The 72,089-nt window shown below is 38.8% G+C and overlaps 9 non-coding genes across 9 annotated transcripts; all 9 read left to right on the forward strand.

Annotated features, from left to right (window-relative positions):
* The first annotated feature begins 5,733 nt into the window (after positions 1-5,733).
* Trnaa-ugc (transfer RNA alanine (anticodon UGC)) lies at positions 5,734-5,806 on the forward strand. Its single transcript has one exon. It is a non-coding gene; the product is annotated as a tRNA-Ala (tRNA).
* An 8,128-nt stretch (positions 5,807-13,934) lies between these two features.
* On the forward strand, positions 13,935-14,007 carry Trnaa-agc (transfer RNA alanine (anticodon AGC)). The gene has a single exon. It is a non-coding gene; the product is annotated as a tRNA-Ala (tRNA).
* Positions 14,008-16,163: 2,156 nt separating this feature from the next.
* Positions 16,164-16,236, forward strand: Trnaa-agc (transfer RNA alanine (anticodon AGC)). The gene has a single exon. It is a non-coding gene; the product is annotated as a tRNA-Ala (tRNA).
* Positions 16,237-20,375: 4,139 nt separating this feature from the next.
* Positions 20,376-20,448, forward strand: Trnaa-ugc (transfer RNA alanine (anticodon UGC)). Its single transcript has one exon. It is a non-coding gene; the product is annotated as a tRNA-Ala (tRNA).
* A 1,666-nt stretch (positions 20,449-22,114) lies between these two features.
* Positions 22,115-22,187, forward strand: Trnaa-agc (transfer RNA alanine (anticodon AGC)). The gene has a single exon. It is a non-coding gene; the product is annotated as a tRNA-Ala (tRNA).
* Positions 22,188-22,993: 806 nt separating this feature from the next.
* On the forward strand, positions 22,994-23,066 carry Trnaa-ugc (transfer RNA alanine (anticodon UGC)). Its single transcript has one exon. It is a non-coding gene; the product is annotated as a tRNA-Ala (tRNA).
* Positions 23,067-36,339: 13,273 nt separating this feature from the next.
* Trnaa-ugc (transfer RNA alanine (anticodon UGC)) lies at positions 36,340-36,412 on the forward strand. Its single transcript has one exon. It is a non-coding gene; the product is annotated as a tRNA-Ala (tRNA).
* Positions 36,413-36,776: 364 nt separating this feature from the next.
* Trnaa-agc (transfer RNA alanine (anticodon AGC)) lies at positions 36,777-36,849 on the forward strand. The gene has a single exon. It is a non-coding gene; the product is annotated as a tRNA-Ala (tRNA).
* A 7,511-nt stretch (positions 36,850-44,360) lies between these two features.
* On the forward strand, positions 44,361-44,433 carry Trnaa-agc (transfer RNA alanine (anticodon AGC)). The gene has a single exon. It is a non-coding gene; the product is annotated as a tRNA-Ala (tRNA).
* Positions 44,434-72,089: the final 27,656 nt, after the last annotated feature.

The raw sequence follows: 72,089 nt of genomic DNA on the forward strand, positions 1-72,089 counted from the left end.
TTCCTCGACAGTTCTAAACCTTGGGGATATAGCTCAAACGGTAGAGCGCTCGCTTTGCATGCGAGAGGTACGGGGATCGATGCCCGCATCTCCAAAAGTAGAGCCACTCATCAAATGGTAATCACGATATCCAGATAATCTATTGCATATTGAAATTCCTAACAAGTAGATTTTCTGCGAACGAAATTTAAAGCTTCGTAGTTGCTGACTAAGCGAAAAAAAAATCCGCGAGATTTGATAAACATGGGATGTAGGTCAAATGGTAGATCGCCTACTTAGCCAGCCAGAAGTACGGGGAGCAAAACCCCGCATCTCCGAAGTTAAGGACATCGAGCAATTAATTAACTTTCTTCAGAAAATTACTGAATATTGAAGTCTTATACAAGAAATACCTTCCCAGAAATTTTATAACCTCTTGTTTGCCAACTGAAACAAAGGCTTCCTCGACAGTTGTAAACTATGGGGATGTAGCTCAAATAATAGAGCGCTCGCTTTGCATGCGAGAGGTACGGGGATACATGCCCCGGATCTCCAAAACTAGATCGACTCATCAAATGGTAATCACTGTCTCCAGATAATCCATTGCACATTGAAATTCCTAACAAGTAGATTTTCTGCGAACGAAAAGAAAAACTTCATAGTTGCTGACTAAGGGAAAAAAAAATTCCGCGAGATTTGATACCCATGGGATGTAGGTCAAATGGTAGAGCGCCTACTTAACAAGCCAGAAGTACGGGGAGCAATACCCCGCATCTCCGAAGTTAAGGATATCGAGTATTTAAATAACTTTCTTTAGAAAACTACTGAATATTGAAATCTTGTACAAGAAATACCTTCCCAGAAATTTTATAACCTCTTGTTTGCCGACTGAAACAAAAGCTTCCTCGACAGTTCTGAACCTTGGGGATGTAGCTCAAATGGTAGAGCGCTCGCTTTGCATGCGAGAGGTACGGGGATCGATGCCCGCATCTCCAAAAGTAGAGCCACTCATCAAATGGTAATCACGATATCCAGATAACCTATTGCATATTGAAATTCCTAACAAGTAGATTTTCTGCGAACGAAATTTAAAGCTTCGTAGTTGCTGACTAAGCGAAAAAAAAATCCGCGAGATTTGATAAACATGGGATGTAGGTCAAATGGTAGATCGCCTACTTAGCCAGCCAGAAGTACGGGGAGCAAAACCCCGCATCTCCGAAGTTAAGGATATCGAGCAATTAATTAACTTTCTTCAGAAAATTACTGAATATTGAAGTCTTATACAAGAAATACCTTCCCAGAAATTTTATAACCTCTTGTTTGCCAACTGAAACAAAGGCTTCCTCGACAGTTGTAAACTATGGGGATGTAGCTCAAATAATAGAGCGCTCGCTTTGCATGCGAGAGGTACGGGGATACATGCCCCGGATCTCCAAAACTAGATCGACTCATCAAATGGTAATCACTGTCTCCAGATAATCCATTGCACATTGAAATTCCTAACAAGTAGATTTTCTGCGAACGAAAAGAAAAACTTCATAGTTGCTGACTAAGGGAAAAAAAAATTCCGCGAGATTTGATACCCATGGGATGTAGGTCAAATGGTAGAGCGCCTACTTAACAAGCCAGAAGTACGGGGAGCAATACCCCGCATCTCCGAAGTTAAGGATATCGAGTTTTTAAATAATTTCCTTTCGAAAACTACTGAGTATTGAAATCTTGTACAAGAAATACCTTCCCAGAAAATTTATAACCTCTTGTTTGCCGACTGAAACAAAAGCTTCCTCGACAGTTCTAAACTATGGGGGTGTAGCTCAAATGGTAGAGCGCTCGCTTTGCATGCGAGAGGTACGGGGATCGATGCCCGCATCTCTAAAAGTAGAGCCACTCATCAAATGGTAATCACTATCTCCAGATAATCTATTGCATATTGAAATTCCTAACAAGTAGATTTTCTGCGAACGAAAATTAAAGCTTCGTAGTTTCTGACTGAGCGAAAAAAAATTGCGCGAGATTTGATAACCATGGGATGTAGGTCAAATGGTAGAGCGCCTACTTAACAAGCCAGAAGTACGGGGAGCAATACCCCGCATCTCCGAAATTAAGGACATTGAACAATTAATTAACTTTCTTCAGAAAACTACTGAAAATTGAAGTCTTATGCAAGAAATACCTTCCCAGAAAAATTATAACCTCTTTTTTGCCGACTGAAACAAAGGCTTACTCGACAGTTGTAAACTATGGGGATGTAGCTCAAATGGTAGAGCGCTCGCTTTGCATGCGAGAGGTACGGGGATCGATGCCCCGGATCTCCAAAACTAGATCGACTCATCAAATGGTAATCACTGTCTCCAGATAATCTATTGCACATTGAAATTCCTACCAAGTAGATTTTCTGCGAACGAAAAGAAAAACTTCATAGTTGCTGACTAAGCGAAAAAAAAATTGCGCGAGATTTGATAACCATGGGATGTAGGTCAAATGGTAGAGCGCCTACTTAACAAGCCAGAAGTACGGGGAGCAATACCCCGCATCTCCGAAGTTAAGGACATTGAACAATTAATTAACTTTCTTCAGAAAACTACTGAAAATTGAAGTCTTATACAAGAAATACCTTCCCAGAAAATTTATAACCTCTTGTTGGCCGACTGAAACAAAGGCTTCCTCGACAGTTCTAAACTATAGGGATGTAGCTCAAATGGTAGAGCGCTCGCTTTGCATGCGAGAGGTACGGGGATTAAGCCCGGGATCTCCAAAACTAGATCCACTCAATAAATGGTAATCACTGTCTCCAGATAATCTATTGCATATTGAAATTCCTAACAAGTAGATTTTCTGCGAACGAAAAGAAAAAGGTCATAGTTGCTGACTCAGCGAAAAAAAATTGCGCGAGATTTGATAACCATGGGATGTAGGTCAAATGGTAGAGCGCCTACTTAACAAGCCAGAAGTACGGGGAGCAATACCCCGCATCTCCGAAGTTAAGGTCATTGAACAATTAATTAACTTTCTTCAGAAAACTACTGAAAATTGAAGTCTTATACAAGAAATACCTTCCCAGAAAATTTATAACCTCTTGTTTGCCGACTGAAACAAAGGCTTCCTCGACAGTTCTGAACTATGGGGATGTAGCTTAAATGGTAGAACGCTCTCTTTGCATGCGAGAGGTACGAGGATCGATGCCCGGATCTCCAAAACTAGATCCAGTCATTAAATGGTTACCACTGTCTCAAGATAATCTATTGCATATTGAAATTCCTAACAAGTAGATTTTCTGCGAACTAAAAGAAAAACTTCATAGTTGCTGACTAAGCGAAAAAAAATTCCGCGAGATTTGATAACCATGGGATGTAAGTCAAATGGTAGAGCGCCTACTTAACAAGCCAGAAGTACGGGGAGCAATACCCCGCATCTCCGAACTTAAGGACATTGAACAATTAATCAACTTTCTTCAGAAAACTACTGAATATTGAAGTCTTATACAAGAAATACCTTCCAAGAATAATTTTCACCTCTTGTTTGCCGACTGAAACAAAGGCCTCCTCGACAGATCTAAACTATGGGGATGTAGCTCAAATGGTAGAGAGCTCGCTTTGCATGCAAGAGGTACGGGGATTCATGCCCCGGATCTCCAAAACTAGATCCACTCATCAAATGATAATCACTTTCTCCAGATAATCTATTACATATTGAAATTCCTAACAAGTAGATTTTCTGCGAACGAAAATAAAAACTTCGTAGTTGCTGACTAAGCAAAAAAAAATCCGCGAGATTTGATAAACATGGGATGTAGGTCAAATGGTAGAGCGCCTACTTAGCCAGTCAGAAGTACGGGGAGCAATACCCCGCATCTCCGAAGTTGAGGACATCGAGCAATTAATTAACTTTCTTCAAAAAACTACTGAATATTGAAGTCTTATACAAGAAATACCTTCCAAGAAAAATTTTAACCTCTTGTTTGCCGACTGAAACAAAGGCTTCCTCGACAGATCTAAACTATGGGGATGTAGCTCAAATGGTAGAGAGCTCGCTTTGCATGCAAGAGGTACGGGGATGGATGCCCCGGATCTCCAAAACTAGATCCACTCATCAAATGATAATCACTGTCTCCAGATAATCTATTGCACATTGAAATTCCTAACGTGTAGATTCTCTGCGAACGAAAATAAAAACTTCGTAGTTGCTGACTAAGCGAAAAAAAAATCCGCGAGGTTTGATAAACATGGGATGTAGGTCAAATGGTAGAGCGCCTACTTAGCCAGCCAGAAAGACGGGGAGCAATACCCCGCATCTCCGAAGTTGAGGACATCGAGCAATTAATTTAGTTTCTTCAGAAAACTACTGAATATTGAAGTCTTATACAAGAAATTCCTTCCCAGAAAATTTATAACCTCTTGTTTGCCGACTGAAACAAAGGCTTCCTCGACAGGTCAAAACTATGGGGATGTAGCTCAAATGGTAGAGCGCTCGCTTTGCATGCGGGAGGTACGGGGATCGATGCCCCGGATCTCCAAAACTAGATGCACTCATCAAATGGAAATCACTGTCTCCAGATAATCTATTGCATATTGAAATTCCTAACAAGTAGATTTTCTGCGAACGAAAAGAAAAACTTCATAGTTGCTGACTAAGTGAAAAAAAATTCCACGAGATTTGATAACCATGGGATGTTGGTCAAATGGTAGAGCGCCTACTTAACAAGCCAGAAGTACGGGGAGCAATACCCCGCATCTCCGAAGTTAAGGACATCGAGTATTTGATTAACTTTCTTCAGAAAACTACTGAATATTGAAGTCTTATACAAGAAATACCTTCCAAGAAAAATTTTAACCTCTTGTTTGCCGACTGAAACAAAGGCTTCCTCGACAGATCTAATTTATGGGGATGTAGCTCAAATGGTAGAGAGCTCGCTTTGCATGCAAGAGGTACGGGGATGGATGCCGCGGATCTCCAAAACTAGATCTACTCATCAAATGATAATCACTGTCTCCAGATAATCTATTGCATATTGAAATTCCTAACAAGTAGATTTTCTGCGAACGAAAAGAAAAACTTCATAGTTGCTGACTAAGCGAAAAAAACTTCCGCGAGATTTGATAGTAATGGGGATGAAGGTCAATTGGTAGAGCGCCCACTTATCAAGCCAGAAGTACGGGGAGCAATACTCCGAATCTCCAAAGTTAAGGACATCGAGTATTTGATTAACTTTCTTCAGAAAACTACTGAATATTGAAATCTTATACAAGAAATACCTTCCCAGAAAATTTATAACCTCTTGTTTGCCGACTGAAACAAAGGCTTCCTCGACAGTTCTAAACTATGGGGATGTAGGTCAATTAGTAGAGCGCCCACTTATCAAGCCAGAAGTACGGGGAGCAATACCCCGCATCTCCGAAGTTAAGGACATTGAACAACTAATCAACTTTCTTCAGAAAACTACTGAAAGTTGAAGTCTTATAAAAGAAATACCTTTCAAAAAAATTGTAACCTCTTGTTTGCCGACTGAAACAAAGGCTTCCTCGACAGTTCTAAACTATGGGGATGTAGCTCAAATGGTAGAGCGCCTACTTAGCAAGCCAGAAGTACGGGGAGCAATACCCCGCATCTCCAAAGTTAAGGACATCGTGTATTTATTTAACTTTCTTCAGAAAACTAGTGAATATTGAAATCTTGTACAAGAAATACTTTCCCAGAAAATTTATAACCTCTCGTTTGCCGACTGAAAGAAAATTTTCCCCGACAGTTCTAAACTATGGGGATGTAGCTCAAATGGTAGAGCGCTCGCTTTGCATGCGAGAGGTACGGGGATCGATGCCCCGCATCTCCAAAACTAGAGCCACTCATCAAATTGTAATCACTATTTCAAGATAATCTATTGCATATTGAAATTCCTAACAAGTAGATTTTCTGCGAACGAAAAGAAAAACTTCATAGTTGCTGACTAAGCGAAAAAAAATTCCGCGAGATTTGGTGAACATTGGATGTAGGTCAATTGGTAGAGCGCCCACCTATCAAGCCAGAAGTACGGGGAGCAATACCCCGCATCTCCAAACTTAAGGACATCGAGTATTTAATTAACTTTCTTCAGAAAACTACTGAATATTGAAATCTTATACAAGAAATATCTTCCCGGGAAATTAATAACCTCTTGTTTGCCGACTGAAACAAAAGCTTCCTCGACAGTTCTAAACTATTGTGATGTAGCTCAAATGGTAGAGCGCTCGCTTTGCATGCGAGAGGTACGGGGATTGATGCCCCGGATCTCCAAAACTAGAGCGACTCATCAAAAGGTAATTACTATCTGCAGAAAATCTATTGCATATTGAAACTCCTAACAAGTAGATTTTCTGCGAACGAAAAGAAAAACTTCATAGTTGCTGGCTAAGCGAAAAAAGTTCCGCGAGATTTGATAAACATGTGATGTAGGGCAAATTGTAGAGCGCCTACTTAGCAAGCCAGTAGTACGGGGAGCAATACCCCGCATCTCCGAAGTTAAGGACATCGAGCAATTAATTAACTTTCTTCAGAAAATTACTGAATATTGAAATCTTGTACAAGAAATACCTTCCCAGAAAATTTATAACCTCTCGTTTGCCGACTGAAAGAAAAGTTTCCCCGACAGGACTAAACTATGGGGATGTAGCTCAAATGGTAGACCGCTCGCTTTGCATGCGAGAGGTACGGGGATCGATGCCCCGTATCTCCAAAACTAGAGCCACTCATCAAATGGTAATCACTATCTCAAGATAACCTATTGCATATTGAAATTCCTAACAAGTAGATTTTCTGCGAACGAAAAGAAAAACTTCATAGTTGCTGACTAAGCGAAAAAAAATTCCGCGAGATTTGGTGAACATTGGATGTAGGTCAATTGGTAGAGCGCCCACTTATCAAGCCAGAAGTACGGGGAGCAATACCCCGCATCTCCAAAGTTAAGGACATCGAGTATTTAATTAACTTTCTTCAGAAAACTACTGAATATTGAACTCTTATACAAGAAATACCTTCCAGGGAAATTAATAACCTCTTGTTTGCCGACTGAAACAAAAGCTTCCTCGACAGTTCTAAACTATGGGGATGTAGCTCAAAAGGTAATCACTATCTGCAGAAAATCTATAGCATATTGAAACTCCTAACAAGTAGATTTTCTGCGAACGAAAAGAAAAACTTCACAGTTGCTGGCTAAGCGAAAAAAATAACCTCTTGTTTGCCGACTGAAACAAAAGCTTCCTCGACAGATCTAAACTATGGGGATGTAGCTCAAATGGTAGAGAGCTCGCTTTGCATGCGAGAGGTACGGGGATTGATGCCCCGGATCTCCAAAATGTAATCACTATCTGCAGATAATCTATTGCATATTGAAACTCCTAACAAGTAGATTGATGCCCCGGATACGGGGATTGATGCCCCGGATCTCCAAAAGATAATCACTATCTGCAGATAATCTATTGCATAATGAAACTCCTAACAAGTAGATTTTCTGCGAACGAAAAGAAAAACTGCACAGAAAATCTGCAGATAGTGATAAAGGCGCAAAACTATCTGCAAAACTTCTGCAGATAGTGATAAAGGTAATCACTATCTGCAGATAATCTATTGCATATTGAAACTCCTAACAAGTAGATTTTCTGCGAACGAAAAGAAAAACTTCACAGTTGCTGGCTAAGCGAAATTAATAACCTCTTGTTTGCCGACTGAAACAAAAGCTTCCTCGACAGTTCTAAACTATGGGATGTACCTCAAATGGTAGAGCGATGGCTTTGCATTCGAGAGGTACGGGGATTGATGCCCGGATCTCCAAAGGTAATCACTATCTGCAGATAATCTATTGCATATTAAAACTCCTAACAAGTAGATTTTCTGCGAACGAAAAGAAAAACTTCACAGTTGCTGGCTAAGCGAAAAAAATAACCTCTTGTTTGCCGACTGAAACAAAAGCTTCCTCGACAGTTCTAAACTATGGGGATGTATCTCAAATGGTAGAGCGCTCGCTTTGCATGCGAGAGGTACGGGGATTGATGCCCCGGATCTCCAAAAGGTAATCACTATCTGCAGATAATCTATTGCATATTGAAACTCTTAACAAGTAGATTGATGCCCGAAGAAAAACTTCACAGAAAATCTGCAGATAGTGATAAAGGTGCAAAACTATCTGCAAAACTTCTGCAGATAGTGATAAAGGTAATCACTATCTGCAGATATTCTATTGCATATTTCAAACTCCTAACAAGTAGAATTTCGGCGAACGAAAAGAAAAACTTCACAGTTGCTGGCTAAGCGAAATTAATAACCTCTTGTTTGCCGACTGAAACAAAAGCTTCCTCCACAGTTCTAAACTATGGGGATGTAGCTCAAATGGTAGAGCGCTCGCTTTGCATGCGAGAGGTACGGGGATTGATGCCCCGGATCTCCATAATGCAGATAATCTATTGCATATTGAAACTCCTAACAAGTAGATTTTCTGCGAACGAAAAGAAAAACTTCACAGTTGCTGGCTAAGCGAAAAAAATAACCTCTTGTTTGCCGACTGAAACAAAAGCTTCCTCGACAGTTCTAAACTATGGTGATGTAGCTTAAATGGTAGAGCGCTCGCTTTGCATGCGAGAGGTACGGGGATGGATGCCCCGGATCTCCAAAAGTTAATCACTATCTGCAGATAATCTATTGCATATTGAAACTCCTAACAAGTAGATTGATGCCCCGAAGAAAAACTTCACAGAAAATGTGCAGATAGTGATAAAGGTGCAAAACTTCTCATATAGTGATAAAGGTAATCACTATCTGCAGATAATCTATTGCATATTGAAACTCCTAACAAGTAGATTTTCTGCGAACGAAAAGAAAAACTTCACAGTTGCTGGCTAAGCGAAATTAATAACCTCTTGTTTGCCGACTGAAACAAAAGCTTCCTCGACAGTTCTAAACTATGGGGATGTAGCTCAAATGGTAGAGCGCTCCCTTTGCATACGAGAGGTACGGGGATTGATGCCCCGGATCTCCAAAGGTAATCACTATCTGCAGATAATCTATTGCATATTGAAACTCCTAACAAGTAGATTTTCTGCGAACGAAAAGAAAAACTTCACAGTTGCTGGCTAAGCGAAAAAAATAACCTCTTGTTTGCCGACTGAAACAAAAGCTTCCTCGACAGTTCTTAACTATGGGGATGTAGCTCAAATGGTAGAGCGCTGACTTTGCATGCGAGAGGTACGGGGATTGATGCCCCGGATCTCCAAAAAGTAATCACTATCTGCAGATAATCTATTGCATATTGAAACTCCTAACAAGTAGATTGATGCCCCGGATCTCCAAAAGGTAATCACTATCTGCAGATAATCTATTGCATATTGAAACTCCTAACAAGTAGATTTTCTGCGAAGGAAAAGAAAAACTTCACAGAAATTCTGCAGCTAGTGATAAAGGTGCAAAACTATCTGCAAAACTTCTGCAGATAGTGATAAAGGTAATCACTATCTGCAGATAATCTATTGCATATTGAAACTCCTAACAAGTAGATTTTCTGCGAACGAAAATAAAAACTTCACAGTTGCTGGCTAAGCGAAATTAATAACCTCTTGTTTGCCGACTGAAACAAAAGCTTCCTCGACAGTTCTAAACTATGGGGATGTAGCTCAAATGGTAGAGCGCTCGCTTTGCATGCGAGAGGTGCGGGGATCGATGCCCGGAATATCCACAACTAGAGCCATTCATCAAATGGCAATCACGATCTCCAGATAATCTATTTCATATTGAAATTCCTAACAAGTAGATTTTCGGCGAATGAAAAGAAAAGCTTCATAGTTGCTTACTAAGCGAAAAAAAATTCCGCGAGATTTGATAGACATGGGATATAGGTCGAATGGTAGAGCGCCTACTTAGCAAGCCAGAAGTACGGGGAGCAATACCCCGCATCTCCGAAGTTAAGGACATAGAGCAATTAATTAACTTTCTTCAGAAAACTACCTTTATTGAAGTCTTATACAAGAAACACCTTCCATGAGGAATTTTAACCTCTTGTTTGCCGACTGAAACAAAAGCTTCCTCGACGGTTTGTAATCATGGGGATGTAGCTCAAATGGTAGAGCGCTGGCTTTGCATGCGAGAGGTACGGGGATTGATGCCCCGGATCTCCAAAAGGTAATCACTATCTGCAGATAATCTATTGCATATTGAAACTCCTAACAAGTAGATTGATGCCCCGGATACGGGGATTGATGCCCCGGATCTCCAAAAGGTAATCACTATCTGCAGATAATCTATTGCATATTGAAACTCCTAACAAGTAGATTTTCTGCGAACGAAAAGAAAAACTTCACAGAAATTCTGCAGATAGTGATAAAGTTGCAAAACTATCTGCAAAACTTCTGCAGATAGTGATAAAGGTAATCACTATCTGCAGATAATCTATTGCATATTGAAACTCCTAACAAGTAGATTTTCTGCGAACGAAAAGAAAACTTCACAGTTGCTGGCTAAGCGAAATTAATAACCTCTTGTTTGCCGACTGAAACAAAAGCTTCCTCGACAGTTCTAAACTATGGGGATGTAGCTCAAATGGTAGAGCGCTCGCTTTGCATGCGAGAGGTGCGGGGATCGATGCGCGGAATATCCAAAACTAGAGCCACTCATCAAATGGTAATCACGATCTCCAGATAATCTATTGCATATTGAAATTCCTAACAAGTAGATTTTCTGGGAACGAAAAGAAAAGCTTCATAGTTGCTGACTAAGCGAAAAAAAATTCCGCGAGATTTGATAGACATGGGATATAGGTCGAATGGTAGAGCGCCTACTTAGCAAGCCAGAAGTACGGGGAGCAATACCCCGCATCTCCGAAGTTAAGGACATAGAGCAATTAATTAACTTTCTTCAGAAAACTACCTTTATTGAAGTCTTATACAAGAAACACCTTCCAAGAGGAATTTTAACATCTTGTTTGCCGACTGAAACAAAAGCTTCCTCGACAGTTTGTAATCATGGGGATGTAGCTCAAATGGTAGAGCGCTCGCGTAGCAGACGAGAGGTACGGGGTTCAATGCTACGCATCTCCAAAACTTCAGCCACTCATCAAATGGTAATCACGATCTCCAGATATTCTATTGCATATTGAAATTCCTAACAAGTTGATTTTCTGCGAACGAAAAGAAAAGCTTCATAGTTGCTGACTAAGCGAAAAAAAAATTCCGCGAAATTTGATAGACATGGGATATATGTCGAATGGTAGAGCGCCTACTTAGCAAGCCAGAAGTACGGGGAGCAATACCCCGCATCTCCAAAGTTAAGGACCTCGAGCAATTAATTAAAATTCTTCAGAAAACTACTGATTATTGAAGTATTATTCAAGAAATACCTTCCCAGAAAAATTTTATAACCTCTTGTTTGCCGACTGAATATTGAACTCTTAAACAAGAAATACCTTCCCAGAAAATTTATAACCTCTTGTTTGCCGACTGAAACAAAAGCTTCCTCGACAGTTTCATGGGGATGTAGCTCAAATGGTAGAGCGCTCGCGTAGCAGTCGAGAGGTACGGGGTTCAATGCTACGCATCTCCAAAACTTCAGCCACTCATCAAATGGTAATCACGATCTCCAGATATTCTATTGCATATTGAAATTCCTAACAAGTTGATTTTCTGCGAACGAAAAGAAAAGCTTCATAGTTGCTGACTAAGCGAAAAAAAAATTCCGCGAAATTCGATAGACATGGGATATAGGTCGAATGGTAGAGCGCCTACTTAGCAAGCCAGAAGTATGGGAGCAATACCCCGCATCTCCAAAGTTAAGGACCTCGAGCAATTAATTAAAATTCTTCAGAAAACTACTGATTATTGAAGTATTATTCAAGAAATACCTTCCCAGAAAAATTTTATAACCTCTTGTTTGCCGACTGAATATTGAACTCTTAAACAAGAAATACCTTCCCAGAAAATTTATAAACTCGTGTTTGCCGACTGAAACAAAAGCTTCCTCGACAGTACTAATCTATGAGGATGTAGCTCAAATGGTAGAGCGCTCGCTTTGCATGCGAGAGGTACGGGGAGCGATGCCCTGGATCTCGAAAACTAGAGCCACTCATCAAATGGTAATCACTATCTCCAGATAACTTATGGCATATTGGAATTCCTAACAAGTAGATTTTCTGCGAACGAAAAGAAAAGCTTCATAGTTGCTGACTAAGCGAAAAAAAAATCCGCGAGATTTGATAGACATGGGATATAGGTCGAATGGTAGAGCGCCTACTTAGCAAGCCAGAAGAACGTAGAGCAATACCCCTATCTCCGAAGTTTAGGACAAAGAGCAATTAATTAACTTTCTTCAGAAAACTACTGAATATTGAAGTCTTTTCAAGAAACACCTTCCAAGGAAAATTTTAAACTCTTATTTGCCGACTGAAACAAAAGCTTCCTCGACAGTTTTAAACTATGGGGATGTAGCTCATTTGGTAGAGCGCTCGTTTAGCATACGAGAGGTACGGGGATCTATGCCCCGCATCTCCAAATCTAGAGTCACTCATCAAATGGTAATCATTATCTCCAGATAATCTATTGCATATTGAAATTCCTAACAAGTAGATTTTCTGCGAACGAAAAAAAACTTCATAGTTGCTGACTCAGCCAAAAAAAATCCGCGAGATTTGATAGACATGGGATATAGGTCGAATGGTAGAGAGCCTACTTAGCAAGCCAGAAGTACTGGGGAGCAATACCCCGCATCTCCGAAGTTAAGGACATAGAGCAATTAATTAACTTTCTTCAGAAAACTACCTTTATTGAAGTCTTATACAAGAAACGCCTTCCAAGAAGAATTTTAACCTCTTGTTTGCCGACTGAAACAAAAGCTTCCTCCACAGTTTGTAATCATGGGGGTGTAGCTCAAATGGTAGAGCGCTCGTGTAGCAGACGAGAGGTACGGGGATCAATGCTACGCATCTCCAAAACTTCAGCCACTCATCAAATGGTAATCACGATCTCCAGATATTCTATTGCATATTGAAATTCCTAACAAGTAGATTTTCTGCGAACGAAAAGAAAAGCTTCATAGTTGCTGACTAAGCCAAAAAAAATTCCGCGAGATTTGATAAACATGGGACGTAGGTCAAATGGTAGAGCGCACACTTAGCAAGCCAGAAAAACGGGGAGCAATACCCAGCATCTCCGAAAGTAAGGACATCGAGCAATTAATTAAATTTCTTCAGAAAACTACTGAATATTGAAGTCTTATACAAGAAAAATTTTAACCTCTTGTTTGCCGACTGAAACAAAAGCTTCCTCGACAATTTGAAATCATGGGGAGGTAGCTCAAATAGTAGAGCGCTCGCTTAGCATGCGAGAGTTACGGTGATCAATGCCCCGCATCTCCAAATTTAGAGCCACTCAGCAAATGGTAATCACTATCTCCATATAATCTTTCGCATATTGAAATCCCTAGCAAGTGCGTTCGCATTTTCTTTTCTGCGAACGAAAAAAAAAACTTCAGAGTTGCTGACTAAGCGAAAAAAAAATTCCGAGAGATTTGATAAACATGGGATGTAGGTCGAATGGTAGAGCGCCTACTTAGCAAGCCAGAAGTACGGCGAGCAATACCCCGCATCTCCGAAGTTAAGGACATCGAGCAATTAATTAACTTTCTTCAGAAAACTACTGAATATTGCAGTCTTATACAAGAAACACCTTCCAAAAAAAATTTCGCCTCTTGTTCGCCGACTGAAACAAAAGATTCTTCGACAGTTTTAAATCATTGGTATGTAGCTCAAATGGTAGAGAGCTCGCTTAGCATGCGAGAGGTACATGGATCAATACCCCGCATCTCCGAAGTTTAGGACATAGAGCAATTAATTAACTTTCTTCAGAAAACTACTGAATATTGAAGTCTTTTACAAGAAACACCTTCCAAGGAAAATTTTAAACTCTTATTTGCCGACTGAAACAAAAGCTTCCTCGACAGTTGTAAACTATGGGGATGTAGCTCAATTGGTAGAGCGCTCGCTTAGCATACGAGAGGTACGGGGATCAATGCCCCGCATCTCCAAAAATTGAGCCACTCATCAAATGGTAATCACTATCGCCAGATAATCTATTGCATATTTAAATTCCTAACAAGTGGATTTTTTGCGAACGAAAAGAAAGAGTTCATAGTTGCTGACTAAGCGAAAAAAAAGTCCGCGAGATTTGATGAACATGGGATGTAGGTCAAATGGTAGAGCGCACACTTAGCAAGCCAGAAAAACGGGGAGCAAAACCAAGCATCTCCGAAAGTAAGGACATCGAGCAATTGACTAAATTTCTTCAGAAAACTACTGAATTTTGAAGTCTCATACAAGAAATACCTTCCCAGAAAAATTTTAACCTCTTGTTTGCCGACTGAAACAAAAGCTTCCTCGACAATTTTAAATCATGGGGATGTAGCTCAAATAGTAGAGCGCTCGCTTAGCATGCGAGAGTTACGGTGATCAATGCCCCGCATCTCCAAAAATTGAGCCACTCATCAAATGGTAATCACTATCGCCAGATAATCTATTGCATATTTAAATTCCTAACAAGTGGATTTTTTGCGAACGAAAAGAAAGAGTTCATAGTTGCTGACTAAGCGAAAAAAAAGTCCGCGAGATTTGATGAACATGGGATGTAGGTCAAATGGTAGAGCGCCTACTTAGCAAGCCAGAAGTACGGGGAGCAATACCCCGCATCTCCGAAGTTAAGGAAATCGAGCAATTAATTAACTTTCTTCAGAAAAAAAATAAATATTGAAGTCTTATACAAGAAACACCTTCCAAAAAAAATTTCGCCTCTTGTTCGCCGACTGAAACAAAAGATTCTTCGACAGTTTTAAATCATTGGGATGTAGCTCAAATGGTAGAGAGCTCGCTTAGCATGCGAGAGGTACGGGGATCAATGCCTCGCATCTCCAACACTTGAGCCACTCATCAAATGGTAATCACGATCTCCAGATAATCTATTGCATATTGAAATTCCTAACAAATAGATTTTCTGCGAACAAAAAGAAAAACTTCATAGTTTCTGACTATGCGAAAAAAAATTCCGCGAGATTCTTATCAAATTCGGCGAGATTTGATTAAAAAAAATCCGCGAGATTTGTAGCTCAAATGTTAGTGCGCTCGCTTAGCATGCGAGAGGTACGGGGATCAATGCCCCGCATCTTCAAATTTAGAGCCACTCATCAAATGGTTATCACTATCTCCACATAACTTATTGCATTTTGAAATTCCTAATAAGTAGATTTTCTGCGAACGAAAAGAAAAACTTCATAGTTGCTGACTAAGCGAAAAAAAATTCCGCGACATTTGATAAATATGGGATGTAGGTCAAATGGTAAAGCGCCCACTTATCAAGCCAGAAACACGGGAGCACTACCCCGCATCTCCAAAGTTAAGCACATCGAGTATTTAATTAACTTTCTTCAGAAAACTACTGAATATTGAAATCCCATACAAGAAATACCTTCCCAGAAAACTCATAACCTCTTGTTTGCCGACTGAAACAAAAGCTTCCTCGACGGTTCTAAACTGTGGGGAAGTAGCTCAAATAGTAGAGCTCTCGCTTTGCATGCGAGAGGTACGGTGATCGATGCCCCGCATCTCCAAAACTAGAGCCACTCATCAAATGGTAATCACTATCTGCAGATAATCTATTGCATATTGAAATTCCTAACAAGTAGATTTTCTGCGAACGAAAAAAAAAACTTCATAGTTGCTGACTAAGCGAAAAAAAAATTCCGAGAGATTTGATAAACATGGGATGTAGGTCGAATGGTAGAGCGCCTACTTAGCAAGCCAGAAGTACGGCGAGCAATACCCCGCATCTCCGAAGTTAAGGACATCGAGCAATTAATTAACTTTCTTCAGAAAACTACTGAATATTGCAGTCTTATACAAGAAACACCTTCCAAAAAAAATTTCGCCTCTTGTTCGCCGACTGAAACAAAAGATTCTTCGACAGTTTTAAATCATTGGTATGTAGCTCAAATGGTAGAGAGCTCGCTTAGCATGCGAGAGGTACATGGATCAATACCCCGCATCTCCGAAGTTTAGGACATAGAGCAATTAATTAACTTTCTTCAGAAAACTACTGAATATTGAAGTCTTTTACAAGAAACACCTTCCAAGGAAAATTTTAAACTCTTATTTGCCGACTGAAACAAAAGCTTCCTCGACAGTTGTAAACTATGGGGATGTAGCTCAATTGGTAGAGCGCTCGCTTAGCATACGAGAGGTACGGGGATCAATGCCCCGCATCTCCAAAAATTGAGCCACTCATCAAATGGTAATCACTATCGCCAGATAATCTATTGCATATTTAAATTCGTAACAAGTGGATTTTTTGCGAACGAAAAGAAAGAGTTCATAGTTGCTGACTAAGCGAAAAAAAAGTCCGCGAGATTTGATGAACATGGGATGTAGGTCAAATGGTAGAGCGCACACTTAGCAAGCCAGAAAAACGGGGAGCAAAATCCAGCATCTCCAAAAGTAAGGACATCGAGCAATTGATTAAATTTCTTCAGAAACTACTGAATTTTGAAGTCTCATACAAGAAATACCTTCCCAGAAAAATTTTAACCTCTTGTTTGCCGACTGAAACAAAAGCTTCCTCGACAATTTTAAATCATGGGGATGTAGCTCAAATAGTAGAGCGCTCGCTTAGCATGCGAGAGTTACGGTGATCAATGCCCCGCATCTCCAAATTTAGAGCCACTCAGCAAATGGTAATCACTATCTCCATATAATCTTTTGCATATTGAAATTTCTAACAAGTAGATTTTCTGCGAACGAAAAGAAAAACTTCAGAGTTGCCGACTAAGCGAAAAAAAAATTCCGAGAGATTTGGTAAACATGGGATGTAGGTCGAATGGTAGAGCGCCTACTTAGCAAGCCAGAAGTACGGGGAGCAATACCCCGCATCTCCGAAGTTAAGGAAATCGAGCAATTAATTAACTTTCTTCAGAAAAAAAATAAATATTGAAGTCTTATACAAGAAACACCTTCCAAAAAAAATTTCGCCTCTTGTTCGCCGACTGAAACAAAAGATTCTTCGACAGTTTTAAATCATTGGGATGTAGCTCAAATGGTAGAGAGCTCGCTTAGCATGCGAGAGGTACGGGGATCAATGCCTCGCATCTCCAACACTTGAGCCACTCATCAAATGGTAATCACGATCTCCAGATAATCTATTGCATATTGAAATTCCTAACAAATAGATTTTCTGCGAACAAAAAGAAAAACTTCATAGTTTCTGACTATGCGAAAAAAAATTCCGCGAGATTCTTATCAAATTCGGCGAGATTTGATTAAAAAAAATCCGCGAGATTTGTAGCTCAAATGTTAGTGCGCTCGCTTAGCATGCGAGAGGTACGGGGATCAATGCCCCGCATCTTCAAATTTAGAGCCACTCATCAAATGGTTATCACTATCTCCACATAACTTATTGCATTTTGAAATTCCTAATAAGTAGATTTTCTGCGAACGAAAAGAAAAACTTCATAGTTGCTGACTAAGCGAAAAAAAATTCCGCGACATTTGATAAATATGGGATGTAGGTCAAATGGTAAAGCGCCCACTTATCAAGCCAGAAACACGGGAGCACTACCCCGCATCTCCAAAGTTAAGCACATCGAGTATTTAATTAACTTTCTTCAGAAAACTACTGAATATTGAAATCCCATACAAGAAATACCTTCCCAGAAAACTCATAACCTCTTGTTTGCCGACTGAAACAAGAGCTTCCTCGACGGTTCTAAACTGTGGGGAAGTAGCTCAAATAGTAGAGCTCTCGCTTTGCATGCGAGAGGTACGGGGATCGATGCCCCGCATCTCCAAAACTAGAGCCACTCATCAAATGGTAATCACTATCTGCAGATAATCTATTGCATATTGAAATTCCTAACAAGTAGATTTTCTGCGAACGAAAAAAAAACTTCATAGTTGCTGACTAAGCGAAAAAAATTCTGCGAGATTCGATAAACATGGGATGTAGGTCAAATTGTAGAGCGCCCACTTATCAATCCAGAAGTACGGGGAGCAATACCCCGCATCTCCAAAGTTAAGGACATCGAGTTTTTAAATAACTTTCTTCAGAAAACTACACAATATTGAAATCTTATACAAGAAATACCTTCCCAGAAAATTTATAATCTCTTGTTTGCCGACTGAAACAAAAGCTTCCTCGACAGTTTAAAATTATGGGGATGTAGCTCAAATGGTAGAGCGCCGGCTTTGAATGCGAGAGGTACGGGGATCGATGACCCGCATCTCCAAAACTAGAGCCACTCATCGAATGGTAATCACTATCTCCAGATAGTCTCTTGCATATCGAAATTCCTAACAAATAGATTTTCTGCGAACGAAAAGAAAAAGTTCATAGTTGCTGACTAAGCGAAAAAAAATTCCACGAGATATGATAAACATGGGATGTAGGTCAAATGGTAGAGCGCCCACTTAGCAAGCCAGAAGTACGGGGAGCAAAACCCCGCATCTCCAAAGTTAAGGACATCGAGAAATTAATTAAATTTCTTCAGAAAACTACTGAATATTGAAGTCTTAAACAAGAAATACTTTCCAAGAAAAATTTTAACCTTTTGTTTGCCGACTGAAACAAAAGCTTCCTCGACAGTTATAAATCATGGGGATGTAGCTCAAAAGGTAGAGCGCTCGCTTAGCATGCGAGACGATCGGGGATCAATGCACCGCATCTCCAAAACTTGAGTCACTCATTAAATGGTAATCACTATCTCCAGATAATCTATTGCTTATTGAAATTCCTAACAAGTAGATTTTCTGCGAACGAAAAGAAAAACTTCATAGTTGCTGACTAAGCGAAAAAAAATTCCGCGAGATTTGATAAACATGGGATGTAGGTCAAATGGAAGAGCGCCCACTTAGCAAGCCAGAAGTACGAGGAGCAAAACCCCGCATCTCCAAAGTTAAGGACATCGAGAAATTAATTAAATTTCTTCAGAAAACTACTGAATATTGAAGTCTTATACAAGAAATACTTTCCAAGAAAAATTTTAACCTCTTGTTTGCCGACTGAAACAAAAGCTTCCTCGACAGTTATAAATCATGGGGATGTAGCTCAAATGGTAGAGCGCTCGCTTTGCATGCGAGAGGTACGCGGATCGATTCCCCGCATCTCCAAAACAAGAGCCACTCATCAAATGGTAATCACTATCTCCAGATAATCTATTGCATATTGAAATTCCTAACAACTAGATTTTCTGCGAACGAAAAGAAAAAGTTCATAGTTGCTGACTAAGCGAAAAAAACTTCCGCGAGATTTGATAAACATGGGATGTAGGTCAAATGGTAGAGCGCCCACTTAGCAAGCCAGAAGTACGGGGAGCAAAACCCCGCATCTCCAAAGTTAAGGACATCGAGCAATTAACTAAATATCTTCAGAAAACTACTGAATATTGAAGTCTCATACAAGAAATACCTTCCAAGAAAAATTTTAACCTCTTGTTTGCCGACTGAAACAAAAGCTTACTCGACCGTTATAAATCATGGGGATGTAGCTCAAAAGGTAGAGAGCTCGCTTAGCATGCGAGAGGTTCGGGGAAAAAATACCCCGCATCTCCAAAACTTGAGTCACTCATCAAATGGTAATCACTATCTCCAGATAATCTATTGCATATTGAAAATCCTAACAAGTAGATTTTCTGCGAACGAAAAGAAAAACTACATAGTTGCTGACTAAGCGAAAAAAAATTCCGCGAGATTTGATAAACATGGGATGTAGGTCAAATGGAAGAGCGCCCACTTATGAAGCCAGAAAAACGGGGAGCAATACCACGCATCTCCAAAGTTAAGGACATCGAGTTCTTAATTAATTTTCTTCAGAAAACTACTGAATATTGAAATCTGATACAAGAAATACCTTCCCAGAAAATTTATAACCGCTTGTTTGCCGACTGAAACAAAAGCTTCTTCGACAGTTGTAAATTATGGGGATGTAGCTCAAATGGTAGAGCGCTTGCTTAGCATGCGAGAGGTTCGGGGAAAAAATACCCCGCATCTCCAAAACTTGAGTCACTCATCAAATGGTAATCACTATCTCCAGATAATCTATTGCATATTGAAATTCCTAACAAGTAGATTTTCTGCGAACGAAAAGAAAAACTACATAGTTGCTGACTAAGCGAAAAAAAATTCCGCGAGATTTGATAAACATGGTATGTAGGTCAAATGGAAGAGCGCCCACTTATCAAGCCAGAAAAACGGGGAGCAATACCACGCATCTCCAAAGTTAAGGACATCAAGTTCTTAATTAATTTTCTTCAGAAAACTACTGAATATTGAAATCTTATACAAGAAATACCTTCCCAGAAAATTTATAACCTCTTGTTTGCCGACTGAAACAAAAGCTTCTTCGACAGTTGTAAATTATGGGGATGTAGCTCAAATGGTAGAGCGCTCGCTTTGCATGCGAGAGGTACGGGGATCGATGCCCCGCATCTCCAAAACTAGAGTCACTCATCAAATTGTAATCACTATCTCCAGATAATCTATTGCATATTGAAAATCCTAAGAAGTAAATTTTCTGCGAACGAAAAGAAAAAATTCATAGTTGCTGGCTAAGCGAAAAAAAATTCCGCGAGATTTGATAAACATGGGATGTAGGTCAAATGGTAGAGCGCCTACTTAGCAAGCCAGAAGTACGGGGGAGCAATACCCCGCATCTCCGAAGTTAAAGACATCGAACAATTAATTAACTTTCTTCAGAAAACTACTGAATATTGAAGTCTTATACAAGAAATACCTTTCAAGAAAAATTTTAAGCCTCTTGTTTGCCGACTGAAACAAAAGCTTCCTCGACAGTTATAAATCATTGGGATGTAGCTCAAATGGTAGAGAGCTCGCTTAGCATTCTAGAGGTACGGGGATCAATGCCCCGCATCTCCAAAACTTGAGTCACTCATCAAATGGTAATCTCTATCTCCAGATAATCTATTGCATATTGATAGGTTTTCTGCGAACGAAAAGAAAAACTTCATAGTTGCTGACTAAGCGAAAAAAAATTCCGCGAGATTTGATAAAAATGGGATGTAGGTCAAATGGAAGAGCGCCCACTTATCAAGCCAGAAGTACGGGGAGCAATACCCCGCATCTCCAAAGTTAAGGACATCGAGTTTTTAATTAATTTTCTTCAGAAAACTACTGAATATTGAAATCTTATACAAGAAATACCTTCCCAGAAAATTTATAACCTCTTGTTTGCCGACTGAAACAAAAGCTTCCTCGACAGTTGTAAATTATGGGGATGTAGCTCAAATGGTAGAGCGCTCGCTTTGCATGCGAGAAGTACGGGGATCGATGCCCCGCATCTCCAAAACCAGAGTCCCTCATCAAATTGTAATCACTATCTCCAGATAATCTATTGCATATTGAAATTCCTAAGAAGTAAATTTTCTGCGAACGAAAAGAAAAAGTTCATAGTTGCTGGCTAAGCGAAAAAAAAATTCCGCGAGATTTGATAAACATGGGATGTAGGTCAAATGGTAGAGCGCCTACTTAGCAAGCCAGAAGTACGGGGGAGCAATACCCCGCATCTCCGAAGTTAAAGACATCGAACAATTAATTAACTTTCTTCAGAAAACTACTGAATACTGAAGTCTTATACAAGAAATACCTTTCAAGAAAAATTTTAGCCTCTTGTTTGCCAACTGAAACAAAAGCTTCCTCGACAGTTATAAATCATTGGGATGTCGCTCAAATGGTAGAGCGCTCGCTTAGCATGCGAGAGGTACGGGGATCAATGCCCCGCATCTCCAAAACTTGAGTCACTCATCAAATGGTAATCTCTATCTCCAGATAATCTATTGCATATTGATAGATTTTCTGCGAACGAAAAGAAAAACTTCATACTTGCTGACTAAGCGAAAAAAAATTCCGCGAGATTTGATAAAAAATGGGATGTAGGTCAAATGGAAGAGCGCCCACTTATCAAGCCAGAAGTACGTGGAACAATACCCCGCATCTCCAAAGTTAAGGTCATCGAGTTTTTAATTAACTTTCTTCGGAAAACTACTGAATATTGAAATCTTATACAAGAAATACCTTCCCAGAAAATTTATAACCTCTTGTTTGCCGACTGAAACAAAAGCTTCCTCGACAGTTTTAAATCATGGAGATGTAGCTCAAATGGTAGAGCGCTCGCTTAGCATGCGAGAGGTACGGGGATCAATGCCCCGCATCTCCAAAACTTGAGTCACTCATCAAATGGTAATCACTATCTCCAGATAATCTATTGCATATTGAAATTCCTAACAAGAAGATTTTCTGCGAACGAAAAGAAAAACTTCATAGTTGCTGACTAAGCGAAAAAAAATTCCGCGAGATTTGATAAACATGGGATGTATGTCAAATGGTAGAGCGCCTACTTAGCAAGCCAGAAGTACGGGGGAGCAATACCCCGCATCTCCGAAGTTAAAGACATCGAACAATTAATTAACTTTCTTCAGAAAACTACTGAATATTGAAGTCTTATACAAAAAATACCTTTCAAGAAAAATTTTAGCCTCTTGTTTGCCGACTGAAACAAAAGCTTCCTCGACAGTTATAAATCATTGGGATGTAGCTCAAATGGTAGAGAGCTCGCTTAGCATTCTAGAGGTACGGGGATCAATGCCCCGCATCTCCAAAACTTGAGTCACTCATCAAATGTAATCTCTATCTCCAGATAATCTGTTGCATATTGAAATTCCTAACAAGTAGATTTTCTGCGAACGAAAAGAAAACTTCATAGTTGCTGACTAAGCGAAAAAAAATTCCGCGAGATTTGAAAAACTTGGGATGTAGTTCAAATGGTAGAGCGCCCACTTATCAAGCCAGAAGTACGGGGAGCAATAACCCGCATCTCCAAAGTTAAGGACATCGAGTTTTTAATTAATTTTCTTCAGAAAACTACTGAATATTGAAATCTTATACAAGAAATACCTTCCCAGAAAATTTATAACCTCTTGTTTGCCGACTGAAATAAAAGCTTCCTCGACAGTTCTAAACTATGGGGATGTAGCTCAAATGGTAGAGCGCTCGCTTTGCATGCGAGAGGTACGGGGATCGATGCCCCGCATCTCCAAAACTAGAGCCATTCATCAAATGGTAATCACTTTCTGCAGATAATCTATGGCATATTGAAATTCCTAACAAGTAGATTTTCTGCGAACGAAAAAAACTTCATAGTTGCTGACTAAGCGAAAAAAAATTCCGCGAGATTTGAAAACCATGGGATGTAGGTCAAATGGTAGAGCGCCCACTTATCAAGCCAGAAGTACGGGGAGCAATAACCCGCATCTCCAAAGTTAAGGACATCGAGTTTTCAATTAATTTTCTTCAGAAAACTACTGAATATTGAAATCTTATACAAGAAATACCTTCCCAGAAATTTTATAACCTCTTGTTTGCCGACTGAAACAAAAGCTTCCTCGACAGTTCTAAATTATGGGGATGTAGCTCAAATAGTAGAGCTCTCGCTTTGCATGCGAGAGGTACGGGGATCGATGCCCCGCATCTCCAAAACTAGAGCCACTCATAAAATGGTAATCACTATCTGCAGATAATCTATTGCATATTGAAATTCCTAACAAGTAGATTTTCTGCGAACGAAAAAAAAACTTCATAGTTGCTGACTAAGCGAAAAAAAATTCCGCGAGATTTGAAAATCATGGCATGTAGGTCAAATGGTAGAGCGCCCACTTATCAAGCCAGAAGTACGGGGAGCAATACCCCGCATCTCCAAAGTTAAGGAAATCGAGTTTTTAATTAATTTTCTTCAGAAAACTACTGAATATTGAAATCTTATACAAGAAATACCTTCCCAGAAAATTTACAACCTCTTGTTTGCCGACTGAAAAAAAAAGCTTCCTCGACAGTTCTAAACTATGGGGACGTAGATCAAATGGTAGAGCGCTCGCTTTGCATGCGAGAGGTACGGGGATCGATGCCCCGCATCTCCAAAACTAGAGCCACTCACCAAATGGTAATCACTATCTGCAGATAATCTATTGCATATTGAAATTCCTAAAAAGTAGATTTTCTGCGAACGAAAAAAAAACTTCATAGTTGCTGACTAAGGGAAAAAAATTCCGCGAGATTTGATAAACATGGAATGTAGGTCAAATGGTAGAGCGCCTTCTTAGCAAGCCAGAAGTACGGGGAGCAATACCCCGCATCTCCAAAGTTAAGGACATCGAGCAATTATTTAACTTTCTTCAGAAAACTACTGAATACTGAGGTCTTATACAAAAAATCCCCTCCAAGAAAAATTTTAACCTCTTGTTTGCCGACTGAAACAAAAGCTTCCTCGACAGTTATAAAACATGGGGAGGTAGCACAAATGGTAGAGCGCTCGCTCAGCATGCGAGAGGTACGGGGATTAATGCCCCGCATCTCCAAATCTAGAGTCACTCATTAACTGGTAAACACTATCTCCAGATAATCTTTTGCATATTGAAATTCCTAACGAGTAGATTTTCTGCGAACGAAAAGAAAAACTTCATAGTTGCTGACTAAGCGAAAAAAAATTCCGCGAGATTTGCTAAACATGGGATGTAGGTCAAATGGTAGAGTGCTCGCTATGTATTCGAGAGGTACGGGGATCGATGCCCGGCATCTCCAAAACTAGAGCCACTCATCAAATGGTAATCACTATCTGCAGATAATCCCAAGTTTCTGCGAACGAAAAGAAAAACTTCATAATTGCTGACTAAGCGAAAAAAAATTCCGCGAGATTTGATAAACATGGGATGTAGGTCAAATGGTAGAGTGCTCGCTATGTATTCGAGAGGTACGGGGATCGACGCCCGGCATCTCCAAAACTAGAGCCACTCATCAAATGGTTATCACTATCTGCAGATAATCCCAATTTTCTGCGAACGAAAAGAAAAACTTCATAATTGCTGACTAAGCGAAAAAAAATTCCGCGAGATTTGATAAACATGGGATGTAGGTCAAATGGTAGAGCGCCTACTTAGCAAGCCAGAAGTACGGGGAGCAATACCCCGCATCTCCGAAGTTAAGGTCATCGAGCAATTAATTAACTTTCTTCAGAGCACTACTGAATATTGAAATCTTATACAAGAAATACCTTCCCTGAAAACTTATAACCTTTTGTTTGCCGACTGAAACAAAAGCTTCCTCGACAGTTATAAATTATGGGGATGTAGCTCAAATAGTAGAGCGCTCGCTGAGCATGCGAGAGGTACGGGGATCAATGCCCCGCATCTCCAAATCTAGAGTCACTCACCAAATGGGAATCATTATCTCCAGATAATCTATTGCATATTGAAATTCCTAACAAGTAGATTTTCTGCGAACGAAAAAAAAACTTCATAGCGACTATGCGAAAAAAAAATCCGCGAGATTTGATAAACATGGGATGTAGGTCAAATGGTAGAGCGCCCACTTATCAAGCCAGAAGTACGGGGAGCAATACCCCGCATCTCCAAAGTTAAGGACATCGAGTTTTTAATTAACTTTCTTCAGAGCACTACTGAATATTGAAATCTTATACAAGAAATACCTTCCCTGAAAACTTATAACCTTTTGTTTGCCGACTGAAACAAAAGCTTCCTCGACAGTTATAAATTATGGGGATGTAGCTCAAATAGTAGAGCGCTCGCTGAGCATGCGAGAGGTACGGGGATCAATGCCCCGCATCTCCAAATCTAGAGTCACTCACCAAATGGGAATCATTATCTCCAGATAATCTATTGCATATTGAAATTCCTAACAAGTAGATTTTCTGCGAACGAAAAAAAAACTTCATAGCGACTATGCGAAAAAAAATTCCGCGAGATTTGATAAACATGGGATGTAGGTCAAATGGTAGAGCGCCTACTTAGCAAGCCAGAAGTACGGGGAGCAATACCCCGCATCTCCGAAGTTAAGGTCATCGAGCAATTAATTAACTTTCTTCAGAAAACTACTGAATATTGAAGTTTTATACAAGAAATACCTTCCAAGAAAAATTTTAACCTCTTGTTTGCCGACTGAAACAAAAGCTTCCTCGACAGTTATAAATTATGGGGATGTAGCTCAAATATTAGAGCTCTCGCTTTGCATGCGAGAGGTACGGGGATCGATGCCCCGCATCTCCAAAGGTAGAGCCACTCATCAAATGGTAATCACTATCTCCAGAGAATCTATTGCATATTGAAATTCCTAACAAGTAGATTTTCTGCGAACGAAAAGAAAAACTTCTTAGTTGCTGACTAATCCAAAAAAAATTTCGCGAGAATTGATAAACATGCGATGTAGGTCAAATGGTAGAGCGCCTACTTAGCAAGGCAGAAGTACGGGGAGCAATACTCCGCATCTCCGAAGTTAAGGACAACGAGCAATTAATTAACCTTCTTCAGAAAACTACTGAATATTGAAGTCTTATACTAGAAATACCTTCCAAGAAAAATTTTAACCTCTTGTTTGCCGACTGAAACAAAAGCTTCCTCGACAGGTATAAATCATGTGGATGTAGCTCAACTGGTAGAGCGCTCGCTTAGCATGCGAGAGGTACGGGGATCAATGCCCCGCATCTTCACATCTAGAGTCACTCATCAAATGGTAATCACTATCTCCAGATGATCTATTGCATATTGAAATTCCTAACAAGTAGATTTTCTGCGAACGAAAAGAAAAACTTCATAGTTGCTGACTAAGCGAAAAATAATTCCGCGAGATTTGAAAGCCATGGGATGAAGGTCAAATGGTAGAGCGCCCACTTATCAAGCCAGAAGTACGGGAAGCAATACCCCGCATCTCCAAAGTTAAGGACATCGAGTTCTTAATTAATTTTCTTCAGAAAACTACTGAATATTGAAATTTTGTACAAGAAATACCTTCCCAGAAAATTTATAACCTCTTGTTTGCCGACTGAAATAAAAGCTTCCTCGACAGTTCTAAACTACGGAGATGTAGCTCAAATGGTAGAGCGCTCGCTTGGCATGCGAGAGGTACGGGGATCGATGACCCGCATCTTCAAAACTAGAGCCACTCACCAAATGGTAATCACTATCTGCAGATAATCTATTGCATATTGAAATTCCTAACAAGTAGATTTTCTGCGAACGAAAAGAAAAACTTCATAGTTGCTGACTAAGCGAAAAAAAATTCCGCGAGATTTGATAAACATGGGATGTAGCTCAAATGGTAGAGCGCCTACTTAGCAAGCCAGAAGTACGGAGAGCAATACCCCGCATCTCCGAAGTTAAGGTCATCGAGAAATTAATTAACTTTCTTCAGAAAACTACTGAATATTGAAGTTTTATACAAGAAATACCTTCCAAGAAAAATTTTAACCTCTTGTTTGCCGACTGAAACAAAAGCTTCCTCGACAGTTATAAATTATGGGGATGTAGCTCAAATATTAGAGCTCTCGCTTTGCATGCGAGAGGTACGGGGATCGATGCCCCGCATCTCCAAAGGTAGAGCCACTCATCAAATGGTAATCACTATCTGCAGATAATCTATTGCATATTGAAATTCCTAACAAGTAGATTTTCTGCGAACGAAAAGAAAAACTTCTTAGTTGCTGACTAATCCAAAAAAAATTTCGCGAGAATTGATAAACATGCGATGTAGGTCAAATGGTAGAGCGCCTACTTAGCAAGCCAGAAGTACGGGGAGCAATACTCCGCATCTCCGAAGTTAAGGACAACGAGCAATTAATTAACCTTCTTCAGAAAACTACTGAATATTGAAGTCTTATACTAGAAATACCTTCCAAGAAAAATTTTAACCTCTTGTTTGCCGACTGAAACAAAAGCTTCCTCGACAGGTATAAATCATGTGGATGTAGCTCAAATGGTAGAGCGCTCGCTTAGCATGCGAGAGGTACGGGGATCAATGCCCCGCATCTTCACATCTAGAGTCACTCATCAAATGGTAATCACTATCTCCAGATGATCTATTGCATATTGAAATTCCTAACAAGTAGATTTTCTGCGAACGAAAAGAAAAACTTCATAGTTGCTGACTAAGCGAAAAAAAATTCCGCGAGATTTGATAAACATGGGATGTAGCTCAAATGGTAGAGCGCCTACTTAGCAAGCCAGAAGTACGGAGAGCAATACCCCGCATCTCCGAAGTTAAGGTCATCGAGAAATTAATTAACTTTCTTCAGAAAACTACTGAATATTGAAGTTTTATACAAGAAATACCTTCCAAGAAAAATTTTAACCTCTTGTTTGCCGACTGAAACAAAAGCTTCCTCGACAGTTATAAATTATGGGGATGTAGCTCAAATATTAGAGCTCTCGCTTTGCATGCGAGAGGTACGGGGATCGATGCCCCGCATCTCCAAAGGTAGAGCCACTCATCAAATGGTAATCACTATCTCCAGATAATCTATTGCATATTGAAATTCCTAACAAGTAGATTTTCTGCGAACGAAAAGAAAAACTTCTTAGTTGCTGACTAATCCAAAAAAAATTTCGCGAGAATTGATAAACATGCGATGTAGGTCAAATGGTAGAGCGCCTACTTAGCAAGCCAGAAGTACGGGGAGCAATACTCCGCATCTCCGAAGTTAAGGACAACGAGCAATTAATTAACCTTCTTCAGAAAACTACTGAATATTGAAGTCTTATACTAGAAATACCTTCCAAGAAAAATTTTAACCTCTTGTTTGCCGACTGAAACAAAAGCTTCCTCGACAGGTATAAATCATGTGGATGTAGCTCAAATGGTAGAGCGCTCGCTTAGCATGCGAGAGGTACGGGGATCAATGCCCCGCATCTTCACATCTAGAGTCACTCATCAAATGGTAATCACTATCTCCAGATGATCTATTGCATATTGAAAATCCTAACAAGTAGATTTTCTGCGAACGAAAAGAAAAACTTCATAGCTGCTGACTAAGCGAAAAATAATTCCGCGAGATTTGAAAGCCATGGGATGAAGGTCAAATGGTAGAGCGCCCACTTATCAAGCCAGAAGTACGGGAAGCAATACCCCGCATCTCCAAAGTTAAGGACATCGAGTTCTTAATTAATTTTCTTCAGAAAACTACTGAATATTGAAATTTTGTACAAGAAATACCTTCCCAGAAAATTTATAACCTCTTGTTTGCCGACTGAAATAAAAGCTTCCTCGACAGTTCTAAACTACGGAGATGTAGCTCAAATGGCAGAGCGCTCGCTTGGCATGCGAGAGGTACGGGGATCGATGACCCGCATCTTCAAAACTAGAGCCACTCACCAAATGGTAATCACTATCTGCAGATAATCTATTGCATATTGAAATTCCTAACAAGTAGATTTTCTGCGAACGAAAAGAAAAACTTCATAGTTGCTGACTAAGCGAAAAAAAATTCCGCGAGATTTGATAAACATGGGATGTAGCTCAAATGGTAGAGCGCCTACTTAGCAAGCCAGAAGTACGGAGAGCAATACCCCGCATCTCCGAAGTTAAGGTCATCGAGAAATTAATTAACTTTCTTCAGAAAACTACTGAATATTGAAGTTTTATACAAGAAATACCTTCCAAGAAAAACTTTAACCTCCTGTTTGCCGACTGAAACAAAAGCTTCCTCGACTGTTATAAATCATGGGGATGTAGCTCAAATAGTAGAGCGCTCGCTTAGCTTGCGAGAGGTACGGGGATCGATGACCCGCATCTTCAAAACTAGAGCCACTCACCAAATGGTAATCACTATCTGCAGATAATCTATTGCATATTGAAATTCCTAACAAGTAGATTTTCTGCGAACGAAAAGAAAAACTTCATAGTTGCTGATTAAGCGAAAAAAAATTCCGCGAGATTTGATAAACATGGGATGTAGCTCAAATGGTAGAGCGCCTACTTAGCAAGCCAGAAGTACGGGGAGCAATACCCCGCATCTCCGAAGTTAAGGTCATCAAGAAATTAATTAACTTTCTTCAGAAAACTACTGAATATTGAAGTTTTATACAAGAAATACCTTCCAAGAAAAACTTTAACCTCCTGTTTGCCGACTGAAACAAAAGCTTCCTCGACTGTTATAAATCATGGGGATGTAGCTCAAATGGTAGAGCGCTCGCTTAGCATGCGAGAGGTACGGTGATCAATGCCCCGCAACTCCAAAAACTTGAGTCACTCATCAAATGGTAATGACTATCTCCAGACAATCTATTGCATTTTGAAATTCCTAACAAGAAGATTTTCTGCGAATGAAAAGAAAAACTGCATAGTTGCTGACTAAGCGAAAAAAAAATTCCCCGAGATTTGATAAACATGGGATGTAGGTCAAATGGAAGAGCGCCCACTTATCAAGCCAGAAGTACGGGGAGCAATACCCCGCATCTCCAAAGTTAGGACATCGAGTTTTTAATTAACTTTCTTCAGAAAGCTACTGAATATTGAAATCTTATACAAGAAATACCTTCCCAGAAAATTTATAACCTCTTGTTTGCCGACTGAAACAAAAGCTTCCTCGACAGTTATAAATCATGGGGATGTAGCTCAAATGGTAGAGCGCTCGCTTAGCATGCGAGAGGTACGGTGATCAATGCCCCGCATCTCCAAAAGCTTGAGTCACTCATCAAATGGTAATGACTATCTCCAGATAATCTATTGCATTTTGAAATTCCTAACAAGAAGATTTTCTGCGAACGAAAAGAAAAACTGCATAGTTGCTGACAAAGCGAAAAAAAAATTCCCCGAGATTTGATAAACATGGGATGTAGGTCAAATGGAAGAGCGCCCACTTATCAAGCCAGAAAAACGCGGAGCAATACCCCGCATCTCCAAAGTTAGGAGATCGAGTTTTTAATTAACTTTCTTCAGAAAACTACTGAATATTGAAATCTTATACAAGAATTACCTTCCCAGAAAAATTATAACCTCTTGTTTGCCGACTGAAACAAAAGCTTCCTCGACAGTTCTTAATTCTGGGGATGTAGCTCAAATAGTAGAGCTCTCGCTTTGCATTCGAGAAGTGCGGGGATCGATGCCCCGCATCTCCAAAGCTAGAGCCACTCATCAAATGGCAATCACTATCTCCAGATAATCTATTGCATATTGAAATTCCTAACAAGTAGATTTTCTGCGAACGAGAAGAAAAAAAACGTAGTTGCTGACTAAGCGAAAAAAATTTCGCGAGAATTGATAAACATGGGATGTAGCTCAAATGGTAGAGCGCTCGCTTAGCATGCGAGAGGTACGGTGATCAATGCCCCGCATCTCCAAAAGCTTGAGTCACTCATCAAATGGTAATGACTATCTCCAGATAATCTATTGCATTTTGAAATTCCTAACAAGAAAATTTTCTGCGAACGAAAAGAAAAACTGCATAGTTGCTGACTAAGCGAAAAAAAAATTCCCCGAGATTTGATAAACATGGGATGTAGGTCAAATGGAAGAGCGCCCACTTATCAAGCCAGAAGTACGGGGAGCAATACCCCGCATCTCTAAAGTTAGGAGATCGAGTTTTTTATTAACTTTCTTCAGAAAACTACTGAATATTGAAATCTTATACAAGAAATACCTTCCCAGAAAATTTATAACCTCTTGTTTGCCGACTGAAACAAAAGCTTCCTCGACAGTTCTTAATTCTGGGGATGTAGCTCAAATAGTAGAGCTCTCGCATTGCATGCGAGAAGCGCGGGGATCGATGCCCCGCATCTCCAAAGCTAGAGCCACTCATCAAATGGCAATCACTATCTCCAGATAATCTATTGCATATTGAAATTCCTAACAAGTAGATTTTCTGCGAACGAGAAGAAAAAAAACGTAGTTGCTGACTAAGCGAAAAAAATTTCGCGAGAATTGATAAACATGGGATGTAGGTCAAATGGTAGAGCGCCCACTTATCAAGTCAGAAGTACGGGGAACAATACCCCGCATCTCCGAAATTAAGGACATCGAGCAATTAATTAACCTTGTTCTGAAAACTACTGAATATTGAAGTCTTATACAAGAAATACCTTCCAAGAAAAATTTTACCTCTTGTTTGCCGACTGAAACAAAAGCTTCCTCGACAGTTTTAAATCATGGGGATGTAGCTCAAATGGTAGAGCGCTCGCTTAGCATGCGAGAGGTAGGGGGATCAATGCCCCGCATCTCCAAATCTAGAGTCACTCATGAAATGGTAATCACTATCTCCAGATAATCCATTGCATATTGATATTCCTAACAAGTAGATTTTCTGCGAACGAAAAGAAAAACTTCATAGTTGCTGACTAAGCGAAAAAAAATTCCGCGAGATTTGAAAAACATGGGATGTAGGTCAAATGGTAGAGCGCCCACTTATCAAGCCAGAAGTACGGGGAGCAATACCCCGCATCTCCAAAGTTAAGGACATCGAGTTTTTAATTAATTTTCTTCAGAAAACTACTGAATATTGAAATCTTATAAAAGAAATACCTTCCCAGAAAATTTATAACCTCTTGTTTGCCGACTGAAATAAAAGCTTCCTCGACAGTTCTAAACTATGTGGATGTAGCTCAAATGGTAGAACGCTCGCATTGCATGCGAGATGTACGGGGATTGATGCCCCGCATCTCCAAAACTATAGCCACTCATCAAATGGCAATCACTATCTCCAGATAATCTATTGCATATTGAAATTCCTAACAAGTAGATTTTCTGCGAACGAGAAGAAAAAAAACATAGTTGCTGACTAAGCGAAAAAATTTTCGCGAGAATTGATAAACATGGGATGTAGGTCAAATGGTAGAGCGCCCACTTATCAAGTCAGAAGTACGGGGAGCAATACCCCGCATTTCCGAAATCAAGGACATCGAGCAATTAATTAACCTTGTTCTGAAAACTACTGAATATAGTCTTATACAAGAAATACCTTCCAAGATAAAAATTTTAACCTCTTGTTTGCCGACTGAAACAAAAGCTTCCTCGACAGTTTTAAATCATGGGGATGTAGCTCAAATGGTAGAGCGCTCGCTTAGCATGCGAGAGGTACGGGGATCAATGCCCGCATCTCCAAATCTAGGGTCACTCATGAACTGTAATCACTATCTCCAGATAATCCATTGCATATTGATATTCCTAACAAGTAGATTTTCTGCGTACGAAAAGAAAAACTTCATAGTTGCTGACTAAGCGAAAAAAAATTCCGCGAGATTTGAAAAACATGGGATGTAGGTCAAATGGTAGAGCGCTCACTTATCAAGCCACAAGTACGGGGAGCAAAACCACGCATCTCCAAAGTTAAGGACATCGAGTTTTTAATTAATTTTCTTCAGAAAACTACTGAATATTGAAATCTTATACAAGAACTACCTTCCCAGAAAATTTATAACCTCTTGTTTGCCGACTGAAATAAAAGCTTCCTCGACAGTTCTAAACTATGGGGATGTAGCTCAAATGGTAGAGCGCTCGCTTTGCATGCGAGAGGTACGGGGATTGATGCCCCGCATCTCCAAAACTAGAGCCACTCTTCAAATGGTAATCACTATCTCCAGATAATCTATTGCATATTGATATTCCTAACAAGTAGTTTTTCTGCGAACGAAAAGAAAAATTTCATAGTTGCTGACTAAGCGAAAAAAAATTCCGCGAGATTTGAAAAACATGGGATGTAGGTCAAATGGTAGAGCGCTCACTTATCAAGCCAGAAGTTCGGGGAGCAATAACCCGCATCTCCGAAGTTAAGGACATCAAGTTTTTAATTAATTTTCTTCAGAAAACTACTGAATATTGAAACCTTATACAAGAAAAACCTTCCCAGAAAATTTATAACCTCTTGTTTGCCGACTGAAATAAAAGCTTCCTCGACAGTTCTAAACTATGGGGATGTAGCTCAAATGGTAGAGCGCTCGCTTTGCATGCGAGAGGTACGGCGATTGATGCCCCGCATCTCCAAAACTAGAGCCACTCATCAAATGGTAATCACTATCTGCAGATAATCTATTGCATATTGAAATTCCTAACAAGTAGATTTTCTGCGAACGAAAAAAAAACTTCATAGTTGCTGACTAAGCGAAAAAAATTCCGCGAGATTTGATAAACATGGGATGTAGGTCAAATGGTAGAGCGCCCACTTATCAAGCCAGAAGTACGGGGAGCAATACCCCGCATCTACAAAGTTAAGGACATCGAGTTTTTATTTAATTTTCTTCAGAAAACTACTGAATATTGAAATATTATACAAGAAATACCTTCCCAGAAAATTTATAACCTTTTCTTTGCGACTGAAACAAAAGCTTCCTCGACAGTTCTAAATTATGGGGAAGTAGCTCAAATAGCAGAGCTCTCGCTTTGCATGCGAGAGGTACGGGGATCGATGCCCCGCATCTCCAAAACTAGAGCCACTCATCAAATGGTAATCACTATCTGCAGATAATCTATTGCATATTGAAATTCCTAACAAGTAGATTTTCTGCGAACGAAAAAAAAACTTCATAGTTGCTGACTAAGCGAAAAAAATTCTGCGAGATTTGATAAACATGGGATGTAGGTCAAATGGTAGAGCGCCCAATTGTCAAGCCAGAAGTACGGGGAGCAATAACCCGCATCTCCAAATTTAAGGACATCGAGTTTTTAATTAATTTTCTTCAGAAAACTACTGAATTTTGAAATCTTATACAAAAAATAACTTCCCAGAAAATTTATAACCTCTTGTTTGCCGACTGAAACAAAAGCTTCCTCGACAGTTCAAATTAAGGGGATGTAGCTCAATTAGTAGAGCTCTCGCTTTGCTTGCGAGAGGTACGGGGATCGATGCCCCGCATCTCCAAAGCTAGAGCCACTCATCAAATGGTAATCACTATCTCCAAATAATCTATTGCATATTGAAATTCCTAACAAGTAGATTTTCTGCGAACGAAAAGAAAAACTTCTTAGTTGCTGACTAAGCGAAAAAAAATTTCGCGAGAATTGATAAACATGGGATGTAGGTCAAATGGTAGAGCGCCTACTTAGCAAGCCAGAAGTACGGGGAGCAATACCCCGCATCTACGAAGTTAAGGACATCGAGCAATTAATTAACCTTCTTCAGAAAACTACTGAATATTGAAGTCTTATACTAGAAATACCTTACAAGAAAAATTTTTACCTCCTGTTTGCCGACTGAAACAAAAGCTTCCTCGACAGTTATTAATCATGGGGATGTAGCTCAAATGGTAGAGCGCTCGCTTAGCATGCGAGAGGTACGGGGAGCAAAGCCCCGCATCTTCAAATCTACAGTCACTCAGCAAATGTTAATCACTATCTCCAGATAATCTATTGCATATTGAAATTCCTAACAAGTAGATTTTCTGCGAACGAAAAGAAAAACTTCTCAGTTGCTGACTAAGCGAAGAAAAATTCCGCGAGATTTGAAAACCATGGGATGTAGATGAAAAGGTAGAGCGCCCACTTATTAAGCCAGAAGTACGGGGAGCAATACCCCGCATCTCCAAAGTTAAGGACATCGAGTTTTTAATTAATTTTCTTCAGAAAACTACTGAATATTGAAATCTTATACTAGAAATACCTTCACAGAAAATTTAAAACTCTTGTTTGCTGACTGAAATAAAAGCTTCCTCGACAGTTCTAAACTATGGGGATGTAGCTCAAATGGTAGAGAGCTCGCTTTCCATGCGAGAGGTACGGGGATCGATGCCCCGCATCTCCAAAACTAGAGCCACTCACCAAATGGTAATCACTATCTGCAGATAATCTATTGCATATTGAAAAGCCTAACAAGTAGATTTTCTGCGAACGAAAAAAAACTTCATAGTTGCTGACTAAGCGAAAAAAATTCCGCGGGATTTGATACACATGGAAAGTAGGTCAAATGGTAGAGCGCCTTCTTAGGAAGCCAGAAGTACGGGGAGCAATACCCCGCATCTCCAAAGTTAAGGACATCGCGCAATTATTTAACTTTCTTCAGAAAACTACTGAATATTGAAGTCTTATACAAAAAATACCTTCCAAGAAAACTTTTAACCTCTTGGTTGCCGACTGAAACAAAAGCTTCCTCGACAGTTATAAATCATGGGGATGTAGCTTAAATGGTAGAGCGCGCGCTTAGCATGCGAGAGGTACGGGGATAGATGCCCCGCTGCTCCAAAACTAGAGCCACTCATCAAATGGTAATCACTATCTGCAGATGATCTATTGCGTATTGAAATTCCTAACAAGTAGATTTTCTACGAACGAAAAAAAAACTTCATAGTTGCTGACTAAGCGAAAAAAATTCCGCGAGATTTGATAAACATGGGATGTAGGTCAAATGGTAGAGCGCCCACTTATCAAGCCAGATGTACGGGGAGAAATACCCCGCATCTCCAAAGTTAAGGACATCGAGTTTTTAATTAATTTTCTTCAGAAAACTACTGAATATTGAAATCTTATACAAGAAATACCTTCGCAGAAAATTTATAACCTCTTGTTTGCCGACTGAAATAAAAGCTTCCTCGACAGTTCTAAACTATGGGGATGTAGCTCAAATGGTAGAGCGCTCGCTTTGCATGCGAGAGGTACGGGGATCGATGCCCCGCATCTCCAAAACTAGAGCCACTCACCAAATGGTAATCACTATCTGCAGATAATCTATTGCATATTGAAATTCCTAACAAGTAGATTTTCTGCGAACGAAAAAAAACTTCATAGTTGCTGACTAAGCGAAAAAAATTCCGCGAGATTTGATAACCATGGATTGTAGGTCAAATGGTAAAGCGCCTTCTTAGGAAGCCTGAAGTACGTGGAGCAATACCCCGCATCTCCGAAGTTAAGGACATCGCGCAATTATTTAACTTTCTTCAGAAAATTACTGAATATTGAAGTCTTATACAAAAAATACCTTCCAAGAAAATTTTTAACCTCTTTGTAGCCGACTGAAACAAAAGCTTCCTCGACAGTTATAAATCATGGGGATGTAGCTCAAATGGTAGAGCGCTCGCTTAGCATGCGAGAGGTACGGGGATCAATGCCCCGCATCTCCAAATCTAGAGTCACTCATTAAATATTAATCACTATCTCCAGATAATCTATTGCATATTGAAATTCCTAACAAGTAGATTTTCTGCGAACGAAAAGAAAAACTTCATAGTTGCTGACTGAGCGAAAAAAAATCCGCGAGATTTGATAAACATGGGATGTAGGTCAAATGGTAGAGCGCCCACTTATCAAGCCAGAAGAACGGGGAGCAATACCCCGCATCTCCAAAGTTAACGACATCGAGTTTTTAACTAATTTTCTTCAGAAAACTACTGAATATTGAAATCTTATACAAGAAACACCTTCCCAGAAAATTTTTAACCTCTTGTTTGGCGACTGAAACAAACGCTTCCTCGACAGTTCTAAACTATGGGGATGTAGCTCAAATGGTAGAGTGCTCGCTTTGCATTCGAGAGGTACGGGGATCGATGCCCAGCATCTCTAAAACTAGAGCCACTCATCAAATGGTAATCACTATGTGCAGATAAACCCAATTTTATGCGAACGAAAAGAAAAACTTCATAATTGCTGACTAAACATGGAATGCTGAGATTTGATAAACATGGAATGTAGGTCAAACGTTAGAGCGCCTTCTTAGCAAGCCAGAAGTACGGGGAGCAATACCCCGCATCTCCGAAGTTAAGGACATCGCGCAATTATTTAACTTTCTTCAGAAAACTTCTGAATATTGAAATCTTATACAAGAAATACCTTCCCAGAAAATTTATAACCTCTTGTTTGCCGACTGAAACAAAAGCTTCCTCGACAGTTATAAATCACGGGGATGTAGCTCAAATGGTAGAGCGCTCGCTTAGCATGCGAAAGGTACGGGGAGCAATGCCCCGCATCTCCAAAACTTGAGTCACTCATCAAATGGTAAGCACTATCTGCAGATAATCTATTGCATATTGAAATTCCTAACAAGTAGATTTTATGCGAACAAAAAGAAAAATTTCATACTTGCTGACTAAGAGAAAAAAAATTCCGCGAGATTTGAAAACCATGGGATGTAGGTCAAATAGTAGAGCGCCCACTTACCAAGCCAGAAGTACGGGGAGCATTACCCCGCATCTCCAAAGTTAAGGACATCAAGTTTTTAATTAATTTTCTTCAGAAAATGACTGAATATTGAAGTCTTATACAAAAAATACCTTCCAAGAAAAATTTTAACCTCTTGTTTGCCGACTGAAACAAAAGCTTTAACGACAGTTATAAATCATGGGGATGTAGCTCAAATGGTACAGCGCTCGCTTAGCATGCGAGAGGTACCGGTTTCAATGCCCCGCATCTCCAAATCTAGAGTCACTTATTAAATGGTAATCACTATCTCCAGATAATCTAGAGCATATTGAAATTCCTAACAAGTAGATTTTCTGCGAACGAAAAGAAAAACTTCATAGTTGCTGAGTAAGCGAAAAAAAATTCCGCGAGATTTGATAAACATGGAATGTAGGTCAAATGGTAGAGCACCTTCTTAGCAAGCCAGAAGTACGGGGAGCAATACCCCGCATCTCCGAAGTTATGGACATCGCGCAATTATTTAACTTTCTTCAGAAAACTACTGAATTTTGAAGTCTTATACAAAAAATACCTTCCAAGAAAAATTTTAACCTCTTGTTTGCGGACTGAAACAAAAGCTTCAACGACAGTTATAAATCATGGGGATGTGGCTCAAATGGTAGAGCGCTCGCTTAGCATGCGAGAGGTACGGTGTTCAATGCCCCACATCTCCAAATCTAGAGTCACTCATTAAATGGTAATCACTATCTCCAGATAATCTAGAGCATATTGAAATTCCTAACAAGTAGATTTTCTGCGAACGAAAAGAAAAACTTCATAGTTGCTGACTGAGCGAAAAAAAATCCGCGAGATTTGATAAACATGGGATGTAGGTCAAATGGTAGAGCGCCCACTTATCAAGCCAGAAGAACGGGGAGCAATACCCCGCATCTCCAAAGTTAAGGACATTGAGTTTTTAATTAATTTTCTTCAGAAAACTACTAAATATTGAAATCTTATACAAGAAACACCTTCCCAGAAAGTTTTTAACCTCTTGTTTGGCGACTGAAACAAAAGCTTACTGGACAGTTCTAAACTGTGGGGATGTAGCTCAAATGGTAGAGTGCTCGCTTTGCATTCGAGAGGTACGGGGATCGATGCCCAGCATCTCTAAAACTAGAGCCACTCATCAAATGGTAATCACTATGTGCAGATAATCCCAATTTTATGCGAACGAAAAGAAAAACTTCATAATTGCTGACTAAGCGAAAAAAAATTCCGCGAGATTTGATAAACATGGGATGTAGGTTGTTGTAGTTGTAGTTGCCTCGCGCCGGGGCCCTACATTGTGGGGTGTACCCCGGCCAGTTCAATGAAACGGGCGGCTTCCACCGGGTTTGTCCAAAGGGCAGTGAGAGGGAGGTTAGTGGGGTTTGTGGGGCACTGGAACAGGTGGGCAGTCGTGTGGGGGGCTGTATGGCAGAGGGGACAGGAGGACTCTTGGTCTGGTTAGAGCCTGGCCCGGTACGACAACAGGTGTTGACTGTAGCAGGACCGAAGTTGGCTGAGGGTCCTCCGAGTACGTCTGGGTAGGGTCTTCTCCTCTCGGACGTTGACAGGAGGGGGTCTTGTACCGAGGACTCCAGACGGTGGATACGACTGCGTTGTCGTCGCCACCGTCTCTGTGTGCACAGTTTTCAGGAGCCGTCGGTACTCCTTCGTTGATAGCGGCAGGTCAACGCCTTCGAGGAGGTGTTCCAGACGGGGGGCATGGGCAGAGACTAGTGTGGGTTTCATTTTGCGGGGGGAGGAGGTTTCTCGAGGAGTCTCTGACCAGGGTGTTCCGGGAGGTGGCAAGCCAAGAGATGTTGTGTTGCAAGCATTGCCGTGTGGGCTTTCACCGGGAGCACCTGCGTCTCTTCGTGTAGGTGGCTTTGGGGGGCCATTAGATGGTTCCCGGTGGCGACCCGCAGAGCCGCGTTTTGGATGGTCTGCAGACGCTTGACACTGGTCTCGGATGCGACTGTAGACCAAACTGGGGCCGCGTATTCGATACGAGGCCTGACCAGGGCTTTAAAGCTCACGAGTAGCGTTTCCGTGTCCTGACCCCAGTCCGTGCCTGCCAAGGCCTTCATGGCGTTGACCGCCCTGGAGGCGTTGGAGGCAGCGACCCTGCAATGTTCCCCGAACTTGAACATCGGGTCAAACCTGACACCAAGTACTTTGGGGTGTTTTTCCAACTTGAGCGGGTTATCTGCCACCGTCAAGTGTGGTTGTACGTTGCATTCCTTGGTGTCAGGCGTGAGTAATGTTACAGCGCATTTTCCGGGGGAGAGTGCGAGTTTGAGGGATTGAAAGTAGGACGTTAGGGAGTCGAGGTATGGCTGCAACTTAGCGGTGATGATATTGATCTTCGGCTCGCTGTCCCAGGGCGTCACGTCGTCTGCGTAGCTCACCACGTTGACACCCTCGGGAGGGGAGGGGAGGGAGCCAACGTAGGAGTTAAACAGAGTCGGTGATATGATTGAGCCTTGCGGAACACCTGTTCGGACAATTCTGGCGGGAGATGTCTCACCGCGGAACAGGGTGCGTGCTTGGCGGCCGGTCAGGTACCCTGAGAGCCAGCGGGTCAGCGAAGGGGGTAGTGAAGTTCTGCTCAATTTCTCCAGCAGGGTGCGGTGACATACCATATCAAAGGCCTTGGAAAGGTCTAATGTCACCAGTACCGTGCGGTCTGCCGGTTTCTTTTGGTTGAAACCGTCGGCGACCGCGCTGGAGATTTCGAGCAGGGCAGTTGTGGTTGAGTGGAGGGAGCGGAAGCCGTGTTGGTGTGGTTCTGGGGTCAGGTGGTATTGAAGTATTGGGAGGATGCAGGCTTCCAAAATTTTGACAGCGGGGCAGAGTAACGAGACGGGGCGGTAGGAGGACCAGTCCTGTGGGGGTTTTCCGGGCTTGAGTAGTGGTATGACAATTGATTTTTTCCAAATGGCGGGGATTTGGGACTTTGCGAGGGAACCATTGAAAACTTTGGTCAGCCAGGCGACGCCGTGCTGTCCGAGGTTTTCAAATGCAGTGCGTTTAGCCCATCGGGGCCGCACGCCTTCGAACTCTTGCACTTGCGGATCGTCTTGCTGACGTGGGACGGGGTCGTCTGTATGGGGGTTTCGAGGGAAAGTGACTTCAATTTGCGTTTGATGACTCGGTTCTCTTTTGAGCTTTCATGTTTCATTGGGGCCGTCAAATGCTTGTTGAAAAGTCTGGCGTGGTCCTTAGGTCGGATGTATGTGCGTCCGTCAAACCTGATGGACGGGTTTGGCGGGTCGCGTTTTTTGCCGTCAATGGTACGAATGGTCCTCCAGAGTTTCTCTGGTTTTGTTTTGTGATCAAATGTCTGGAGGTATTCGTGCCATCGGGCAGTTTGGGACTTCCTGAGGATCATCTCGATTTTGTTGTTGAGGAGTGGCAAGTCTGGGAATGTGGGGTTGTTTGTCCTCAGGGCATCGCGTTGGCTGGTGAGCTTGGCCGCTTCTGGCGGTAGGCCTGGAGTGCTCGTTGGGCGACGGCCAGACGGGATGTGGTGCTTGGCTGCCTTGTTTACGATCTCGCGGAACAACCTTTCTCCTTTGTAGGGATCGGGCTGCTCCTCGAGAGACGCGAACGCAGCTTCTGTTTCCGACTTGAAGCCGTCCCAGTCCGCGCGGAGGAAGTTTGTGAAGGTCTTGTTCGGGGCTGGAAATGTCAGGGGACTGGTTGATAGTCGGATGATGACTGGCAGGTGGTCGGAGCTCAGCGTGGTTTCCGTCTCCCAGCTCAGTTTCGGCAGGAGATCTTCTGAGGCAAGGGATACGTCAGGAGAGGTTGCCTTGCCCGAAGTTGGCATACGGGTAGCTGTTGGTTTGTTCAGCGCTCCAAAGCTCGATGCCTCAAGTTCGTCGGCTAGGGTCTCTCCGCGCGAGTCCTGAATGGACGAGCACCAAAGGGGGTCGTGTGCGTTGATGTCGCCTAGTATCAGGGAGCATCTAGTCTCGAGGAAAGGGGTCAACGAGGGGGTGAAGTTCGAGGGACAGCTACTGCTGGGGGGGGGGGGGGGGGGATGTATACGTTTCTTATTGTGAGCACCTCGTTTAGGAGTGGGATTTGAATCGATTGGTGTTCGAGGGGCTCGCCAGGAGGTGTGTTCTCGTCCACAGGGGTGAAAGGGATTGTGTGGTGCACGAGAAACATAAGTCCTCCACCGGCTCCGCTTCCTCGGTCTTTTCGGACTATAGTGTAGTCTTCAAAGACTGGGTCTTTCCCTTTGGCGGTGAGTTTTGTCTCCTGCAAGGCGGCCACTTTGATCTTACGGGTACGGAGAAAACGGCTCAGTTCTGTTGTTTTGTTCCGTATCCCATTGCAATTTAGTTGCAGGAACGTCAGTGGCTCTGCCTTCGGTTGTCGGGGTCGTGGATTTGGAGGTGTGATGGGATCTCGTTTGGTGGGGTGGGGTGGTGTAGTGGGGGTTGGAGGATCGACAGTCTGGGTGGTTGCTACGGAGGGTGTGGGTGCACTGAAAGGCGTGACTGGTGGACACCTCGGGCAGACGTAGTCTCTGTGCCATTCGGCCACAGTCCGAAGGCCGCTGCATCGCTGGTGGATCCAGGTTCCGCAGCAGTGGCACCATACGGTGGTGCCGCCTCCCCACGTTTCAGTGCACACCGTGCAGGGGGATTTCAGTGTCTGAGCACGTCTGGGTGGTCCAGGGTTTGGCTCGACGCCGGCTCTTAGTAGGAGGGTGCGGATCAGACTCGCCGGCTTAGGCTGATCCGATAACAAAAACCCGGCCGAGGGTCCCACGCATGGGCGCCCGGTGAAAGGAGTTTGACGTTGGTCTGCTGGTAGCAGAGGTCGGGTCGTCGCTCCCGATCCAGAGAGTTTGCAACCGGAGTCATCGTGGTCCTCTGATTGTTGGTCCCACCGCAAAAAGGCTCTCTCCTTCCGGGACCTCGGGATGTAGGTCAAATGGTAGAGCGCCTACTTAGCAAGCCAGAAGTACGGGGAGCAATACCCCGCATCTCCGAAGTTATGGTCATCGAGCAATTAATTAACTTTCTTCAGAAAACTACTGGATATTGAAGTTTTATACAAGAAATACCTTCCAAGAAAAATTTTAACCTCTTGTTTGCCGACTGAAACAAAAGCTTCCCCGACAGTTATAAATCATGGGGATGTAGCTCAAATAGTTGAGCGCTCGCCTAGCATGCGAGAGGTACGGGGATCAATGTCCCGCATCTCCAAATCTAGAGTCACTCATCAAATGGTAATCATTATCTCCAGATAATCTATTGCATATTGAAATTCCTTACAAGTAGATTTTCTGCGAACGAAAAAAAAACTTCATAGTTGCTGAATAAGCGAAAAAAAATCCGCGAGATTTGATAAACATGGGATGTAGGTCAAATGGTAGAGCGCCCACTTATCAAGCCAGAAGTACGGGGAGCAATACCCCGCATCTCCAAAGTTAAGGACATCGAGTTTTTAATTAATTTTCTTCAGAAAACTACTGAATATTGAAATCTTATACAAGAAATATCTTCCCAGAAAATTTATACCCTCTTGTTTGCCGACTGAAACAAAAGCTTCCTCGACAGTTCTAAATTATGGGGAATGTAGCTCAAACAGTAGAGCTCTCGCTTTGCATGCGATAGTTACGGGGATCGATGCCCCGCATCTCCAAAGCTAGAGCCACACATCAAATGGTAATGACTATCTCCAGATAATCTATTGCATATTGAAATTCCTAACAAGTAGATTTTCTGCGAACGAAAAGAAAAACTTCTTAGTTGCTGACTAAGCGAAAAACGATTTCGCGAGAGTTGATAAACATGGGATGTAGGTCAAATGGTAGAGCGCCCACTTATCAAGCCAGAAGTACGGGGAGCAATACCCCGCATCTCCAAAGTTAAGGACATCGAGTTTTTAATTAATTTTTTTCAGAAAACTACTGAATATTGGAATCTTATACAAGAAATACCTTCCCAGAAAATTTAAAACCTCTTGTTTGCCGACTGAAGTAAAAGCTTCCTCGACAGTTCTAAACTATGGGGATGTAGCTCAAATGGTAGAGCGCTCGCTTTGCATGAGAGAGGTACGGGGATCGATGCCCCGCATCTCCAAAACTAGAGCCACTCACCAAATGGTAATCACTATCTGCAGATAATCTATTGCATATTGAAACTCCTAACAAGTAGATTTTCTGCGAACGAAAAAAAAACTTCATAGTTGCTGACTAAGCGGAAAAAATTCCGCGAGATTTGTTAAACTTGGAATGTAGGTCAAATGGTAGAGCACCTTCTTAGCAAGCCAGAAGTACGGGGAGCAATACCCCGCATCTCCGAAGTTAAGGATATCGAGCAATTATTTAACTTTCTTCAGAAAACTACTGAATATTGAAGTCTTATACAAAAAAAACCTTCCAAGAAAAATTTTAACCTCTTGTTTGCCGACTGAAACAAAAGCTTCCTCGACAGTTTTAAATCATGGGGATGTAGCTCAAATGGTAGAGCGCTCGCTTAGCATGCGAGAGGTACGGGGATCAATGCCCCGCATCTCCAAATCTAGAGTAACTCATTAAATGGTATACACTATCTCCAGATAATCTATTGCATATTGAAATTCCTAACAAGTAGATTTTCTGTGAACTAAAAGAAAAACTTCATAGTTGCTGACTAAGCGAAAAAAATTCCGCGAGATTTGATAAACATGGGATGTAGGTCAAATGGTAGAGCGCCCACTTATCAAGCCAGAAGTACGGTAAGCAATACCCCGCATCTCCAAAATTAAGGACATCGAGTTTTCTTCAGAAAACTACTGAATATTGAAATCTTATACAAGAAACACCTTCCCAGAAAATTTTTAACCTCTTGTTTGGCGACTGAAACAAAAGCTTCCTCGACAGTTATAAAATATGGGGATGCAGCTCAAATGGTAGAGTGCTCGCTTTGCATTCGAGAGGTACGGGGATCGATGCCCGGTATTTCCAAAACTTGATCCACTCATCAAATGTAATCACTATTTGCAGATAATCCCAACTTTCTGCGAACGAAAAGAAAAACTTCATAATTGCTGACTAAGCGAAAAAAAATTCCGCGAGATTTGATAAACATGGGATGTAGGTCAAATGGTAGAGCGCCTATTTAGCCAGCCAGAAGTACGGGGAGCAATACCCCGCATCTCCGAAGTTAAGGACATCGAGCAATTAATTAACTTTCTTCAGAAAACTACTGAATATTGAAGTTTCATACAAGAAATACCTTCCAAGAAAAATTTTAACCTCTTGTTTGCCGACTGAAACAAAAGCTTCCTCGACTGTTATAAATCATGGGGCTGTAGCTCAAATAGTAGAGCGCTCGCTTAGCATGCGAGAGGTACGGGGATCAATGCCCCGCATCTACAAATCTAGAGTCACTCATCAAATGATAATCATTATCTTCAGATAATCTATTGCATGTTGAAATTGCTAACAAGGAGATTTTCTGCAAACGAAAAGAAAAACTTCATAGTTGCTGACTAAGCGAAAAAAAATTCCGCGAGATTTGATACACATGGGATGTAGGTCAAATGGTAGAGCGCCCACTTATCAAGCCAGAAGAACGGGGAGCAATACCCCGCATCTCCGAAGTTAAGGACATCGAGTTTTTAATTAATTTTCTTCAGAAAACTCCTGAATATTGAAATCTTATACAAGAAATACCTTCCCAGAAAATGTATAACCTCTTGTTTGCCGACTGAAACAAAAGCTTCCTCGACAGTTCTAAAGTATGGGGATGTGGCTCAAATGGTAGAGCGCTCGTTTTGCATGCGAGAGGTACGGGGATCGATGCCCCGCTTCTCCAAAACTAGAGCCACTCATCAAATGGTAATCACTATCTGCAGATAATCTATTGCATATTGAAATTCCTAACAAGTAGATTTTCTACGAGCGAAAAAAAACTTCATAGTTGCTGTCTAAGCGAAAAAAATTCCGCGAGATTTGATAAACATGGGATGTAGGTTAAATGGTAGAGCGCCTACTTACCAAGCCAGAAGTACGGGGAGCAATACCCCGCATCTCCGAAGTTAAGGACATCGAGTTTTTAATTATTTTCTTCAGATAACTAATGAATATTGAAATCTTATACAAGAAATACCTTCCCAGAAAATTTATAACCTCTTGTTTGCCGACTGAATCAAAAGCTTCCTCGACAACCTTAAATCATGGGGCTGTAGCTCAAATGGTAGAGCGCGCGCTTAGCATGCGAGAGGTGCGGGGATCAATAACCCGCATCTCTAAAACTAGAGTCACTCATCAAATGGTAATTTCTATCTCCAGATAAACTATTGGATATTGAAATTCCTAACAAGTAGATTTTCTGCGAACGAAAAGAAAAAATTCATAGTTGCTGACTAAGCGAAAAAAAATTCCGCGAGATTTGATGAACATGGGATGTAGGTCAAATGGTAGAGGGGCTACTTACCAAGCCAGAAGTACGGGGAGCAATACCCTGCATCTCCGAAGTTAAGGACATCGAGTTTTTAATTAATTTTCTTCAGATAACTAATGAATATTGAAATATTATACAAGAAATACCTTCCCAGAAAATTTATAACCTCTTGTTTGCCGACTGAATCAAAAGCTTCCTCGACAACCTTAAATCATGGGGATGTAGCTCAAATGGTAGAGCGCGCGCTTAGCATGCGAGAGGTACGGGGATCGATGCCCCGCTTCTCCAAAACTAGAGCCACTCATCAAATGGTAATCACTATCTGCAGATAATCTATTGCATATTGAAATTCCTAACAAGTAGATTTTCTACGAACGAAAAAAAAACTTCATAGTTGCTGACTAAGCGAAAAAAATTCCGCGAGATTTGATAAACATGGGATGTAGGTCAAATGGTAGAGCGCCCACTGATCAAGCCAGAAGTACGGGGAGCAATGCCCCGCATCTCCGAAGTTAAGGACATCGAGTTTTTAATTAATTTTCTTCAGATAACTAATGAATATTGAAATCTTATACAAGAAAAAACCTTCCCAGAAAATTTAAAACCTCTTGTTTGTTGACTGAAAAAAAACCTTCCTCGACAGTTCTAAACTATGGGTATGTAGCTCAAATAGTAGAGCGATCGCTTTGCTTGCGAGAGGTACGGGGTTCGATGCCCCGCATCTCCAAAACTAGAGCCACTCATCAAAAGGTAATCACTATCTGCAGATAATCTATTGCATATTGAAATTCCTAACAAGGGTATTTTCTACGAACGAAAAAAAAATTTCATAGTTGCTGACTAAGTGAAAAAAATTCCGCGAGATTTGATGAACATGGGATGTAGGTCAAATGGTAGAGCGCGTACTTACCAAGCCAGAAGTACGGGGAGCAATGCCCCGCATCTCCGAAGTTAAGGACATCGAGTTTTTAATTAATTTTCTTCAGATAACTAATGAATATTGAAATCTTATACAAGAAATACCTTCCCAGAAAATTTATAACCTCTTGTTTGCCGACTGAATCAAAAGCTTCCTCGACAACCTTAAATTATGGGGATGTAGCTCAAATGGTAGATCGCGCGCTTAGCATGCGAGAGGTACGGGGATCAATACCCCGCATCTCCAAAAGTAGAGTCACTCATCAAATGGTAATTTCTATCTCCAGATAAACTATTGCATATTGAAATTCCTAACAAGTAGATTTTCTGCGAACGAAAAGAAAAAATTCATAGTTGCTGACTAAGCGAAAAAAAATTCCGCGAGATTTGATAAACATGGGATGTAGGTCAAATGGTGGAGCGCCCACTTATCAAGCCAGAAGTACGGGGAGCAATACCCCGCATCTCCAAAGTTAAGGACATCGAGTTTTTAATTAATTTTCTTCAGAAAACTACTGAATATTGAAATCTTATACAAGAAATACCTTCCCAGAAAATTTATAACCTCTTGTTTGTTGACTGAAACAAAACCTTCCTCGACAGTTCTAAACTATTGGGATGTAGCTTAAATGGTAGAGACCTCGCTTTGCATGTGAGAGGTACGGGGATCGATGCCCCGCATCTCCAAAACTAGAACCGTTCATCAAATGGTAATCACGATCTGCAGATAATCTATTGCATATTGAAATTTCCTAACAATTAGATTTTCTGCGAACGAAAAAAAAACTTCATACTTGCTGACTAAGAGAAAAAAAATTCCGCGAGATTTGATAAACATGGGATGTAGGTCAAATGGTAGAGCGCCTACTTAGCAAGCCAGAAGTATGGGGAGCAATACCCCGCATCTCCAAAGTTAAGGACATCGAGTTTTTAATTAATTTTCTTCAGAAAACTACTGAATATTGAAATCTTATACAAGAAATACCTTCCCAGAAAATTTATAACCTCTTGTTTGTTGACTGAAACAAAACCTTCCTCGACAGTTCTAAACTATTGGGATGTAGCTTAAATGGTAGAGACCTCGCTTTGCATGTGAGAGGTACGGGGATCGATGCCCCGCATCTCCAAAACTAGAACCGTTCATCAAATGGTAATCACGATCTGCAGATAATCTATTGCATATTGAAATTTCCTAACAATTAGATTTTCTGCGAACGAAAAAAAAACTTCATACTTGCTGACTAAGAGAAAAAAAATTCCGCGAGATTTGATAAACATGGGATGTAGGTCAAATGGTAGAGCGCCTACTTAGCAAGCCAGAAGTATGGGGAGCAATACCCCGCATCTCCAAAGTTAAGGACATCGAGCAATTAATTAACTTTCTTCAGAAAACTACTGAATATTGAAGTTTTATATAAAAAATACCTTCCAAGAAAATTTTTAACCTCTTGTTTGCCGACTGAAACAAAAGCTTCCTCGACAGTTATAAATCATGGGGATGTAGCCCAAATGGTAGAGCGCTCGCTTAACATGCGAGAGGTACGGGGATCAATGCCCCGCATCTCCAAATCTAGAGTGACTCATTAAGTGGTAATCACTAACTCCTGATAATCTATTGCATATTGAAATTTCTAACAAGTAGATTTTCTGCGAACGAAGAGAAAAACTACATAGTTGCTGACTAAGCGAAAAAAAATTCCGCGAGATTTGATAAACATGGGATGTAGGTCATATGGTAGAGCGCCCACTTATCAAGCCAGAAGTACGGGGAGCACTACCCCGCATCTCCAAAGTTAAGGACATCGAGTTTTTATTTAATTTTCTTCAGAAAACTATTGAACATTGAAATCTTATACAAGAAATACATTCCCAAAAAATTTTTAACCTCTTGTTTGGCGACTGAAACAAAAGCTTCCTCGACAGTTCGGAACTATGGTGATGTAGCTCAAATGGTAGAGCGCGCGCTTTGCATTCGAGAGGTACGGGGATCGATGCCCGGCATCTCCAAAACTGGAGCCACTCATCAAATGGTAATCACTATCTGCAGATAATCCCAATTTTCTGCGAAGGAAAAAAAACTTCATAGTTGCTGACTAAGCGAAAAAAATTTCCGCGAGATTTGATAAACATGGGATGTAGGTCAAATGTTAGAGCGCCTACTTAGCCAGCCAGAAGTACGGGGAGCAATACCCCGCATCTCCGAAGTTAAGGACATCGAGCAATTAATTAACTTTCTTCAGAAAACTACTGAATATTGAAGTCTTATACAAGAAATACCATACAAGAAAAATTTTAAACTCTTGTTTGCCGACTGAAACAAAAGCTTCCTCGAAAGTTATAAATCATGTGGATGTAGCTCAAATGGTAGAGCGCTCGCTTAGCATGCGAGAGGTACGGGGATCGATGCCCCGCATCTCCAAAACTAGAGCCACTCATCAAATGGTAATCACTATCTCCAGATAATCTATTGCATATTTAAATTTCTTGCGAACGAAAAGAAAAAGTTCATAGTTGCTGACTAAGCGAAAAAAAATTCCGCGAGATTTGATAGTAATAGGTATGAAGGTCAAATGGTAGAGCGCCCACTTAGCGAGCCAGAAGTACCGGGAGCAATACCCCGCATCTCCAAAGTTAAGGACATCGAGGCTCTGAACTATCCTCAAAACAAAAAAACGAATCAAATCAAGCCATTGTTCTATCGAAAAAAAAACTTGACGTCTGTGTATAGAAAACATAATGACAAAATAAGCACTCTAGTCTTAGAACAGGACTAGTGCAAATCTTTTTATAGCCCAAGTCGTTTCGCTAAAATTTCAAGTTTTTCTGAGCAACCTAACAGAGCTTTGAAACTATCAAACAAAGCAGAACAAAAAAATAAAAGAAACCTGATTTTGAATTGCTTCCGATGAAAAACGATAGCTTTTGTGGAAAAACGGTCAAAAAATTAACCTGAAAATTTTCAAGTTTCCATGCCTTGAATGCTCTCAATAGAAAAACGTATAACATTGGCCATCCGATTTTCTTTTTGAACAAACTGAAATTTTTCAACGTTTAATTGCTTGAATAATCTGTTTAGATGAATTCCAATAGTTTGCGAGCCAATTTTTTCACCAATTTTTCGTGATCTGAAATTTTTTGGTGAGTTATTAAGAAAATTGGGTAAAAATCAGTTTTTGTGCTTACGGAACTCAGTTCAGTGTTTTTAAAAACTAATCGACAGGGATGCATTTTGAACCCACGCACGCAGAACATATTGATTAACATATCACCGCCTTCACCTCGCGGCCAGCTTGTACGACCAGAGGTCAATCATTGGTAAATTGAATCGAACCAATAAAAAATTTAAGGAAATCAAGCCATTGCTCGATCAAAAACGAACTGGATGTCTGTGTATATAAAATGTAATGACGAAGTTAGCACACTAGTCATAGAACAGGACTGGTGCAAATCTTTTTTTAAAGACCAAATCATTTCGCTAAAATTTCCAGTTTTTCTAAGCAACCTGTTAGAGCTTTGAAACTATCAAACGATGCGAAACATAAAATTAAGAAAAATCTAATTTTATATTGCTTCCGTTGAGAAACGATAGTTGTTTGTGGAAAAACTCGGCCGAAAAAGTAACCTCAAGTTTTTCAAAAAACCGTGCCTTGAATGGTTTCAATAGGAAAACGTATAGCATTGGCCATCCGATTTTCTTCATGAACAAACTTAAAGTTTTTCAATGTTTGGTTGCTTAACTAGTCTGCTTAGACAAACTTCAAGGGTTTGCGAGCCGATTCTTTCACCAAACTTTTGTGATCTGACAAATTTTTTGGTGAGTTATTAACAAAGTTAGGTAAACATCAGTTTTTTAATCTACCGAATTCAGTTAAGCTGTTTTTAAAAACTAATCGACAGGGATGAATTTCAAACCCATGCACGCAGAATAAATTGATTAACACTTCACCGCCTTCACCTCGCTGCCAGCCTATAAGATCAGAGGTCAATCATTGGTAAATTGAATCGAACCAATAAAAAATTTAAGCAATTCAAGCCATTGCTCGATCAAAAACGGACTTGATGTCTGTGTATATAAAATGTATTGACGAAGTTAGCACGCTAAACTTAGAACAAGACTGGTGGAAATCTTTTTATAGACCGAATCGTTTTGCTAGAATTTCCAATTTTTCTTAGCAACCTGTTAGAGCTTTGAAACTATCCACCGATGCGAAACAAAAAATTAAGGAAAACCTAACTTTATATTGCTTCCGTTGTGAAACAATTGTTGTATGTGGAAAAACTCGGGCAAAAGAGTGACCTCAAGTTTTTCAAAAATCCGTGTCTTGAATGGTTTTAATAGCAAAACGTATTATATTGGCCATCCAATTTTTTTCATGAGCAAACTTGAAATTTTTCAACGTTTGGTTGCTTGATTATTCTGCTTAGACGAAGTTCAATGTTTTGCGGGCCGATTCTTTCTCCAATTTTTTGTGACCTGACAAGTTTTTTGGTGATTTATTAACAAAGTTAGGTAAACATCATTTTTTTAATCTACCGAATTCAGTTCAGGTGTTCGTAAAAATTACTCGTTAGGGATGAGTCTCGAACCCACGCACGCAGAACATATTGATTAACACTTCACCGCCTTCACCTCGCGGCCAGCCTGTAAGATCAGAGGTCAATCATTGGTTAATTGAATCTAACCAATAAAAAATTAAAGCAATTCAAGCCATTGCTCGATTAAAAACGGACTTGATGTATGTGTATAAAAAATATAATGACGAAGTTAGCACGCTAAACTTAGAACAAGACTGGTGGAAATCTTTTTTATAGACCGAAACGTTGTGCTAGAATTTCTAATTTTTCGTAGCAACCTGTTAGAGCTTTGAAACTATCAACCGATGCGAAACAAAAAAATAAGGAAAACCCAACTTTATATTGCTTCCGTTGTGAAACGATTGTTGTATATGGAAAAACTCGGGCAAAAAAGTATCCTCAAGTTTTTTCAAAATCCGTGCCTTGAATGGTTTTAATAGCAAAACGTATTATATTGGCCATCCAATTTTTTTCATAAGCAAACTTGAAATTTTTCAACGTTTGGTTGCTTGACTATTCTGCTTAGACGAAATTCAATGTTTTGCGTGCCGATTATTTCTCCATTTTTTTGTGACCTGACAAGTTTTTTGGTGATTTATTAACAAAGATAGGTAAACATCATTTTTTTTATCTACCGAATTCAGTTCAGGTGTTCGTAAAAAATTACTCGTTAGGGATGAGTCTCGAACCCACGCACGCAGAACATATTGATTAACACTTCACCGCCTTCACCTCGCGGCCAGCCTGTAATATCAGAGGTCAATCATTGGTTAATTGAATCTAACCAATAAAAAATTAAAGCAATTCAAGCCATTGCTCGAATGAAAACGGACTTGATGTCTTTGTATAAAAAATGTAATGACGAAGTTAGTACACTAGTCTTAGAACAGGACTGGTGGAAATCTTTTTATAGACCGAATCGTTTTGCTAAAACTTCCAATTTTTCTAAGCAACCTGTTAGAGCTTTGAAACTATCAACCTATGCGAAACAAAAATTAAGGAAAACCTAACTTTATATTGCTTCCGTTGTGAAACGGTGGTTGTTTGTGGAAAAACTCGGCCAAAAAAGTTACCTCAAGTTTTTCAAAAATCCGTGCCCTGAATGGTTTTAATAGCAAAACGTATAGCATTGGCCATCCGATTTTCTTCATGAACAAACTTAAAGTTTTTCAATGTTTGGTTGCTTAACTAGTCTGCTTAGACAAACTTCAAGGGTTTGCGAGCCGATTCTTTCACCAAAATTTTGTGATCTGACAAATTTTTTGGTGAGTTATTAACAAAGTTAGGTAAACATCAGTTTTTTAATCTACCGAATTCAGTTAAGCTGTTTTTAAAAACTAATCGACAGGGATGAATTTCAAACCCATGCACGCAGAACAAATTGATTAACACTTCACCGCCTTCACCTCGCTGCCAGCCTATAAGATCAGAGGTCAATCATTGGTAAATTGAATCGAACCAATAAAAAATTTAAGCAATTCAAGCCATTGCTCGATCAAAAACGGACTTGATGTCTGTGTATATAAAATGTAATGACGAAGTTAGCACGCTAAACTTAGAACAAGACTGGTGGAAATCTTTTTTATAGACCGAATCGTTTTGCTAGAATTTCCAATTTTTCTTAGCAACCTGTTAGAGCTTTGAAACTATCCACCGATGCGAAACAAAAAATTAAGGAAAACCTAACTTTATATTGCTTCCGTTGTGAAACAATTGTTGTATGTGGAAAAACTCGGGCAAAAGAGTGACCTCAAGTTTTTCAAAAATCCGTGTCTTGAATGGTTTTAATAGCAAAACGTATTATATTGGCCATCCAATTTTTTTCATGAGCAAACTTGAAATTTTTCAACGTTTGGTTGCTTGACTATTCTGCTTAGACGAAGTTCAAATTTTTGCGGGCCGATTCTTTCTCCAATTTTTTGTGACCTGACAAGTTTTTTGGTGATTTATTAACAAAGTTAGGTAAACATCATTTTTTTAATCTACCGAATTCAGTTCAGGTGTTCGTAAAAATTACTCGTTAGGGATGAGTCTCGAACCCACGCACGCAGAACATATTGATTAACACTTCACCGCCTTCACCTCGCGGCCAGCCTGTAAGATCAGAGGTCAATCATTGGTTAATTGAATCTAACCAATAAAAAATTAAAGCAATTCAAGCCATTGCTCGATTAAAAACGGACTTGATGTCTGTGTATATAAAATGTATTGACGAAGTTAGCACGCTAAACTTAGAACAAGACTGGTGGAAATCTTTTTTATAGACCGAAACGTTTTGCTAGAATTTCTAATTTTTCTTAGCAACCTGTTAGAGCTTTGAAACTATCCACCGATGCGAAACAAAAAATTAAGGAAAACCTAACTTTATATTGCTTCCGTTGTGAAACGATTGTTGTATGTGGAAAAACTCGGGCAAAAAAGTATCCTCAAGTTTTTCAAAAATCCGTGCCTTGAATGGTTTTAATAGCAAAACGTATTATATTGGCCATCCAATTTTTTTCATAAGCAAACTTGAAATTTTTCAACGTTCGGTTGCTTGACTATTCTGCTTAGACGAAATTCAATGTTTTGCGTGCCGATTATTTCTCCATTTTTTTGTGACCTGACAAGTTTTTTGGTGATTTATTAACAAATATAGGTAAACATCATTTTTTTTATCTACCGAATTCAGTTCAGGTGTTCGTAAAAAATTACTCGTTAGGGATGAGTCTCGAACCCACGCACGCAGAACATATTGATTAACACTTCACCGCCTTCACCTCGCGGCCAGCCTGTAAGATCAGAGGTCAATCATTGGTTAATTGAATCTAACCAATAAAAAATTAAAGCAATTCAAGCCATTGCTCGAATAAAAACGGACTTGATGTCTTTGTATAAAAAATGTAATGACGAAGTTAGTACACTAGTCTTAGAACAGGACTGGTGGAAATCTTTTTATAGACCGAATCGTTTTGCTAAAACTTCCAATTTTTCTAAGCAACCTGTTAGAGCTTTGAAACTATCAACCTATGCGAAACAAAAATTAAGGAAAACCTAACTTTATATTGCTTCCGTTGTGAAACGGTGGTTGTTTGTGGAAAAACTCGGCCAAAAAAGTTACCTCAAGTTTTTCAAAAATCCGTGCCTTGAATGGTTTTAATAGCAAAACGTATTACATTTGCCATCCAATTTTTTTCATGAACAAACTTGAAATTTTCAACGTTTGGTTGCTTGACTTTTCTGCTTATACGAACTTCAATGTTTTGCGTGCCGATTCTTTCACCAAATTTTTGTGATCTGAGAAATTTTTTGGTGATTTATTATGAAAATTAGGTAAATATTAGTTTTGTGCTTCCTGAACTCAGTTCAGGTGTTTTTAAAAACTAATCGACAGTGATGAATTTCAAACCCATGCACGCAGAACAAATTGATTAACACTCCACCGCCTTCACCTCGCGGCCAGCCTGTAAGATCAGAGGTCAATCATTGGTTAATTGAATCTAACCAATAAAAAATTAAAGCAATTCAAGCCATTGCTCGAATAAAAACGGACTTGATGTCTGTGTATATAAATTGTAATGACGAACTTAGTACACTAGTCTTAGAACAGGACTGGTGGAAATCTTTTTATAGACCGAATCATTTTGCTAAAATTTCCAATTTTTCTCAGCAACCTGTTAGAGCTTTGAAACTATCAACCGATGCGAAAAAAAAATTAAGGAAAACCTAACTTTATATTGCTTCCGTTGTGAAACGATAGTTGTTTGTGGAAAAACTCGGCTAAAAAAGTAACGTCAATTTTTTCAAAAATCCATGCCTTGAAAAATTTTAATAGCAAAACGTATTACATTTGCCATCCAATTTTTTTCATGAACAATCTTAAAATTTTTCAACGTTTGGTTGCTTGACTATTCTGCTTATACGAACTTCAATGATTTGCGTGCCGATTCTTTCACCAAATTTTTGTGATCTGAGAAATTTTTTGGTGATTTATTATGAAAATTAGGTAAATATTAGTTTTGTGCTTACCGAACTCAGTTCAGGTGTTTTTAAAAACTAATCGACAGTGATGAATTTCAAACCCATGCACGCAGAACAAATTGATTAACACTCCACCGCCTTCACCTCGCGGCCAGCCTGTAAGATCAGAGGTCAATCATTGGTTAATTGAATCTAACCATAAAAAATTAAAGCAATTCAAGCCATTGCTCGAATAAAAACGGACTTGATGTCTGTGTATATAAATTGTAATGACGAAGTTAGTACACTAGTCTTAGAACAGGACTGGTGGAAATCTTTTTATAGACCGAATCGTTTTGCTAAAACTTCCAATTTTTCTAAGCAACCTGTTAGAGCTTTGAAACTATCAACCTATGTGAAACAAAAATTAAGGAAAACCTAACTTTATATTGCTTCCGTTGTGAAACGGTAGTTGTTTGTGGAAAAACTCGGCCAAAAAAGTTACCTCAAGTTTTTCAAAAATCCGTGCCTTGAATGGTTTTAATAGCAAAACGTATTACATTTGCCATCCAATTTTTTTCATGAACAAACTTGAAATTTTCAACGTTTGGTTGCTTGACTTTTCTGCTTATACGAACTTCAATGTTTTGCGTGCCGATTCTTTCACCAAATTTTTGTGATCTGAGAAATTTTTTGGTGATTTATTATGAAAATTAGGTAAATATTAGTTTTGTGCTTACCGAACTCAGTTCAGGTGTTTTTAAAAACTAATAGACAGTGATGAATTTCAAACCCATGCACGCAGAACAAATTGATTAACACTCCACCGCCTTCACCTCGCGGCCATCCTGTAAGATCAGAGGTTTATCATTGGTAAATTGAATCGAACCAATAAAAAATTAAAGCAATTCAAGCCATTGCTCGAATAAAAACGGACTTGTTGTCTGTGTATATAAATTGAAATGACGAACTTAGTACACTAGTCTTAGAACAGGACTGGTGGAAATCTTTTTATAGACCGAATCATTTTGCTAAAATTTCCAACTTTTCTTAGCAACCTGTTAGAGCTTTGAAACTATCAACCGATGCGAAAAAAAAATTAAGGAAAACCTAACTTTATATTGCTTCCGTTGTGAAACGATAGTTGTTTGTGGAAAAACTCGGCTAAAAAAGTAACGTCAATTTTTTCAAAAATCCATGCCTTGAAAAATTTTAATAGCAAAACGTATTACATTTGCCATCCAATTTTTTTCATGAACAATCTTAAAATTTTTCAACGTTTGGTTGCTTGACTATTCTGCTTATACGAACTTCAATGATTTGCGTGCCGATTCTTTCACCAAATTTTTGTGATCTGAGAAATTTTTTGGTGATTTATTATGAAAATTAGGTAAATGTTAGTTTTGTGCTTACCGAACTCAGTTCAGGTGTTTTTAAAAACTAATAGACAGTGATGAATTTCAAACCCATGCACGCAGAACAAATTGATTAACACTCCACCGCCTTCACCTCGCGGCCATCCTGTTAGATCAGAGGTTTATCATTGGTAAATTGAATCGAACCAATAAAAAATTAAAGCAATTCAAGCCATTGCTCGATCAAAAACGGACTTGATGTCTGTGTATATAAATTGTTATGACGAAGTTAGCACGCTAAACTTAGAACAAGACTGGTGAAAATCTTTTTTATAGACCGAATCGTTTTGCTAGAATTTCCAATTTTTCTAAGCAACCTGATAGAGCTTTGAAACTATCCACCGATGCGAAACAAAAAATTAAGGAAAACCTAACTTTATATTGCTTCCGTTGTGAAATGATTGTTGTATGTGGAAAAACTCGGGCAAAAAAGTAACCTGAAGTTTTTCAAAAATCCGTGCCTTGAATGGTTTTAATAGCAAAACGTATTATATTGGCCATCCAATTTTTTTCATGAGCAAACTTGAAATTTTTTAACGTTTGGTTGTTTGACTATTCTGCTTATACGAACTTCAATGTTTTGCGTGCCGATTCTTTCTCCAATTTTTTGTGACCTGACAAATTTTTTGGTGATTTAAAAACAAAGTTAGGTAAACATCATTTTTTTTATCTACCGAATTCAGTTCAGGTGTTCGTAAAAAATTACTCGTTAGGGATGAGTCTCAATCCCACGCACGCAGAACATATTGATTAACACTTCACCGCCTTCACCTCGAGGCCAGCCTGTAAAATCAGAGGTCAATCATTGGTAAATTGAATCTAACCAATAAAAAATTAAAGCAATTCAAGCCATTGCTCGATCAAAAACGGACTTGATGTCTGTGTATATAAATTGTTATGACGAAGTTAGCACGCTAAACTTAGAACAAGACTGGTGAAAATCTTTTTTATAGACCGAATCGTTTTGCTAGAATTTCCAATTTTTCTAAGCAACCTGATAGAGCTTTGAAACTATCCACCGATGCGAAACAAAAAATTAAGGAAAACCTAACTTTATATTGCTTCCGTTGTGAAATGATTGTTGTATGTGGAAAAACTCGGGCAAAAAAGTAACCTGAAGTTTTTCAAAAATCCGTGCCTTGAATGGTTTTAATAGCAAAACGTATTACATTTGCCATCCAATTTTTTTTCATGAACAAACTTGAAATTTTTTAACGTTTGGTTGTTTGACTATTCTGCTTATACGAACTTCAATGTGTTGCGTGCCGATTCTTTCACCAAATTTTTGTGATCTGAAAAATTTTTTGGTGATTTATTATGAAAATTAGTTAAATATTAGTTTTGTGCTTACCGAACTCAGCTCAGGTGTTTTTAAAAACTAATCGACAGTGATGAATTTCAAACCCATGCACGCAGAACAAATTGATTAACACTCCACCGCCTTCACCTCGCGGCCAGCCTGTAAGATCAGAGGTAAATCATTTGTAAATTGAATCGAACCAATAAAAAAATAAAGCAATTCAAGCCATTGCTCGATAAAAAACGGACTTGATGTCTGTGTATATAAATTGTAATGACAAACTTAGTACACTAGTCTTAGAACAGGACTGGTGGAAATCTTTTTATAGACCGAATCATTTTGCTAAAATTTCCAATTTTTCTCAGCAACCTGTTAGAGCTTTGAAACTATCAACCGATGCGAAAAAAAAATTAAGGAAAACCTAACTGTATATTGCTTCCGTTGTGAAACGATAGTTGTTTGTGGAAAAATTCGGCCAAAAAAGTAACGTCAAATTTTTCAAAAAACCGTGCCTTCAAAAGTTTTAATAGCAAAACGTATTACATTTGCCATCCAATTTTTTCATGTACAAACTTGAAATTTTTCGACGTTTGGTTGCTTGACTATTCTGCTTAGACGAACTTCAATGTTTTGCGTTCCGATTCTCTGTCCAATTTTTTGTGACCTGGCAAGTTTTTTGGTGAGCTATTAACAAAATTAGGTAAACATCAGTTTTTGTGCCTACCGAATTCAGTTCAGGTGTTTGTAAAAAATAACTCGTCAGAGATGAGTTTCGAACCCACGCCCGCAGAACATATTGATTAACACTTCACCGCCTTCACCTCGCTTCCAGCCTGTAAGACCAGAGGTCAATCATTGGTAAATTGAATCGAACCAATAAAAAATTAAAGCAATTCAGCCATTGCTTGATCAAAAATGGACTTGATGTCTGTGTATATAAATTGTAATGACGAAGTTAGTTTACTAGTCTTAGAACAGGACTGGTGGAAATCTTTTTATAGACTGAATCGTTTTGCTAAAAATTCCAATTTTTCTGAGCAACCTGTTAGAGCTTTAATCTATCAACCGATGCAAAACAAAAAATTAACGAAAACCTAACTTTATATCGCTTCCGTTGTGAAAGGATAGTTGTTTGTGGAAAAACTCGGCCCAAAAAGCAACCTCAAGTTTCAAAAATCCGTGCCTTGAATGGTTTGAATAGCAAAACGTATTACATTTGCCATCCAATTTTTTCATGTACAAACTTGAAATTTTTCGACGTTTGGTTGCTTGACTATTCTGCTTAGACGAACTTCAATGTTTTGCGTTCCGATTCTCTGTCCAATTTTTTGTGACCTGGCAAGTTTTTTGGTGAGCTATTAACAAAATTAGGTAAACATCAGTTTTTGTGCCTACCGAATTCAGTTCAGGTGTTTGTAAAAAATAACTCGTCAGAGATGAGTTTCGAACCCACGCCCGCAGAACATATTGATTAACACTTCACCGCCTTCACCTCGCTTCCAGCCTGTAAGACCAGAGGTCAATCATTGGTAAATTGAATCGAACCAATAAAAAATTAAAGCAATTCAGCCATTGCTTGATCAAAAATGGACTTGATGTCTGTGTATATAAATTGTAATGACGAAGTTAGTTTACTAGTCTTAGAACAGGACTGGTGGAAATCTTTTTATAGACTGAATCGTTTTGCTAAAAATTCCAATTTTTCTGAGCAACCTGTTAGAGCTTTAATCTATCAACCGATGCAAAACAAAAAATTAACGAAAACCTAACTTTATATCGCTTCCGTTGTGAAAGGATAGTTGTTTGTGGAAAAACTCGGCCCAAAAAGCAACCTCAAGTTTCAAAAATCCGTGCCTTGAATGGTTTGAATAGCAAAACGTATTACATTTGCCATCCAATTTTTTTCATGAACAAACTTGAAATTTTTCAACGTTTGGTTGCTTGACTATTCTGCTTAGACGAACTTCAATGTTTTGCGTGCCGATTCTTTCTCCAATTTTTTGTGACCTGACAAGTTTTTTGGTGAGTTATTAACAAAGTTAGGTAAACATCAGTTTTTGTGCCTTCCGAATTCAGTTCACGTGTTCGTAAAAAATTACTCGTAAGGGATGAGTTTCGAACCCACGCACGCAGAACATATTGATTACCACTTCACCGCCTTCACCTCGCTTCCAGCCTGTAAGACGAGAGGTCAATCATTGGTAAATTGAATCGAACCAATAAAAAATTTAAGCAATTCAAGCCATTGCTCGATCAAAAATAGACTTGATGTCTGTGTATAAAAAATGTAATGACGAAGTTAGCACACTAGTCTTAGAACAGGACTGGTAGAAATCTTTTAATAGACGAATCGTTTTGCTAAAATTTCCACTTTTTCTAAGCAACCTGTAAGAGCTTTGAAACTATCAACCGATGCAAAATAAAAAAGTTAAGGAAAAACTAACTTTATATTGCTTCCGTTGTTAAACGATAGTTGGTTGTGGAAAAACTTGGCCAAAAAATTAACCTCAAAATTTTAAAAAATCCGTGCCTCGAATGGTTTTAATAGCAAAACGTATTAAATTGGCTATCCAATTTTTTCATGAACAAATTTGAAATTTTTCAATGTTTGGTTGCTTTACTATTCTGCTTAGGCGAACTTCAATGTTTGGCGTGCCGATTCTTTCTCCAATTTTTTGTGACCTGACAAGTTTTTTGGTGAGTTATTAACAAAGTTAGGTAAACATCAGTTTTTGTGCCTTCCGAATTCAGTTCAAGTGTTCGTAAAAAATTACTCGTAAGGGATGAGTTTCGAACCCACGCACGCAGAACATATTGATTACCACTTCACCGCCTTCACCTCGCGGCCAGCCTGTAAGACGAGAGGTCAATCATTGGTAAATTGAATCGAACCAATAACAAATTTAAGCAATTCAAGCCATTGCTCGATCAAAAATAGACTTGATGTCTGTGTATAAAAAATGTAATGACGAAGTTAGCACACTAGTCTTAGAACAGGACTGGTAGAAATCTTTTAATAGACGAATCGTTTTGCTAAAATTTCCACTTTTTCTAAGGAACCTGTAAGAGCTTTGAAACTATCAACCGATGCGAAATAAAAAAATTAAGGAAAAACTAACTTTATATTGCTTCCGTTGTTAAACGATAGTTGGTTGTGGAAAAACTTGGCCAAAAAATTAACCTCAAGTTTTTCAAAAATCCGTGCCTCGAATGGTTTTAATAGCAAAACGTATTAAATTGGCTATCCAATTTTTTCATGAACAAATTTGAAATTTTTCAACGTTTGGTTGCTTGACTATTCTGCTTAGACGAACTTCAATGTTTGTCGTGCCGATTCTTTCTCCAATTTTTTGTGACCTGACAAGTTTTTTGGTGAGTTATTAACAAAGTTAGGTAAACATCAGTTTTTTTGCCTTCCGAATTCAGTTCACGTGTTCGAAAAAATTACTCGTAAGGGATGAGTTTCGAACCCACGCACGCAGAACATATTGATTACCACTTCACCGCCTTCACCTCGCTGCCAGCCTGTAAGACGAGAGGTCAATCATTGGTAAATTGAATCGAACCAATAAAAAATTAAAGCGATTCAAGCCATTGCTCGATCAAAAATAGACTTGATGTTTGTGTATATAAAATGTAATGACGAAGTTAGCACGCTAAACTTAGAACAAGACTGGTGGAAATCTTTTTATAGACCGAATCGTTTTGCTAAAACTTCCAATTTTTCTAAGCAACCTGTTAGAGCTTTGAAACTATCAACCGATGCGAAACAAAAATTCAGGAACTGTTTTTCACATCTCTGGGAGATTTTCCACTTGATCGATTTTTGCGACAGTTCAATGTAGAAGCAAACTGCTGCACTTTGAGGGCAATTTTTTCACGGTGATTTTCAAGGTAACGATATATTATATGTTTCAAAGACTGAATTGCTCTCTCTGCAAATGCAGCCTTTGTTTCACTCATTGTTGAGTAAACTTCAAGTCTTCCTCCTTGCAAAATTTTTTAAAAGTTCCACCATACTCTGTTCCTTTATCAACCCAAATATTTCAGAAGTGTTTTTTCGAGAAATCATTTTTCTGAAGCATTTAAAGTGTCTTTGGCATACTTTGTTTTTGTTGTTTGAACTCTGACAAATTTCGAAAAAATATCTACAGCAACTAAGAGATACTTGACTCTATTTAAAAACTTTTCTACTTTTTTTTGATAAACCACTCGCTTTACTCAAGTTTTGAAAAGAACCGTATGCAGCTCTTCCCCTATAGGACAATCTGTTTAGTCTTATCTTTTCAGATTTTGAGAGGGATCCAAGTTCCTCTTTCTTTTGCTTTGGCATTCTTGTTGATAACAAGTTTAGGAGGAAGTTGAGTTGCTTCCAGAATAGTAAAGTAAACACCTGGAAAATCGGTCTTTTTTCGCTTTAGTGCACACACAAAGTCTACAATAGATTTTTTTGTATCTCGATTATCTATTATAATATTGTCTGACTGGCTGAGATCATTTCTGAGAGAATTCAAAATTAAATCAATAATGTGCTCATTGTTGCTCGTTTCCAACATCGCATTTACAGCACTGTGAACAGATTTAAAATTTTTTGGTACAACCTCCTCTTTTTCTTGCTTTTGTTCCAGTTTTTGTTTTCTTGGAAGTGTACTATATGGTTGATAAACTGAGTACGAAATGAAAACAAACTGTTCCATACTATGTCAATCATTTAATGACAAAAGTGGTGATAATAGATATCAATTGTAACTCTTTAGTTGAACTTGAATCAATTCTTCTATTGTGTAGAGGAGTTCTTTTTTGTATTAGTTCTGAAATTTCTTTTCGATATTTTTCTACGTCTTCTTTCCGAAGGTCTGGGAGCTCTCCTCTTAATAGGTTTACTAAACACTCGCTCAGAAACTGAATGAAATCTTTAGGAATATTGAGAATGAAATGTTTTCGAAGCCTTAGGGAAAACTTTTGAAATGTTGGGAGAATAGAGACTATTGTGTACTCGTCGTCCTAAATTTTTGTCTCTATTCCAGGTGTTAAGTAAATTTTTGTTGCAACTGAGCCACTATTAGAGCAATACATAAGTGAATCAACTGTTTTTGGGGTTAAATCAATAAGTAAATGACCATAAAGAACGGATGTTGCATCATGATACCACTCTTTCAATTCAGATCCTAGAATTAGTTGTTGACTTAATGTATTGATTTGTGAAACTTCCCTCAGCGACTTGAACAAGACTGTGTGTGTATTTTGTAACTCTACATCTCTTCCTAATTGGCTTCGATGAAACAAATTGTGTTTGATGTATATTGTATTCAGTCCATTCTCTCGTCCAGCAGTGGCAATTTTTACAAATTGTTTGGAGTTTGAAATTTCTTCACAAGAATCATCAGATATAAGCAAATACTTAGTTCCGTTTTTGTGAAGTTTTTCAATCAAGTCAAAATCTACTCCTTGGGTAAATTTAAGGTTTTTTCTTTGCACTTGACTATAAAGATGTTATGAATGTTGATAAAAATTTTAAAAAACTTCGAAAGCTGGTTGGAAAGTACCAATTTTCAACCAATCAAAAATGAGATAAAATTTTCCAGATCCACTTGGTCCAACTAGGGGAAAAATTCGTTCTTTGAGAGATAAAATTTTATTGATAGCTTTGGAGAAGGTAGAATATAACCGACTGTACTTGATAAGATAGCTGCACAAAACGTTGTTTCTTCACATATTGTGGATAACATAAATCGAACGAGTGCACATACTAGCATCAAAACTATAACAAAAAATTGGCACAAAAAAACTAAAAGAAATCTATTACATGTACGTCCAAACAATTTCCATGATTTTCGTTCATGATTTTCTTCATCAAAAACAGAATTTCCCAAACTTACGGGCTTGTCACATCGATCGACCATCTTAACTCAAAAAAGAAAAAATTGACAATAAAAATTAATTAAAGTTTGAAAATGGTCGTACATTTAGATTATTATAATTTATAACTTGTTAAAAAAACATCGAGTCCATGTTACGTGGGCAAATGCTTCTCTTTCTGCACAGTGAAGAGTTTCGGCATGACGACATGGGTAGTGGCTACACCTCCAATCATAATCTTCATCTTTGGATATCAAAAACTGAACTTTAAGGCAAGCCTAGTAATCCAAATTAATAATCTATGTTTCCAAAAAATCTGACAGAATTTTGCCTTTTTTATAAGCTTTTGCAAAAAATTCCGTTTCTGTGGCTTCTAGATTTTTCAATATTTTTTTTCAAGTTCAGTGTATTTTTCGTAACCACTGCTCCAGTTGATTCCATGAAGGTGCTTTGTAAACCAAGAAGATTGGTATGTTGATTTGAATTTTTTGGGAGGAAGAAAGGAATATCCTACAGTTTGTCCATCCTTATAAACTCCTAACTCTTTCACTATATTGTTTTCAATACATTTAATATCCAAAACAAACTAGATGCATTCTGTTAACTGTTTTCTCTGGAGTTTTTAGGTTAAAATGATTATCAAACAATGCAAATACTGATGAAGCGAATATTCTAACTTACAAACAGAAAAATAATACAGTCACGTGACCAAGAAAGCATAAACTGGGGACACTAGGTGCAACATAACAATACCCAGGACCTCTTATCGTAGTAGATTTCACAGATCCAGCAGAGTCATGTAGAAATGCATGTAGTGTAAAAATTTTGGAGTTTGCAAAAAAGTAACCCATACAGGAATTTCCGAATCCAGTTAGTCCTCCAAAAGGAAATTTTTGGTCCATTTTTTTAAAATTTGAGTCCGGGTCCAAAACAAAACAAAACAGGTACAAAGAAATAAATTTTTAATTTTTGTATTTCATGAGAAATTTTGCTTAACAATCTCAAAAATTCTTAGAATTTCATTCAATTTCTGTACGTTCATTTTCTACATCGCATTCGTCAATAATGATACAAGATTTTTTAAGGTCTCTACATAACCTAGTAATGAAGGAAGCATATCGAGTAGTTTATCATATTCTTCTCTTTGTACTTGTAAAGATTGACTATTTTTTTCATTGATTTCCATTTCTACGATATTCTACAAGCTCTATTTTTTTGGTATCAGATCGGTATTCTATGTGATTGTTTCTTCTACCATTATGCAGAGTCTACTCAAAATGAGATATCTGCGAGTCTACGTCCGATTTCTGCAAGTTTGGTAATCTTTGAGATTCTATAATTGTTAGTGAAATTTTTTGGGACTTTTCTTCTAGAAAAAATATGAAAAAATCAAACTGTTCAACACCAATACATTCAGAAAAAGATTTTGAGGATGAATATTTAAATTACAAAACTAAAACAAATAACACAATTTAACGTGCATTACAACTCTCAACAAACATAAAATCTCCCAAAATTTGGGACAGTTCTTTGAAATCGTTCAAAGTATAGATGATATAGGCGACTTGTTTCGTTGCTTCAATCTCTTTTGCGGTGAGCAGTCGAATTCGAATGTAGGGAGGTTTATTAACATTGTAATTCTTCTACTGTAAGTTGCTATGTCATACACTTTGTTGCAGTTGGCAAGCTCCTGATCCATATTTGTCAGATGTGAGTTCCAACATAGGATTAAGTCCAAGGTTTTCAGCATTGTCAATAACTTTATATATAATTGCCGGGAGTGCTTCTCCTTCTTTTTTGCCAAAAAATAAATTGCTGTCTTTTTTCGAGTTGTTCCACTTCATTTTTCTTGAATAGTTAAAAACAGTGTTCAAAATAAATTTTCTCCTCGTAGGATTTTTGGGATCAAGCAAAACTCCCAATTCTTGTTTGATTTTTTGAGAATTCAAAATAAATGGGACTAGTATCTTTTCTTGAGTACATTTTTCAAAAGGAGAACAGACTGATCAGATGAAGAGAAATGAGAGAAATGATTTTGAGATGAAATGAAACTGGAAGTAAACAGTATGAGTCATTCACTTTTCCGTAAAAGGATAGAACTATAAATGGAATTTTTGAGTGAAATTTTGAATTATGGAATTTTTTCGGTGTTAGTGTTCCTATGTAAATCGACAACTCTCAGCAAAAATCATCGTTTCAGATGGCTGCAGCTATGTGTCAAGCTCTTCCCAGCTTTTATTCAGATTTTTGTCGTTGAAAAATTGCTATTTATTTCCGTTTCCAGTGCTTTTTACGAAAAACATATAGTAACCAATAATTTTTGTATCTCTACCCACAATTCTTACTCTTCTTTGGAAAATTGTAAGTTCCACATACTTCTGATTGGTTCATCTTTCGATCAAATTTTACAACGATTGGGTAATTTTTATTTCACATGCCAAATTATCGATTGTCTTTACACTCTGCACAAATACAGATTTTATTCGAATGTTTTTTCATCAACTGGCGAAGTTTTCAATCAACTTGACCAAGCTCTTCATCATAATATGAAATGAAAAGGAGCAGAAAAAATGCCAAGTGTTGCAAAGAAAAGACTGTTACGCAAAAAAAATAAAACGTCACTATTTATGTTCTAACCAGAAATCAGCTTCCACACAAACTATTGGTTCAGCTTTTCTAGAAAGAGTTCGTAAATTACAAAACTCAAAATATGAACAAGATTTGTAAAAATAATTGACTGTTTTTTTGATGGTTATGGATTTGTAAATAGTGATCATGTCAATTTTTCAATAAAAAACTTTTGGATAATCAATATTTTCTTTCATATGTTCACGAAAGAACCAAAAATTTCGAAGAAGAAAAAACTCACCGTTGTCAAAAATTTTGCAAAAAAGTTTTTCAAACATGAAAGAAAGATAAAATATTTCTTTTGATTTTCAAGAAGTTGCAAAAAAAAATCATTTCTTTTTAAAAAGTTGTAAAAAGTATTCAATTTTTTTTGACAAAATGCAAAAAGTGTATCAATTTTTCTGACAAGAGGCGAGAAGTGTTTGAGTTTTGGAGCACTAAATTAAGTGCAAGTTCGGAGCCTTAAATTAAGTTCTAATTGTTTGTCAATGGTTTACTCTGAACCTCTCAACTATTCTTAAATTAAAATGAAATTGAGAAAATTAATTAATTACAGAAAACGAAGTCAATACCAAACAACATTTATTTACAGAAACTTTTAATCAAAGAGCTGTCGAGAGTTCTGGAGGTTCTCTTTAGAACGCAGAGCTGAACGAGGTTCCATTGCTGGTGATTGTTGTGGAGGAGGGTTTTGAGGCGTCATTGTTTCTGAGAAACATTCATCTTCATCTATTGTGATGGGGTTTTCGGCTGATCCTGCTTCTTCCCACGACGATTGGGTAATTTTTCTTTCACATGCCAAATTATCGACTTTCTTCACACTCTGCACAAATACAAATTTTATTCGAATGTTTTTTTTCATCAACTGGCGAAGTTTTCAATCAACTTGACCACGCTGTTCATCATAATATGAAATGAAAAGGAGCAGAAAAAAAACCAAGTGTTGCAAAGAAAAGACTGTTACGAAAAAAAATCAAAAGTCACTAAATATGTTCTAACCAGAAATTAGCTTCCACACAAACTACTGGTTCAGCTTTTCTAGAAAGAGTTCGTAAAGTACAAAACTCAAAATTTGAACATGATTTGTTAGAAAAAATTGACTGTTTTTTTGATGGTTATGGATTTGTAAATAGTGATCATGTCAACTTTTCAGTAAAAAACTTTTGGATAATCCATCTATTTTCTCTCATATGTTTACAAAAGTACCAAAAAATTCGAAGAAGAAAAAAATGAAAGAAAGATGAAATATTTCTTTTGATTTTCAAAAATTTGCAAAAAAATTTTGAATTTTTTTAACAAGTTGTAAAAGGTATTCAATTTTTTTTTGAGAAAATGCAAAAAGTGTATCAATTTTTTCGACAGAAGGCGAAAAGTGTTTCAAATGTTTTTTGAAAAGACGCAAAAAATGTTTCATTTTTTTGAACAAGATGCGAAAAGTGTTTTGCTTTTTTTGATAAAATGCAACAAGTGTTTCAACTTTTTTGACAAGATGCGAAAAGTGTTTAACTTATTTTAACAAGATGCGAAAAAGTGTTTCACTTTTTTCCTGCAAATGCGAAAAAAGTTTCATTTTTTTCGACAAAATGCGAAAAGTCTTTTGCTTTTTTCGATAAAATGCGAAAAGTGTTTCAACTTTTTTTGACAAGAAGAAAAAAGTGTTTCACTTTTTTAACAAGATGCGAAAAGTGTTTCATTTTTTTCCTACAAAATCGAAAAGTGTTTCAAATTTTTTTAAACAAGATGCAAAAAGTGTTTCACTTTTTTCCTACAAATGCGAAAAGTGTTTCACTTTTTTCGACAAAATGCGAAAAGTGTACTACTTTTTTCGATAAAATTTGAAAAAGGTTTCAACTTTTTTAGTTAAGATGCGATAAGTGTTTCACTTTTTTTTAACAAGATGCGAAAAGTGTTTCACTTTTTTCCTACAAATGCGAAAACTGTTTCACTTTTTTCGACAAAATACGAAAATTGTTTCAATTTTTTCTTCAAAGTGCTAAAAGTGTGTGAGTTTTTTGACAAGATGCAAAAACCATTAGGTAAACTTTTTTTCGTGTACAATTTTGGTAGTGTTTTTCCGAATATGTGTGCAAAAATTATTCCAGTTTTGTAACATTTATGCGAGTTCGGAGCACTAACTTAAGTTCTAATTGTTTTTCAGTGATTTACTCTGAATCTCTCGGCTATTCTTAAATAGAAATGATATTGCGAAAATTCATTAAATAAAGGAAACGAAGTCAAAACCAAACAACAATTATTTCAAAAAAAATTTTTAATCAAAGGGCTGTCTATAGAACGCAGAGCTGGACGAGGTTCCATTGCTGGTGGTTGTTGTGGAGGAGTGTTTTGAGGCGTCATTGTTTCTGCGAAACCCTCATCTTCATCTATTGTGATGTGGTTTTCGGCTGATCCTGCTTCTTCCCACGGAAAGAGGAAGTCGTCGACTGGTTGAGCTACAAATCTTGAGTCAGGAATCTCGGGGTAGTTCATTCCCACATGATCAGAAACTTCCTCCATCATTTGCATTGTTAAAAAGTTGGTTCTCTTTGATGGGAACTTGCATCATATGATGTTCGTTGAAATCCCTTCCCATCACTTCCACCATGTACCAGACTTGAATTGGGATGTCCATTCGTGCCAAAAAAATCCAGAGACTGTTTCTCGCGCTTGAATTTGTACTAAATCAGGCGAAAATTCTACAGAGTACATGAGATTGCTGTTTTGCACTGAGAAGATAATTTTGAGCAAAAAAACTGAGTTAAAGAGTAAAAACAAGAAAGAGCTGAGAGAGGGCTAGCTGACGGAAGATAAGTTGAAGTTAAGGTATTTAGAGCTGAGAGAGGAGGTAGTTGACAGTAGTTAAGTTGAAATTAAAATGATTTTTACTTAGTAGTTAGGGGCACCTTCAACTTTGACCAATCAGAATTGATTTTCCTTTTTGGATAGTAGTCGTGTTCAATCATATTTCAGCTTCCTTTTATGGCATTCTTGGATAAAAGTCGTGTCCAATCAGAAACAAAGCTCCATTTTGGGTATTGTCTTTTCCAATCACAAAAATGTTCGTTTTTGTTCTGGTTGTCGTATTCAATCAGAAGACCATTTTCAGGACTTAAATCTTCCAAATAAATAATATTATACACAAAAGCAATTGCAAAAATAAATGGCCAAAAGTTGTTTGCAGTAAAAATAGGAAATATTGCTGATATAAGTAACAAAAGAAAGAAAATTAATAAAAGTAACATCTCTGCAATTTTTTTCATCAAAATTTAATTAATTTTTTTGTATTTAATCAATGAGAAATTGCTGATTTTTAAGTAGATAGTCAAGTTCTTTAGTTTATATGTAAATTTGGGAGGATAACTGAAAGTTGACGAATTTTTCAAAGCAAACCTCTGGAAATCTATTTCCAAACAAGCAGGATTTTGAACTTCAAAAACCCTTACAGAAATGAAGGAATAAAGAACCTTGCTGGGGTTTTTTTTTTTACAAATTTGGGTAGTGGATGGGGGATAAAAAGAGTTTTTATGATATATTATCGTACGACTTTTTGATTAATTTCATATTCTCGAGAATAAACAAAACTCCTTTCCTTGTGAGGTGTTATTCAGCCGTAAGATTAAAACTTTGATACGCATTATGTGGATCAAAAGTAAACTCTTTGATTGAGTAAGTTTCTCTGAAAAGACCTTTACTTAGTCGGATAACTATATTTTGTACATTCAAAACATCCAAAAAACTATGACAAAGTAAGAGTCAACATCTATTTCATCAATAAGAAAAACAGTTGGAAATTTTTCCTTTTTCCTGTAAAGTAACTCGAGGAGGCTCAAATGTTTTTGATAGACATTTTTCAAAAAAAGATTAAGATTTTTTAAAAATAATGAACAGTTCTCTTTGAGAAAATGCTGGATTCTGATTGGTTGATTTCCAACCAACAGTGTTACAAAAAGAGTACTCAATTATGATTGGTTGATTTTCTCTATGAAAAAGTAAATAAAACTCACTTCATTCTGATTTTCATTTAGGTTAAAAGCAATCGCTCTATACTTTGTATAACTACTTGAATCTATTTTCAAATTTTTTCAACAATTCAAAGTAAGTATAAACAAACGAATTTTTTGGGACTTTTTAAATCTCCCATTTTTGTAGATGCCATGTACTTTTATTCAATTCTGCTACAAGCTAAATCTCCTACTTTTTTTTTCAATGGCTTCACTCAGTAGGAATGAGGAAAAGACATGTGAGGACTGTGACAAAGAGTACAGGAGGTTCGACGGGGCTCGACATAGTAAAAATTGCGTGCGAGGAGTTATTTCTTGTTCCGAGTGTAGGTATTTCACTTACAATCAACAAGAAACGAACTATCATGTGGCCAAAAAACATGCTCCAACAACTTTCAAGCAATCAACGGTTAGCTCGTCTTGCGAAAAAGAGTTTCCGAGTTACAACTCGCTCCAACAACAACGGAGAAAACAACATGGGGCGAAACAACGAAAGCCAAGTGATACGGTGGCAGACTTGAACAAGATTGTGCAGGAGGAAGCGGAAGATGGAGAGAAACTCAAAGATGAGTTGAGTGCTTGTCAGCATTTCCTGGTGGACACTGAGATGGAGAATGGGAGTCATAAGGTATTTAACTTTCAAATGTCAAAGTTAGATACCAAGATTATCAAGGAGAAGCTTGAAGAAGTCTTCAACAAGCTGGATTCCGCTGCAAAAATCAAAATTGCTCTTGGATTTGTTCTCCGTAATGTCGAAACGGGAGAATATCGGTATTATTAAGCACACGAAAACCATACTTTGTTCGAAAAACCGTATTTACTGTGTACGAAAGCGGATTTAATTTGAATCCAGGGAAAGTTGAAAAATTTGATATCGTGGAGAAATGCACTCAAGAACGTCAGAACACAAACTGGAGGTTCAAATTGATCACAAAAGTTACTATTTTTGCTGCACTACTGAAAAACATCACAATGATATGTCCAGACTCTGTCTTGCCTGAACCTTTAGTACGACATACGCAAGTAAACTGTCTTTTATCGGACCAAGATAAACAACCATACAAAGATCATCTTTGTCTTTTCCGTGCGTTAACAATGTATTTGCATGGCCATAGTAACCTCGATGCTCATACATCTCAATTATTTACAGAGTTT

Source organism: Symsagittifera roscoffensis, chromosome 1 (genome assembly GCF_963678635.1).
Source record: "Symsagittifera roscoffensis chromosome 1, txSymRosc1.1, whole genome shotgun sequence".
NCBI classification, from domain to species: domain Eukaryota; kingdom Metazoa; phylum Xenacoelomorpha; order Acoela; family Convolutidae; genus Symsagittifera; species Symsagittifera roscoffensis.